We start from the raw sequence: 72,089 nt of genomic DNA, 5'->3' as shown, positions 1-72,089 counted from the left end.
TCCTGTTGGAACACAAAACTGCGCCCAAGACCCAAACACCGGGCTGATGATTTTAGGTTGTCCTGAAGAATTTGGATATAATCCCCCTTGTCCATTGTCCCATTTACTCTCTGTAAAGCACTAGTTCCATTGGCAGAAAAACAGACCCCATGTATTATAGTACCACACCCATGCTTGATGGTATACATGGTGTTCCTGGGATTAAAGGCCTCACTTTTTCTCCTCCAAACATATGCTGGGTAATTTGGCCGAACAGCTCAATTTGTGTTTCATCTGACATCACATGATCACATGGACAAAGGTAAGACCTTCTGGAGGAAAGTTCTGTGATCAGATGAAACAAAAATGAGCTGTTTGGCCACAATGCCCAGCAATATGTTTGTATGTCCACTTAAAAATGGCTCCCACATTGATACTATTAACTACAAATCATTTTCATTGCAGTTTTTTGCAAAATAAAAGCGCTAATTCTAAATTTTGACAAAGTACATTTGCGATTTGTAGGTGTTTCTATTGAAAGGTATTTTGCATCATGGGCCGTAATTCTCGTAAAATTTCATCCTGTGAGACTCCACTTTGAGGAAGATATAGCAGTCACCGCTGTTGCCGTGATTTCAATAGAAGACGGTGGCTGCGGGTGATCATGTGGGTCTCTCTGAGCCAGCGAGTCGGCCTCTATTGCTGGGAAGGGACCTGCGAGACGGTCTGGTGCAGCCTCGGACGACTGACTGGAAACGAGACAAGACGACCCGTCTGCCGGAGTTGTCCTGCTACGGCCACCACCGATTCGGTGCTATGTGACCTCTAAATGCGAAAAAAGTGTTTCCATTATGCTTTTCCGACACACTTTCATATCGAAACGTCTCAAAACCCACCTCATGAGATCACAAAAACGTTTTAGGGATATTTGAGAGGTTTTTTGAAATATGGGTGTTTCATTACCAGTTTCTTATTGTGATATTTATGTTTTGCACATTTCTAAGGGTAATGGAAACACAGCAGTTTCAGATCGAAATTGATACCAGTGTGGCGAGATTGATACTTTCCAGCTTGTTTTCACATGTCACTTGGCCTGTGACACGACAAGAAGAAAAATAAGAGGATCAATATATTAATCAGTGTGTCAAGTGGTAACGTAGCGCTGTAGTAGTTGTGCTAATTAAACGGCTGACAGGAAACAGATGGGAATACTGGAAGGAGTTGTTCTCATGCTGATTATTCTGCTTTTTGTTACTTCCGCACAAAGTGTTTTGCTGCCGGGGAACATATTTCTGGTTACATCGTTAAGTTGCACACCCTACTGTAATATCACACAGACAGTTTCATGTGGTGAGAATGTCACAACATTGAACAGCAGTCAGTATAGGACAAACAGTATAGGACAAACAGAATAGGACAAACATAAGAGCAGCTAACCAATTATGCCTTTATTATTGCAGGACATTTCATCATCAGTTGGTAAAATATCATATTGGCATTGATTTCAAACGATTACATATTGGATTGTTAACAGCAGAAAACGCGCCCAAATAAAAACAACCGAAATGACCCCAAAACTCCACAAAACATGTGCAATGGAAAAATGCTGCAGGTTAAAAATGCTGCGATGACATACAAAACAAGACAAAGGTGAAAGAAAAAAATGCTACAAATGCTAAAACACACAAACACCACAGCGAGAAAGAAATTCTGCAAATTGACAAAACAAAACGGAAATGACCTGATGTATATTGTTATTTAAAGAACTTTGGCAAACTTTTTCACACTATTGGACACAGGCTGAAACATCTGAGGTCGGGACAAATGCAGGTGCCGTTTTGATATTTTTCATTCATTAAACCAGCACTATATAATTATTCACCCCAAATGTGTGACGTCTTGGCATTGTTGCGGTGGTTTTGACCCCTAAGATGCGGACTTAGAAGACGTCATGCAAATATACAATTTCATTCTCAACAACAAAGAGCTAGTGCAGCAGGGAAATGCACAAGAAGCATAAACTAAAATACAGAGTCCTAAAGAGTAACAAAACAACTATATATGTATATGTATTTGTCTATATATACACATATATAGACATATACATATTAGAGGTGGTAGAAAGAAATCGATTATTAAATGGATCCCAATTCGGACATGGACAATTATAAAAATCAATAAGTAAACGTCAATAATCGATAATCAATGTATTTATTGAAAATAAAATAAATCAGACAGTTCAAATAATTTGCTTGACTGCAGCTAGCCACCTCACCGCGAGATCCGATCAGCTCCTTTATAGAGCACTTATGTTCCAGTTTTGCACACATTTTCACTAAACTAATATATATGATGGAAATTAATCAAACTGTTTCTTATTCTAAATGCACTGTTTTTAAAAGTTGCATTCGTTGAATGCTTATTTGGTTAAACAAAAATAAATGTGTATACATACATAAAAACATACATACATACATAAATACATATGCACATATATATGCATTTGTACATAGTTTCTGGAAGCTGAAAACAACCCAGTTCTTGCATGGCCAGCATACTCACTGGACATGCACCCAATGAGCATGTTTTGGATGCTGTGGATCGGCGTATACGACAGCGTGTTCCAGTTCTTGACAATATCCAGCAACTTTGCACAGCCATTTAGGAGGAGTGGACCAACATCCCACAATCAACAAACCGATCAACTCTATGGAAAGGAGATGTGTTGAACTGTGTGAGACAAATGGTGGTCACAGCAGATACTGACTACTTTTCTGACATCCCCAGGCACCCAATAAAGTAAAACTGCACATTTCAGAGTGGCCTTTTGTTGTTGGCAGTCTAGGGCACACCTGTGCAATATTCATGCTGTTTAATCAGCATTTTGATATGCTACACCTGTGAGGTGGGATGGATTATCTTGGCAAAGGAGAAATGCTCGCTAACACAGTAGTAGTGGGGCAGTATAATTACCTGGGAGTCCACTTGAACAGCAGATTGGAGTGGAAGGACAACTGCAGTGCAGTTTACAAGAAGGGCATGAGTAGACTCTTTTTTTCTGAGGAAGCTTAGGTCTTTTAATGTGTGCAGCAAACTGTTGGAGATATTTGATCAGTCTGTTGTGGCCAGTGCCCTGTACTTCGCAGTGGTCTATTGGGGGAGCAGCACCAGCAAAAGGGACTCAAACCAGATTGACAAACTGATCCGAAAAGCCGGACAAACAATATTGGCACACAGTTGGAGGCGTTTGTGTCAGTGAGGGACAGGAGGGCACTGGACAAACTGCTGGCCATCATGGACAATACTGCCCACCCACTCCACCAGACAATTGAGGGAGGGCTGAGTTCTTACTCCAACAGGCTCCTTCAGCTTCGTTCCCACAGTGTTCGATTCAAGAACTCCTTCATTCCACACTCCATCCAGCTGTATAATCACTCGTCATACAGCAATAGATGATATCTGTCTATTACCTGACACCTGTCACATATACTGTAATATACTTGTTAAATTTGATATACTGTATATATTATATTGACATGATATATTATTATATATCTGTATGTATGATATACTGTACATATAGTATGTAAATATTATGTACATATGCTTTATTTTACATCGCTATATTTAGTCTATTTATACTTGCGTTGTCCTTTCCATCCTTACACTTTCTATCATTGTAACTGAGCTACTGTGTGGAACAATTTCCCTTGTGGATCATTAAAGTTTGTCTAAGTCTAAATCTAAGTCCAACACAGATTTAGACAGATTTGTGAACAATATTTGATAGGAATACTTATTTTATGTGTACAGTAAAACTGTTTAGATCTTTGAGTTCAATTCATGAAAAATGGGAGCTAAAACAATCGTGTTTCTAGTTTTGTTCATTATAAGCTTTTAACGCACCTGCCTCTGCTGGACTTGAAATGCACCACACTGGATGAACCGCTCGGTGAAGATGACAATGAAACCAGGCGTGATTTGTTTGAAAACGCAGAACTGACATCTCTTGAAAAAGGAGAGTGTAACAAATGACATCATCTAGGCGTAAAACGCAATCATAGCGCTGCGCAATGCAGGAGAAACTTTGAGTGACAGCTTGCTGACCGCAATAATTTTTAAGAGCCTGCCCCATGCATCTAAAGCCTTCTCTGTTCACGTGACACAGAGTGATGACAAGTTGACATTTGCTGAGTTTAAAGCAAAGCTGAGGAGCTATGAAAGGAGCTATGCTGCTGGCTTTGGCGAAGACAGCATGATGAAAGCCAAGGGAAAATACAATTGGAAGGAGAAACTCACCTGTTACAGCTGTGGCAAGAAACGACACAAAGCAGTGGGAGGCACGTCAACCAAATCATTCACAAAAATGCTACAACCTTTGACGTTCATATAATTGATCTACTGTTTTAAGCAGTGTCGCGAATAAAGTTGATGAATGTAATGTGTGCTACGACATTCAGACCTGGCATGAATTTTTAACCACTGTAATTACATTGACGTGCTTAAGTTGGAAAGTGTTATCAATGGGATCAATTTTAAGGGTAAAACTGAGAAACCTAATTTAACATGTGACGTGTGTTTAAAATGAAAGTTTGTGTGGTGAACTTGCAAGGCTGCGGCAGCAGGGGCGTCACTAGCTTTTAAGTACAGGTGGGCTTAGCCCCCAGGAGATGCACAGGATGCGAGCGAACGTACCGCACGAGCACAAAACTTTGGCTAACAAATATATATTATATATATATATATATATATATATATATATATATATATATATATGTATGTGTGTGCGTGTGTGTGGGGGGGGAAGAATCACAAGACTACTTCATCTCTACAGAACTGTTTCATGAGGGGTTCCCTCAATCATCAGGAGATTTTAATGGAAGCATTCACATACAATGGTTTATATAGGGCACAGAGTGGGTGGGTACAGGCAGGTGTAGGGGTGTGGTGATTGGCTCATGTGTTACCTAGGAGGTGTTTCCGTCTGTGGCGGCATGTTGAAATGATGTCACTGCGCTTGTTGAGGGATGACAGGTCTGGATGATATATAATAAACGGTTTCTCTTTTAAGCATAGGTTGCATCTTTTATTACCACTGTTGTAAGGTGTGCTGGATGCAAGAAATTGCCATGTTATTGAATAGTCAACATTATTGTCTTTGAGGTTCCAAATGTGCTTGCTGAGTTCCGTAGAATTCCGCAAAGTCTGGTTTCTAAAGGAGGCCTTGTGATTATTCCATCTGGTTTTAATATATATATTTATATGTATACTAGAGAAATAATGAATAAATGAATATACCAACAATGGTAATACACAAAATACCGACAATGGTAATAGAGAACCTAGCAATAACGGTAAAAGACAACTTGGCAATAATGTTAAGGTAAACAATGAGCACATGATAACACTTTGAGACAGAGTACAACAGCAAGTCAAATTAAATTAAAGACTCACATCTCAATGTTTGAACCAGACCCAATGTTTGTATAATAGTTTGAATTGATTAATAGTTTGGCATTGCTTGTGTTGTAAGTCCAGTTTGTTCCATAGTTTTACTCCGCATACAGATACACAACAACGTTTACGAGTGGTTTGAGCTCTCGGCAATGAGAAATATCCAAAGCCTCTCAAGTTATGAGCCTACACTCATCTTATAAAAATATGTTGTAGATTAGGCGGCAATAATTTGTTAAGTGCTTTATATAAGATTATTAATGAATTGTATACAACAAGGTCATCAAGTTTGAGCAACTTTGATTGCATAAACAGATTATAAGTATGTTCTAAATAACCAATGTTGTGAATGAGCCGCTATGCTTTTTTGTGTAAAATGATCAAAGGATGAATTGTGGTGTGGTAAGTATTCCCCCATACTTCAACACAGTATGTAAGGTATGGCAGTACCAAGGTGCAGTATAGAGTACGGAGTGCATTTTCATTGAATTATAGTTTTGTTTTGTTTATAATTAAGAGGCTTTTGGAGATTTTTGTTTTAATGTGTCTGACATGAGGTTTCCACGATAGTTTACTATCAATTATTACTCCCAAAAATGTATTCTCATTTACTATTTTAATTTGGGTACCATCAATACTTATTTTCTGTTCAAAAGTTATGTTGCGATTTCCAAACATCACTCTCTTAGTTTTATTCATATTCAAAGATAATTTATTTGTGTCCATCCATTTTGTTTTACTCTCGGGAGAAGTGGTTCCAGAGCCCTTGCTGTGCGTCGAAGTGAGTCCGACTATATCCAGCCGGAATTTCTCGACTTCGCGCACTAGCTCAGGCTCTTTCCCCCCCAGTGACGTGACGTTCCACGTCCCAAGAGCTAGCTTCTGTAGCCGAGGATCGGACCGCCAAGTGCCCTGCCTTCGGCTGTCGCCCAGCTCACAATGCACCCGACCTCTATGGCCCCTGCTATGGGTGGTGAGCCCATTGGAGGGGTGACCCACGTTGCCTCTTCGGGCTGTGCCCGGCCGGGCCCCATGGGAACAGGCCCGGCCACCAGGCGCTCGCCATCGTGCCCCACCTCCGGGCCTGGCTCCAGAGGGGGGCCCCGGTGACCCGCGTCCGGGCGAGGGAAATCTGGGTCCATGATGTTTCTTCTTCATAAAGGTCTTTAAGCTGCTCTTTGTCTGATCCCTCACCTAGAACCTGTTTGCCTTGGGAGACCCTACCAGGGGGCTTTATGCCCCCGGACAACATAGCTCCTAGGATCATTGGGACACGCAAACTCCTCTACCACGATAAGGTTGCAGCTCAGAGAGGGGCTTCATCTGACCGGGATCTTCAGCTCTCGCTGGATCGGTTCGCAGCCGAGTGTGAAGCGACCGGAATGAGAATCAGCACCTCCAAGTCCGAGTCCATAGTTCTCGCCCGGAAAAGGGTGGAGTGCCATCTCCGGGTTGGGGAGGAGACCCTGCCCCAAGTGGAGGAGTTCAAGTACCTAGGAGTCTTGTTCACGAGTGAGGGAAGAGTGGATCGTGAGATCGACAGGCGGATCGGTGCGGCGTCTTCAGTAATGCGGACGTTGTACCGGTCCGTTGTGGTGAAGAAGGAGCTGAGCCGGAAGGCAAAGCTCTCAATTTACCGGTCGATCTACGTTCCCATCCTCACCTATGGTCATGAGCTTTGGGTCATGACCGAAAGGATAAGATCACGGGTACAAGCGGCCGAAATGAGTTTCCTCCGCCGTGTGGCGGGGCTCTCCCTTAGAGATAGGGTGAGAAGCTCTACCATCCGGGAGGAACTCAAAGTAAAGCCGCTGCTCCTTCACATCGAGAGGAGCCAGATGAGGTGGTTCGGGCATCTGATCAGGATGCCACCCGAACGCCTCCCTAGGGAGGTGTTTAGGGCACGTCCAACCGGTAGGAGGCCACGGGGAAGACCCAGGACACGTTGGGAAGACTATGTCTCCCGGCTGGCCTGGGAACGCCTCGGGATCCCCCGGGAAGAGCTAGACGAAGTGGCTGGGGAGAGGGAAGTCTGGGTTTCCCTGCTTAGGCTGTTGCCCCCGCGACCCGACCTCGGATAAGCGGAAGATGATGGATGGATGGATGGCATTTTGTTTTACTATTTTTAGCTTTGTGTTTACTGTATTTTTGAGCTCATTATAGTCATCACTACTGTAGAATATATTTGTGTCGTCTGCAAATAGTATACATTTCAGTACTTTAGATGTATTAAACATATCATTAATATTTACATTAAACAGTTTTGGCCCCAACACGGAACCTCAGGGGACACCAAAAGCAATGCCAAAAGTATCAGATAAAAACTGACCCATTTTTACAAACTGTACCCTTCCTGTTAAATAACTTTTTAACCAGTCCCCAGTCAGCCCCCTAATTCCATATCTTGTTATTTTATTTAGTAGAATTGAATGATTAATGGTATCAAAGGCTTTCTTTAGATCAATAAAGATACCAACTGCATATCTTTGATGCTCCAGTGCATTAGTCATTTCTTTAATAGCTTCAGTTATCGCCATGGAGGTTGTTCGTTTGGACCTAAAGCCATACTGACCGTCATTGATTATATGATGCTTCTCAAGAAAAGATTCAAGTCGAGAGTTAAATAGTTTTTCTAAGAGTTTTGGAACTGAGGCAGAAGATAGATAGGTCGGTAATTGGTGAAATCGGGTTTGCTGTCACTTTTGAAGAGCGAAGTTACCTTAGCCATTTTCATTTGACTTGGAAAAAGGCCAGTCTGGAATGATAGGTTACATATATAAGTTAAGGGTTTTACAATATTCAGTATAACTTTTTGAACCAATATCATGTTGATATCATGGCAGTTAGAGGAGCACTTACTTTTACACTTGCGCACGTTTGTCACTTCCTGCTCATTTGTAGCTGAGAGGAAGAATGAACAAGAATTGTGTTCAATAGTTGATTTTGTAACTCCATTATTAGGGATATCAACAGCCAATTTAGGACCAATATTTACAAAAAAACTATTTAACTTGTTCACTACATTACTCATATTATAATCTTCACCGTTTTCATCAATAAAGTAATCAGGATAAGTCAGCTTTGAATATCCTTGTTTGATTAGACTCTTCAAATTATCCCAAGTTCTTTTTATATTGTTTTTGTTTTCATATAGTTTTTTGATACTATAACCTTTTGTTTGTTCTTATAATATCAGTTAATTTATTTTTGTACTTCTTGTATCGTTGTTTGACTTCTTTTGTATTTATGTCGTGGTCGTTTGTGTTGTGGTTTGTGCAGCCCTTTGAGACACTAGGGATTTGTCACGCGTTCGGCGCACTTGTTGCGCGGAGTTGCCACTTCGTGGATGCACACACTACCAGTCAGCAGGATTGCAGGTAAGAATATGTTTTAATATAATAAAACAAAAGAACACTGGTGCAAAAAAGGTGAAAAACAAAGCGCGTGCCAATGCACGGAAAGCTAATGCTAAAAACGTAGCAGGAAACAGAAAACATTAAACGACGTGCCACACGCACGTGAAGCTAAGGCGGAACTTAGCACAAAATAATTTGAGGGCAGAAGGATACAAAACGTGACGTGTTGCGAAAAGCAAGTAATGGACCGAGGACGAACTGAGGAATCAGGTGGGCTTAAATACACAAATGATAATCAACAACAGGTGTGACAGGAGCCCGTGAGGAGGAGCACAAAACGTTGCCATGGTGACTAAACAAACGGGGAAGTGCTCAAACACAAGGAATCGGCAGAGTCCAGAACTAAACATGAACAAAGACATATAAGCGGCAAAACAATAAACGATCCGCATACCGGATCGTGACAATACCCCTCCCCCAAGGGGCAGATCCCAGATGCCCCAAAAATCCCGAAGTACAAACCCCCCCCACAACTAGACAGTCCAAAAGAGAAGGGAGGGCGGAGGGAGGACCTGGTGGAGGGCTGACAAGTCCTGCATCCTTGACTCCACCGAGGACACCACAGGCAGCGGCGGCGGGTGGGACGCCGCCACCACAAAAGTCTAGGCGGGCGGACCCGCAGAGGCCACATCCGTGGCTGACGAGGGCCAGGGCGCGTCCTGCGGGGAGGACGCCCTGGGAAGGGCCACCACCGTGGCCGGCGTGGGGGTGGAAGCACCCGCTGAGGAGGACGCCCGGGGTACGGCCACACCCCTGGAGGTGGAAGTGCCCTGCGAGGAGGACGGCCTGGGCACGGCCACACCCACATCCAACGCGGAGGGAGATGCGCCCGGCGCGGTTCCGGACCTGATGCTCGGCGTGGACCCGGGCGCCGACATCGACGTCGACTCGGGCGTCGTATTGGACGTTGACTTGGACATCGTCTTGGACTCGGGCGTCGTTTTGGAGGCCGATTTGGACGTCGACTTGGACTTGTACGTCGGCTTGGGCTTGGAGGCCGGCTTGGAGGCCGGCTTGGAGGCCGGCTTGGACTCTGACTCGGACTCGGACTCGGAGGCCGGCTTGGACTCTGACTCGGACTCGGAGGCCGGCTTGGACTCTGACTCGGACTCGGAGGCCGGCTTGGACTCTGACTCGGACTCGGAGGCCGGCTTGGACTCTGACTCGGACTCGGAGGCCGGCTTGGACTCTGACTCGGACTCGGAGGCCGGCTTGGACTCTGACTCGGACTCGGAGGCCGGCTTGGACTCTGACTCGGACTCGGAGGCCGGCTTGGACGTTGACTCGGAGGCCGGCTTGGACCTTGACTCGGAGGCCGGCTTGGACCTTGACTCGGAGGCCGGCTTGGACCTTGACTCGGACTCGGAGGCCGGCTTGCACCCGGACTAGGACTCGGAGGCCGGCTTGCACCCGGACTCGGACTCGGAGGCCGGCTTGCACCCGGACTCGGACTCGGAGGCCGGCTTGCACCCGGACTCGGACTCGGAGTCCGGGTGCAAGCCGGCCTCCGAGTCCTAGTCCGGGTGCAAGCCGGCCTCCGAGTCCGAGTCCGGGTGCAAGCCGGCCTCCGAGTCCGAGTCCGGCTTGCACCCGGACTCGGACTCGGAGGCCGGCTTGCACTCGGACTCGGAGGCCGGCTTGCACCCGGACTCGGACTCGGACGCCGGCTTGCACCCGGACTCGGACTCGGAGGCCGGCTTGCACCCGGACTCGGACTCGGAGGCCGGCTTGCACCCGGACTCGGACTCGGAGGCCGGCTTGCACCCGGACTCGGACTCGGAGGCCGGCTTGCACTTTGACGTTGAGGTCGAGCCCGGCGTGGTGCCGGCGTGGGAGGTTGGCGTGGTGCCGGCGTGGGAGGTTGGCGTGGTGCCGGCGTGGGAGGTTGGCGTGGTGCCGGCGTGGGAGGTTGGCGTGGTGCCGGCGTGGGAGGTTGGCGTGGTGCTGGCACTGGGGCAGGTGGCTTGTCTGTTGACGCGGGCGGAGCCAGCGGCAAGGCAGGCAGCAACCTCAATGGAAGGAGGTCCGCCTGTGCCACTGACACGCCATCAGCCTTGCCCCCCCCCTCAGGAAGCAGATTCCAGATGCCAGATGGAGTTGGTGGGGGGGGGGTTTGTGCGAGCTTGGAGGCAGTCGAGGGCATGGGAGGGTGGGCGCTTGAAAGCCTGGGAGCTGGCCTTGTGCGTGTGCGCCGCACGCGTCCCTCAGGCAGATTTACAGCAGGTGCCGGGGAAGAAAAGCCACATGGAAAGCACCTGGCAGTCGCTGCTGAGGGGAAAGTCCTGCACTCCTTTTGTGCACGCCCCTGCGCGGCGCCTGGCCGCCGCTGGAGTGCTCTCCTCCTGGGTGGTGTGACGTCACCGCGCGGCGTACAGCACGCTGAGGGGAATGTCGGGGTGGCTTGAGACTGGGAGCGAAAGCGTTCCTCCGCGTCCGCTATCCTCGCCATGAATAGCTCCCAGGCCACCACTGCTTCGGCCGGGAGATCCTCTTCCGGCAGCTCAATGTCGTCCTCGCTCTCCCATGGACAAGAGTCTGCTCGGAGCTCCCAGAAGATCTCCGATTTTTCCTCATCGGATAGGAACACCTGTTCTTGCTGGGGCTGGAGGAGTGCGAAGTGGCTTTTAGCTCGGTCCATTCTGTCACGCGTTCGGCGCACTTGTTGCGCGGAGTTGCCACTTCGTGGATGCACACACTACCAGTCAGCAGGATTGCAGGTAAGAATATGTTTTAATATAATAAAACAAAAGAACACTGGTGCAAAAAAGGTGAAAAACAAAGCGCGTGCCAATGCACGGAAAGCTAATGCTAAAAACGTAGCAGGAAACAGAAAACATTAAACGACGTGCCACACGCACGTGAAGCTAAGGCGGAACTTAGCACAAAATAATCGAGGGCAGAAGGATACAAAACGTGACGTGTTGCGAAAAGCAAGTAATGGACCGAGGACGAACTGAGGAATCAGGTGGGCTTAAATACACAAATGATAATCAACAACAGGTGTGACAGGAGCCCGTGAGGAGGAGCACAAAACGTTGCCATGGTGACTAAACAAACGGGGAAGTGCTCAAACACAAGGAATCGGCAGAGTCCAGAACTAAACATGAACAAAGACATATAAGCGGCAAAACAATAAACGATCCGCATACCGGATCGTGACAGGATTTGGGCTATATAAATAATCATTGATTGATTGATTGATTGATATTTTGATGAAAATGTTGTAGAGATTGTTTTTCTTTTTACAGACATTATTTATACCTTTTATGATCCAAGGGCTATTTTTATTTTTTCGTTTTTTAAATATTCTTTCACAGGGCAGTATTTATTATGCAGGGAAGTAAAGATGTCTAAAAAATGACAATAAGTACTGTCCACATTTAGTTCTCTGTAAACTGAAGTCCAATCCTGAACTGCTAAACTATTGTTTAGGGCACAGATTGTTTCCTCAGTTGTTATTGGTTTAAAGATGTTTGCCATAGTGTCTTTGGTTTTCTTGAGATGGCAGTCATATAAAGTAAAAACAGGTAAATGGTTAGTGATATCACATATAAATAGGCCACTGGTGATTTCATCTGCCATAATATTAGCACAAATGTTGTGGATGATTGTGGCACTATGTGTTGTTATTCTGCTTGCTTTGGTTATGGTTGGATATAGAGACAAGCTGTACATTGTGTCAATGAAGTCATCAACATGTTTTTGCTTGGTTGACTTTAACAAATCAATGTTAAAATCACCACAGATAAATATGGTTTTATGGTTCAGAGAGGAAAATAGTTTAGCCATCCATTCATTGAAAGTTTATATTGCTGAACCAGGTGCCCGGTACACACAACTCATGATGATATTTGTCTTTTTGTCATTTAGGATTTCCACTGTTAAACATTCAAATAATCCATCGACTGCTATGGTCATGTTAGTTAAAACTTTAACTGTAACAGATTTATGAATGTACAATGCGACTCCTCCTCCTATTTTATTTATTCTGTTTATGTATCTTAATTCATAGTCATTCAGACTAAAATCAATACTTTTATCATTGATGAACCAGGTTTCAGTAATTGCAATAATGGTAAATGGAAGACTAAATTATTTCAAGTAATCCTTGATAGCCTCAAAGTTAGTGTACATGCTTGGACTATTGAAATGTATTACTGACTGACTATCTTCTGATTTTACACTGTTTTCATATTGTTCACAGGTAAAATAATGAACGTTTTTTACAACCGCAGAGAAAACATTCTTATCAGAGTCTATCTCCATATCAGTCTGTGTTGTGGCGTGCTCTTGATACTCACACATTTCCAGTTATGATGTTGTAGGATCTTCTGTAACATGTCCATATCAATAAATGGTGTGGTCTGTGTTCTTGGTGTGGGTCGCATTGAGATGCTGTAAAAGTCACAAAGCTACATTGATACCAAGTACTGCATCAATGTCAAGACTTATCAAAATCTTCTATTTTTCTCACCACCAAGACTTTTGCTTCCTCCGGCGTCCCATTTAGTTTGATAAAGATCTATATGCCGAAGCATCCAGCAACAGAAGAATCCACACCTGTATGTCAGGCTGCTAATGCTAGCCCGCAGCACCGATCGACACAGACAGCAGTGTCACGGCACAATGACACAGTCAAGCCAAAAAAGTACAAAAAAGCAAAGAAGATGTGCTGGATTTGCACAAAGTGAGCGTCAAACTAGACAGTCAGACGCGTGCGAACTCCAAACAGGAAGTGATGTTAAGATCTGTTGCTCGGATCCTCACATGTTATTGTTTATTTTTTCCATCTGTGTTTTCATTCTCTGTCTGACCCGTTTATTTCCCGTTTAGTCCATCACCATGGTTACTTATTAGTTTCAGCTGCTACTCCCAGTCCGTGCACACCTGTCTCTGTTAAACACCTTCCCTTTATAAGCCAGCTTCTTCTGTTTATTCTTTCTGGGACCCTAATTGGCTCACATGCAACAAATTACGTCTGGTATGTTTTTCTCGCTAGCTCATTAGCTAAGTCACCTTGTGACCTTTAGCTCACATGCTAATCATCTTTGTTTTTACTTTTTGTGCCATCGTGCCAAGTCTTAGTTCTTTATATATCCTAGCTTTAAAGCTAGCGTCTTTTGTTTCCCTTTTTATTAGCTCCAGTGTTTCTGTTCAGAGCGCACCTTTTGTTAATACATTTGTTAGATCCTACCTTTGTTGTGTTCTTCGTTTGACGCATCCACGAGGGAATCAAACCCGGTACCACGATGCCGAACCGGCGTTACAAGTGACGTGAACAAGTGGAATGGATTGGATACCGACGATGCAGCAAAAGGGCTCTCCAGGGGAAACTGAGTGAACAATAATAGGATATATGATTATTTATTTTAAACTCTTATTCGGGCCACTGTAAAATGAATATTTCGCCATGTATTTGTAAAAAAAAAGAAAAAAAAAGAAATCAAAAATAAATTATAAAATATAACACCAAATTATTTAGGGGGGCTTGAGCCCCCCTAAAATAGGCCTAGTGACCCCCCTGCCTTCAAGTACCCCCAGGGGTATGCGTACACTGCCTTAGAGGGAACGTTGGTGACACCCCTTTACCAGCACCTTTTGATTTATCAAACATGTGAAACGGTAAATGGAAGGTCAGCCAATAACAGGATGTGTAAAGCTTCTCTCCCGCAGCTTTGGATGCATTTCATGTGAGCGAGCATTTATCTGCCGTCAGGGGCAACACGGATGAAAGAAAAACAACACAAAAAGGGAAAAAAACATCTCCACAATATGGCGCTGGCAGCTCCATAAATCCTGCACACACTTATTTAGAGCGCATAAACAGTGAACATCAATCTGTTGTTGACAAGCTCCTCATTAGAGCGTGGTGGTGCTCTGCTTTTCTGCAGAGATCCATCCTGCATGCTGTGCTGGGAGCGCAGCACAGAGGTAATAACGGCAAAATCAATTTCCCACCTGACTGCCTTCAGGAGGGATGAGTGGCGGCTGGCATCTTGATCTGTCTATCAGCTCGCGTGGCAGCACCATCCCTCCTGTTAGGCGGCCAACGACCACGCGGCTGGAGAAACAAGGCACCCCCGCATGTTCGACACACACACACAAATCCTCCTCTTCACACACTCCAGGATTCTGGCACTCAAGTCTCAATGAGGGGACAAAAGTATTGGGACACATGGCCACACAGTACAAGCTGTTTAAGAGGACACCTTTTAGCATGGATGTCGTCTTGCAATGACGTGTGATGACCTTCACATCAGGTGAGGCAATGATGCCTTTGAGTTTTGTTTTTAAACTTTAATTTGTATGCTCTAATCACTGTTAATAGAAGGTGCTCATTAAGATAATAAAAACAAAGGAGTAATTAACTTTCATAAAAATGTTATTAAATACTTTACATTTATTTGATTTGATAAAATAAATGAAACAATTGGAGTTTTTCTCTGCGATGAAGTGGCAACTTGTCCAGGGTGTACGCTGCCTTCCGCCCGATTGTAGCTGAGATAGGCAACAGCGCCCCCCGCGAACCCAAAGCGAATAAGCGTTAGAATATGGATGGATGGATGGATGGAGTTTTTCTTACCTTTTATTGTATTTGATTGTTTGTTGATGCTTTATCTATTTAAAATTTTGGAAACACTTTAGTATGGGAAACATCCATCCATCAATCCAATTTTCTACCGCCTGTCCCTTTCGGGTTTTTTTGGGGGAACATATTCACCATTAATTAATTGCCTAAAAATGCAAATTAGTAACATGTTGGCTCTTAATTAGTCATTATTAAGTACTTATTAATGCCTTATTCTGCATGGCGAAATTATACAGCAACCCCCTAACCCTAACCAAATAACTCTAAATTAAGTCTATGTTACTTACAATATATTTGCTCCTAGTGTCCAAATACCGCTTAATTAAGTCTTTATTACTTAGAATATTTACCCCATACTAAAGTGATACCAAAATGTGTATTATTTAATGCATTCAAGGTCAAACAAACAAAAATCAACATGACATTAAAATTAATCATGAATTAAAAAAAGGAGGAATTAGTAACACTTATTATATCTGTCCACTGTTAGATATCGATGGCAGCGAACCTCAACTTCAGTGTGGGAGCCCCAAGATAAACGTACGAGATCATCGTATTCATAACAGGCCACAACAACGAACATCGTGGAAGCTAGGCTTCATCTCCAACACTTTGGCGCGACTCCATGTCACGTCACTGTCTGATATGCAGCACTCCAAAATAAAAGCGTACTCACTATGCAATTGAAAAAGCACTATCTATCCCCTATGAAATTGGACTTTTATGATCACTTCTGCTTCACGGTGGAAGAGGGGTTAGTGCGTCTGCCTCACAATACGAAGTTCCTGCAGTCCTGGGTTCAAATCCAGGCTCGGGATCTTTCTGTGTGGAGTTTGCATGTTCTCCCCGTGAATGCGTGGGTTCCCTCCGGGTACTCCGGCTTCCTCCCACTTCCAAAGACATGCACCTGGGGATAGGTTGATTGGCAACACTAAAATTGGCCCTAGTGTGTGAATGTGAGTGTGAATGTTGTCTGTCTATCTGTGTTGGCCCTGCGATGAGGTGGCGACTTTTCCAGGGTGTACCCTGCCTTCCGCCCGATTGTAGCTGAGATAGGCGCCAGCGCCCCACGCCACCCCGAAAGGGAATAAGCGGTAGAAAATGGATGGGATGGATTATCACTTCTGTTTCATCTTACAGGTCCAATTTTCGTCTTACAGGTCCAACCAGTGTTTGCTTTTGGATGTATCGTCTTCGATATTGGCAGCCACAATAATTAATTAACTAGGGACAAGCGGTAGAAGATGGATGGATAGATGGATGGTTAAACTGTTCATTCATTTATTCAGCAGAGCATTAAATAAATATCCTTCCACCTAACGAAAAAAGTCTGGCTTCCTCGCTGATAAAACATGGTCGCAACATGCATCTTCAAGCTTATGATTGAGGCTCTGGACTACAGTGCCTCGGGCTTCTCTTTTCTACATTTATAGTTGTATTATGAACAATAATGAGTAGAATAAAAATAACACCTTATAAACATTAATCAAGTCGTGGATTCAACAGTACACAAACTAGCAATTAATTGTGTACAAATGTAACTACATTGCGTACAATTGTGACTGCAAACATTTTTTGGGCGACATTAGGACAAGCAGACCAGGCAATAAGCGAAGCCCTAATCTCTTTATTTTTCTGGTTTGTCATCTTGCTATGTGTTTTGTGTTAATACCTTTGTTTATTTTCATATATATGCATATGGATATGCCATTATCTTGTATTGTACACTGCAAAACCAATTCTATCTTCACGTACAAATAAAGTCACTTGACTTGACTTGAATCCTCTTTTGCTTTCCACACAGACAGACATTAAGGAGAAGCGGCTAAACACACAGAAGCCTCATGTTAAAAAATACATTCATTAGATGATGTTTATTTTGTGGTTTTAATATGTGTTTATTCTATTGTTTCATCACGTCAAGTGAGCCTCTGCCTTTCTGTCTCCCCTGACCACATGTCCCCTTGCAGCTGGCCCACCGGACAGGATGGTGGCGGCGCCCCCTGCTGCTGGCCCACCGGAGTGCGTGGTGGCGCCGTAGGCTGCAGGCCCACCGGAGATGATGGCGCCGTAGGTTGCAGAGCCACTTGCGTGAGGAGTAGCGGTGCCTCCTCAGCTGCACAGCTACTCATAGCCCCCCCTCAAGGGACGGATCCCAGACGTCCCCAGTTAGGCCCACAAACGACAGGGGTGGGTGGGAGAGGGTTTGAAAAGCAGCCGAACCTTTCTTCAAATTAGCCATAAATTCTAGCGCTTTGTTAAGCCTCTCCGCCATGGATATCTCTGCGGGGTTCGTGTTAGGCTGGATTATTCTGTCAGGTAGAGTTTGTGAGGAACCCCAAGATGCAGAGATGGCATTGTGCGGGAAAACGTGATTAATTTAGCACTAAAACAAGAACAAACAAAAGGCGCGCACAAGGCGGAGAACAAACTTGGCTATGAACAAAAACTAGCACACAGGCAAACTGTGGACTAGAAACAAAAACACTTACTGTGACACGAAGGGACTATGACATGAGCAGAGTGAACAGAAGTAGACATAGCTACAACGATAAGTATTAATGACATTGACAGGTAGTGGTGACAATAATCTAGCACTGACTGGAGGGGAAGGCAGCTTCAAATAGTACCTGGCTGATTGACACCAGGTGTGGCCAGGTGCCAATCAGCCACATCTGGGGAGCCAAACAGGAAACGGACAAAATAAGAGCGCTGACAGGAAACAAAGACAAACGCAGAGGAAAAACTAAAACATGGCCAAACTGTCAGGGACAAGCCTGACAATTTTATTTGAACTAAGCACAATTATCTGCCAATAGAACAAGAACATTTGGCTTATCAAGACTTTCCAAAACAAGTAAAATTAGCTAACCAATGAACCCAAAAATACCTTAGAATAAGTATACTCTCACTAATAACAACTGTACTACTATATGAGTTTGTATGTTCTATTGTTTCATTGAAAATAAAACAGCAAAGGCCATTTGGCTGTCACCTGTTTTAATATGAGAAACAATTGTGTCAAAGTCATGATTTTTTATTTCATGCTTGAAATAAAAAAATATTACTTTTAAAAATTAGTTGTATACTTGTGAGTGTTAAATGACACAGCTTTGCAACAGTTGATATTCTAGTTTCAAGCATGTTTTACTCAATATAGGTCATAACTGTAATATCTTACGGAGATCATTTAGTACCAAAACCCTTAAAACAAGTAAAACACTCTAACATAAAATCTGCTTACTGAGAAGGATTATCTTATCAGACAGAAAATAAGCAAATATCACCCTTATTTGAGTTATTTCATCTTACTTAGATTTCAGTTTTTAAAGTGTGTAAAAACTACTCTCGCCAATGACAAACTGAATTGTGTGTTTACTCTGCTGTTGTTGTCTTGTGATGAAGCTGTCAATGTAATGATGTCATGATGCAGCGGTCAATGTAAACCCCAGGCCCACTGTCCAGGGATCACATACAATAATGTTTGCTTGGATTACAAACCCCGTTTCCATATGAGTTGGGAAATTGTGTTAGATGTAAATATAAACGGAATAGAATGATTTGTAAATCATTTTCAACCCATATTCAGTTGAATATGCTACAAAGACAACATGTTTGATGTTCAAACTGATAAACATTTTTTGGGGTGTGCTAATAATCATTAACTTTAGAATTTGATGCTAGCAACACGTGACAAAGAATTTGGGAAAGGTGGCGATAAATACTGAGAAAGTTGAGGAATGCTCATCAAACACTTATTTGGAACATCCCACAGGTGTGCAGGCTAATTGGGAACAGGTGGGTGCCTTGATTGGGTATAAAATCAGCTTCCCAAAAAATGCTCAGTCTTTTACAAGAAAGGATGGGGCGAGGTACACCCCTTTGTCCACAACTGTGTGAGCAAATAGTCAAACAGTTTAAGAACAACGTTTCTTAAAGTGCAATTGCAAGAAATTTAGGGATTTCAACATCTACGGTCCATAACATCATCAAAAGGTTCAGAGAATCTGGAGAAATCACTCCACGTAAGCGGTATGGCCGGAAACCAACATTGAATGACCGTGACCTTCGATCCCTCAGACGGCACTGTATCAAAAACCCACATCAATCTCTAAAGGATATCACCACATGGGCTTAGGAACACTTCAGAAAACCACTGTCACAAAATACAGTTTGTCGCTACATCTGTAAGTGCAAGTTAAAACTCTACTATACAAAGCAAAAGCTATTTATCAACAACATCCAGAAATGCCGCCGGCTTCTCTGGGCCCGAGATCATCTAAGATGGACTGATGCAAAGTGGATAAGTGTTCTGTGGTCTGACGAGTCCACATTTCAAATTGTTTTTGGAAATATTCGACATTGTGTCATCTGGACCAAAGGGGAAGCGAACCATCCAGACTGTTATCGACGCAAAGTTCAAAAGCCAGCATCTGTGATGGTAAGGGGGTGCATTAGTGCCCAAACCATGGGTAACTTACACATCTGTGAAGCCACTATTAATGCTGAAAGGTACATACAGGTTTTGGAACAACATATGCTGCTATCTAAGCGCCGTCTTTTTCATGGACGCCCAGCAAGAAAATGCCAAGTCACATTCAGCATGTGTTACAACAGCGTGGCTTCATTAAAAAAAGTACTTTCCTGGCCCGCCTGCAGTTGAGACCTGTCTCCCATCGAACATGTGTGGTGCATTATGAAGCGTAAAATTTGACAGCGGAGACGCCGGACTGTTGAACGACTGAAGCTCTACATAAAACAAGAATGGGAAAGAATTCCAATTTCAAAGCTTCAACAATTAGTTTCCCTCAGTTCCCAAACGTTTATTGAGTGTTGTTAAAAGAAAAGGTGATGTAACACAGTGGTGAACATGCCCTTTCACAACTGCTTTGGCACGTGTTGCAGCCAGGAAATTTTAAGTTCATTATTATTTGCAAAAAAAAAAATTTAAGTTTATGAGTTTTAACATCAAATATCTTGTCTTTGTAGTGCATTCAATTGAATATGGGTTGAAAGGGATTTGCAAATCATTGTATTCCGTTTATATTTACATCTAACACAATTTCCCAACTCATATGGAAACGGGGTTTGTAAGTGTTTGATGAGGATTCCTCAACTTTATCAGTATTTATTGCCACCTTTCCTAACTTCTTTGTCACGTGTTGCTGGCATCAAATTCTAAAGTTAATGATTATTTGCAAAAAAAAAATGTTGATCAGTGTGAACATCAAATATGTTGTCTTTGTAGCATATTCAACTGAATATGGGTTGAAAATTATTTGCAAATCATTGTATTCCGTTTATATTTACATCCAACACAATTTCCCAACTCATATGGAAATGGGGTTTGTAAGAAAATGTTTGTTCAGGCATCAGGGAAAGTTAGCTTGGTTTAGCTTTCCTAAAAAAACACAAGTATCAGGCAGTGGTAGATTTGCTTTTCCCCGATCAACAAAATAACTTTTATTTTTCCACTACATTTCCAACTGGACTGTTTTGTCAAAAAGAGCCAGTATGACATTTCTATTTGGCCGCGTTAAAGATCCACAAAGAAGATCAGCAAGGTCAGAAAAAGCTTGAGGGGGCGGGGAATGAAGAGGTTAATTTGCAACTAAAAAGACCGCTTGTGCCAAATTTTTACCCCAAAGCATATCCATGGACTTTTTTCTTCAGCATTGTCCACACGTTTGAGTCAGGACTTTAGGAGGGCCATTTTAAAACCTTAATTCTAGCCTGATCTAGCCATTCCTTTACCACTTTTGACATGTGTTTGGGTTCATCGTCCTGTTGGAACACCCAACTGTGCCCAAGACCCAACCTCCGGGCTGATAATTTTAGGTTGTTCTGAAGAATTTGGAGGTAATCCTCTCTGTAAAGCACCGGTTCCATTGACGGCAAAACATTATACTACCACCACCATGTTTGACAGTTGGATAGTGTTCCTGGATTGAAAGCTTCACCTTTTCTCCTCCAAACATATTGCTGGGTATTGTGACCAAACCGCTCTTGTGGACGGGACTCTCGCTGCTGTCTTGGATCCGCTTTGAACTGAACTCTCACAGCTGTGTTGGATCCACTATGGATTGAACTTTCACAGTATCATGTTAGACCCGCTCGATATCCATTGCTTTCGGTCCCCTAGGGGTGGGGGGGTTGCCCACATTTGTGGTCCTCTCCAAGGTTCTCATAGTCATCATTGTCACCGACGTCCCACTGGGTGTGAGTTTTCCTTGCCCTTATGTGGGTTCTTCCGAGGATGTGGTAGTCGTAGTGGTTTGTGCAGTCCTTTGAGACATTTGTGATTAAGGGCTATATAAATAAACATTGATTGATTGATACCCAGCATATGTTTGGAGGAGAAAAGGTGAGGCCTTTAATCCCAGGACCACCATTCCCACCGTCAAGCATGGTAGTGGTAGTATTATGCTCTGGGCCTGTTTTGCTGCCAATGGAACTGGTGCTTTAAATGAGACAATGAAAAAGGAGGATTAGCTCCAAATTCTTCAGGACAACTAAAAATCATCAGCCCGGAGGTTGGGTGTTGGGCGCAGTTGGGTGTTCCAACAGGACAATGACCCCAAACACACGTCAACAGTGGTAAAGGAAGGGCTAAATCAGGTGAGAATTAAGGTTTTAAAATGGCCTTTCCAAAGTCCGGACTTAAACATGTGGACAATGTTGAAGAAACAAGTCCATGTCAGAAAACCAACACATTTAGCTGAACTGCACCAATTTTGTCAAGAGGAGTGGTCAAAAATTCAACCCGAAGCTTGCCAGAAGCTTGTGGATGGCTACCAAGAGCGCCTTATTGCAGTGAAACTTGCCAAAGAACATGTAACCAAATTTTAACATTGCTGTCTTTATACTTTTGACCCAGCAGATTTTATCACATTTTCAGTAGACCCATAATAAATTCATAAAAGAACCAAACTCCATGAATGTTGTTTGTGACCAACAAGTATGTGCTCCAATCAATCTATCACGAAAAATAAGAGTTGCAGGAAGTATTGGAAACTCAAGACAGCCATGACATTATGTTCTTTACAAGTGTATGTAAACTTTTGATCGTGACTGTATAATGTAGACCACAAGGAAGTGTGGGAACCCGTTCATCAACACGACAGGACTTGATACGTTGAAATGCACTGCGTAACACGAAGTTCAGACATTCTCTGCACTTTTTTTTATTGAGTACGACTGCAAAATAATCCGGCATGAGGCCAAAAAATGCCTACACTGCTTAAATTAAAAAAATGACTCAAAGTCGGAAAGGTGTCGTTCATGCACCTACCCTCCCTCAGTTCATCAATATCTCTGTGATAAATATGTGACTTACACATTTCATTCTTCATTTACATGTGCTTCATATAGTTTCCTGCATGTAAAACTATCAATATTTTGTTGCCTTAAATGGGTTTACATGACTGCTTATGGGGAAAATGGTTTCGTTTTCTTCCTATTCAGTCTTTGTCAGCCCTTTTGGAACGTAGAACAAAAATTGAGGTACCGCTGTACGTTGAAAAAGATGTATTTACACATGTTTACATTTTGCACATATACAGATGCGGGATATAAAAATAGGAAATGTCATGCTTTATCTCGACTGCACTGTAGCCAATGAAGAAGTGTACAAGCACGCATCCTTCAAGTACTTCCTAAATGTTGTCCTCGTGCGTGTCGAAGGTTCTGTTTGTGTTCTTTGCATCTGCTTGATGTTACCCCCCTTTAGCGACCATGGTGTCCTTGGACAGGTAGACCACCCAGTAGACCATGTTAAACGCCCCAAAGGACACGGGGAAGAGGATCCGTGCATACTTGTCAATTTTGCTGGTCCCGCCCATGCCAGCAGTGGTGGGCTGTGAGCACGGCGTCTGCTTTGGCTCCGCCTTGTTCGCCATCATCTGGAGGCGCTCCAGCTTGGGCCCCAGCAGATGCTGCAAGGAAGCGGAGGAGGTGTTTTGCTCGCATGGCGTCCCCGCCGTCACATCGGGTGCGGAGGCTGCTGCCTGCGGCGCGCTTTTCACCAGCTCTTTCTCCTCGGAGGACGAGGACCCGCTGAACACGCTCTCGGTTTTGGGGCTGGAGCGGGAGATGGTGGACGAGCTGACGTTGGCTCCGCCCGTTAAAGGACGCAACGGCCTGGCTCCCCCCGCTCCTGAAATGTTATTTGTGGGCTGGGCTCGCTGGTGATTGGTGGATTCGTGGTGGGAAATATAGTTCACACGCTTTCTCAGATTACCGTTGCTGTCGGGATTTTGCTGTGAAAACAAATATAATGTTGCAATGTGAGAAAATACATGAAGAAGAGTCACATAAATGTCTCTGGTCCGTCTGTGGAAATTACAACTACATTCATGAATGATCATAATAATAATAATAATAGATTACATTTATATAGTGTTTTTTTCTAGTGACTCAAAGCATGTGAAACAGATCCACATTCACACTCTGCTGGTGGTAAGCTACAACTGCCCTGGGGGGGACGACGGAAACATGGCTGCCAATTTCTCCGACCACCACCAAACATTTATTCACATTCAGGCCATGTCCACACGAACACGGAGAGTTTCAAAAACACATACTTGGGGTTAAAACAATCCCCCATCCACACAAGTGTAGTTTCAAAATTGTCTGTCTACACACAAACACATGCTGTCATGCACATTTTGTCCAATCAGAAGCCTGAAAAAAGCAGCAATAGATGACTTGGTGCAGCATTACACCTCCTATTGTGTTTATTTTGATATACTTTGGACGTACAATGACACGTTCTTTACCTTTAAAACCAGCCTGCTCGTACACTGAGCCCTGGGAACATTATTTTAAAGAGCGAATTCACGCCGTTGCTGCTGAAAGCCAACCTTCATAGAATTACAACATGTTCAGCAGCATGTGCAGTGAAGTCTACATTATTTCTAAAATCAGCACGTACTAACGAGCCAAGGAAACTATTTTGCAGGTTTAAGTTCCGCTGCAAAACTAATGAAATTGTAAAACATTTAATGACGGATATAGTAATATAGCATATGTGTATATTGTCTTTATTGTATATTGTCTGACTGTCATTTTGATTAATGTTGAGTGAAAAGAGCAGCATGTTCACTTTCAAACATACAGTAAGTCATCTTACAGTGTGTTTAAAGCCAGCAAGGTAGTGTTGTTGAGTTTGGAAATGACAGCGCACAACTCTCCCGTCCAAAGGCAAAACCTAGTAACTCACTTCTAGCTGATTTTGAGAAAACAAAGGAAAACAAATCTATCTTGAAGCTGTCTTACAAAGATCTACAAAGTCATCAAACGTATAGATGTTTTCTTGAGTTTTCATTTTCTTGCCGATTGAGCCATGGATTGAATCTGCTCTCATGAACGTGTGCCCTTTCTCCAGATATTTTATCACAATCTCGGGTGGGCCCCATTCTGCGTTTGCACAATGTGCAAGAGCCGTGTACAGCGTCCAGTTTTTATTTTGACCTCCACAGTTATCTGCCCAAAAGAGTATGCAAGGGGAAGACTCAAGAACAATACATTTAATGAAGGTGCTTGCAACGTCCTGGGCCAATCTTCCAAATATCCCCTCGTGCCATAATATCACATAATCAGGTTGACCGTCGGCCCCCATTCGTGCAAATGTCTCATTAAAGACAATAAGGCGACTGACAAAGAAGCTCCGATTGGTCCCTTGAGATACTAGGTTTTTCTGTTGTATCTACGCGGTTATGTGGTAGTTGCTAGGTCCTGCCATGCGCGTAACAGCTTACTTACAGAACAAATTACAATATCGCATACATTAATGTAAAGCATATCACCTAGGAACTCCAAAATTATTATCAGCTCAGTTTTGACCAAAATTGAGTTACTGGGTTTTGCCTTTGGACGGGAGAACTGTGACGTCACCACAAGTCTCAGTTTGTGTCGTGTACACGCATACGCTAAGTGGAGGGTTTTGGAACTCTTCACTTTGGCCAGCATTTGTAAAAGTTTACGTTTTTAAAGACTAAAGTATGCGTGTGGCAAAGACGCCTAAAAGCAGAGATAAATATGCGTTTATTAAAAATCTGTGTTCGTGTGGACATGGCCTCTCACACCAGTGTGGGCTGCACTGCAGGCAAGGTCATACGTCCGTGTAAATGGAACAAGTTGTGTAAAAAGTAGTGAGACATTCAACAGACCTTCAAAAGCTTTGAATTCACCTGTAAACCTTAGTGTCCCAATTCAATATTGAAAGATCCTGAGCCTGGGATTAAACTCAAGACTACTCAGGACATTTGTATTGTGAGGTACATGCAATAACCCCCGTTTCACCGTGCTGCCCTGTGCTGATATCTTTTCGGATTAATATAGGTATCGACCAATACTCAAGTCGGCAATATCGGAATCGTATCTGAAGTGAAAAAGTTGTATCAGTACACCCATAATTTCAAGTGGTAGTCGCCCTTTTATCTTATTTTGAAATTGTCTACACAAAGGTTTGTGCGTCCTTCACAGCGTGCCGGGGCAACTTAAACCTTTCAATATTGATGTGATTACAGAGGCCCTCACACAGATGGCCTTCATCATTGAGCAGACATCGTAGTCACTTATGGAGGATTTCACTCATTTCACACCAGCTTAAGACCGAAAGTAGGTAGCACTGCATCATGGTGGGAAATGCAGTATGGAGTCAAAGGAGCTTATCCTTTGGGAGTAGATGTTTTCAAGCAGGCACGAGTGTGATGCTGCCTGCCACTAAAGCATTTGCAGGAATAATCCACCCCCTCACCCTCGCCCGGAAACAGAAGAGCCTCAATGTTATTGTTGTGTCCAACGCGTAACACAGTAGGTGTGTGTTTGTTGAAGGTGTGTTACGCTGACCACTTGGACCCATCACGCCCTGACCCTGATGTCAATTCTTCACTCGGGGTCAGCAGAAGGAAATTACTATTTCCCTGGCGGCACAGCATCTCTGAGACCTATACAGATGCACTCAGGCTGTGTTGCCTTGGCAACCTGCTAATCCACTGAAGTGCTGTTGTCACTATACAGCATTCAGGCGTGATTATGCCATAGTGGGATTTGGACCGGCGGGGGCAACTTAAAGTAGTCAGTGAAAAAATGACATATGCATTGCTGGGTCCTGTCATTTAAGAGTATGAAATCTTCGCGAGAAGAATATGCACTTGAATATTCCCAATGTGTACCAAGCTTTAAATATCTTATTGAAATAACTTCAGCACAACTCTTTGATTACACTCACTTCTGATAGTAATTCAGAAATAGAAGTATGTTAAATACAAGTATGTCATCAGACCACAATGGTCTAACTACGGCAGGGGTCTCAAACTCAATTTACCAGGGGGCCACTGGATGCAGAAACTTGGTGAGGCTGGGCCGCAAGAAAAGGTTTCTTAAAAAAATCTAACATTAACTTTTTAATGAATTCACCTTCTTTGAATGGCTTTCCCGCCCTAGCAACATACTTACCAACTCTTGCGGTCTTTACGTGAAACACCCGTACATCAGTGCCCCTCCTGAGGTAATCTTTCTCCCAGTTTTCATGCGGACAACAATATTAGGGGCGTGTCATGATGGAACTGCCTTAAGCGTCCTCTACAACCTGTCGTCTCGTCTGCCTTTCCACCATAAAAACAGTGTGCTGGCCCAGTCACACATTGTGTGAGGCTACTGCAGACCCACAGCAGTGACTGCAAGACATACTTGATCAACAGCCATACAGGTCACACTGAGGGTGGCCGTATAAACAAATTTATCACTGTTACAAATAAGCGCCACACTGAAAACCCACACCAAACAACATTGACAAACACATTTTGGGAGAACATTCGCACCGTAACACAATATAAACACAACAGAACAAATACCAAGAATCCAATGCAGCCCTAACTCTTCCGGGCTACAATAGGGGGCGGGGTTGGGGGGAACGGGCGGGGGTGTGTATTGTAGGGATTCTGGGTAATTGTTCTGTTGTGTTTATGTTGTAATACGGTGCGGATGTTCTCCCAAAATGTGTTTGTCATTCTTGTTTGGTGTGGCTTCACAGTGGGGCACATATTTGCAACAGTGTTAAAGTTGTTTATACGGCCACCCTCAGTGTGACCTGTGTGGCTGTTGATCAACTATGTCTTGCAGTCGCCAGGAGCGTCTATAGAAGCCAGATACAACATGTGTCTGGGCTGGCACACGGTTTGTACAGGTTGTAGAAGACATCGAAGACAGTGCCTCCACGATGCCCCCTTAATATTGCCCCCTCCCCTGTGCGTCGGTTGAGGTTGGCGGGATGGGGTGGGGGGGGTTTAATGGTAGCGGGGTGTATAATGTAGCCCGGAAGAGTCAGGGATGTATGGGATTCTGGGGAATTTTTTTGTGTGTTTATGTTGTGTTACAGTGCGGGTATTCTCCCAAAATGTGTTTGTCATTCTTGTTTGGTGTGGGTTCACACTGTGGGTTCACAGTGTGGCACATATTAGTAAGAGTGTTAAAGTTGTTTATATCACAACACTCAGTGTAATTTGTATGGCTGTTGATCAAGTATGCCTTGCAGTCACTTACGTGTATTAACAGAGGTCACATTCTGCACGTGACCGGCCGGCCGGCATGCAAATAGCATGGTGAATAAAGCGGGCGCAACGACATATTTTAAAGGACGTTAAAGGCATTATCGCCACGTCGCGCCTTCAGATCGGAGGATGATTATCTCGGGAAAGATTCTGAAACCTCGAAACCGCCCTGGAAAATCTGGGGGGTCGGCAAGTATGCTGCTGAGCCACATCAGAATGTTCAAAGAGCCGCATGCGGCTCCGGAGCCGCGGGTTGCTGACCCCTGCTATATAGCAACTACATAAAATACATGTGTTAATGTATGTTTTAAAAACGAGTAGTTTATAACCCTGTATTTGTTGTTTCAAATGACTTAAGGCTCAGTTTAAAAGCAACTTTATGGTGTGGTTTTATTTTGGCTGTATCTATCTGAAATAAAATATTGTGGAAGTGTTTATTTCTCCAAGAGTGAGGTTTTGTTGTTTGTTGTGTTTGGCTCAAGACAAACTTTAAACTTGTTCTGTATAAATTGTCACCATTATGGGTATATATTTAAACTGCATAGAGGTGGGCTGTGGAGGCTCAATAGTTGACATTTATGGCATTTATGTTTGTATTAGACATGCATGAATACGTTTGCATTCATCAGATGGAGAAAAAAATAAGTAACCAAGGTGAATCCAAAAGAACAAGGAGTCTTTGTTTTAATGTGGTGTGTGATGTGTCTTAGAAAGGATGCCAGTGTTCTCTCTCTAGTTGTGGAAACCTGCACTTTTTAATATTTGATTAACAAGTGATTTGTTTAAATAATATTTAATCTATTCATTTTGATTGTGTAGGTTGACAATTCGGTTAATTGTTGCTTGTTTGAGGAGTTCAATATTTTCAAATGCCAAACTTGCACATTTTTCCTCGTACAGAACAAAACAATGAGGTTTTGTGATGGACAAAGCCAACAAGAGCCGAAAAAAGATGTGGACATCTTCCAGTGTCCATATTGTCCATAAAGGGACGGGCTTGATGGGCTCATAGCTCACTTGCAGGGCCACCAGAGGTTCCCTGTTGGAATATGGAAGTGAGTAGATCTACATGATCATGCAAACGGACCACTCCGGACAAGACTTGCAGGTAGGAACATGATTTAACTCTCAGAACAATCAAAGATGCACCAAAGACAGAAAACAAGTCGAAGGAAACACGTGCCAATCGCACTCGAAGCTAACACTTAGCATGAGCCAGAAGAAAAGAAAAACTTACGTAACCGGTTGCGTGTAGCAAACAAAGAAGCCAGAAAGAGCATGGAGAGAAAGGTGAATAAATAACTCTCTGATTAGTGGTAGACTGCAGGTGAGCGTGCCGACCACTAACCAGAGGCAGGTGAACCCAATTAATCCCCATAGAAACCAAAACAAACCCGGAGATGCACAAAACAGGAACTAAGGGAGTCCAAAAATAATAGAACATAACAAAAACATGATCCGGGCCACGGATCATTAAAGTGATACACCACGCTTTCCAGTTTCCCTTTTCAGCATGTTCGAAAAGAAGTAGGAAGAAGTAGAGCTTATTTAATTGTACCCCTTTTCCATTGTGTAGCAATATTATACAAATATTTGGCCAAAATCTAAATGCAAAAACCACAATCTATGTCTTTGCGTGCAATACACTGATTTGAGTATCTTACCAACTTCATTCAAGAGTAGTGTTGCAATATTCCAGGTTTATTCAAAGTTGGAAACTTTCCATCGGAATTTACGGAAATATATTGGAATCAACGGGAATTAATGGAAAATTAATGGGAAATTAATGGGAATAAACATTGAATGCAACATGCTTATATCTTGTAGCATGAATATTAGCTAAAACAACCTGATTAAATGCAAATTCAGTAGAATTTCAACCCTACACTGTGCATTCCTCCATCACATGTGCAGTGCATTCTTCCATCACATGCACAGATCATTCCCAGCATGCTACACACTACAGCAGGGCTATTGAGGCCACAGTAGTATTTCAGCCCGAGGACTTCATCCAGTCAGGTAAGTATTGATGATATTACTGGGTTAAATATATTTGATATACGGTATTTAAGTTTAATAGAGGCATAATTGCTAGTTACTGTATGACTGTAGACTACTCCAGCAGACTTCCACTCAAGCTAGCTAGCTGTTCCTGTACTTGTTATTTGATTTTGGGGCCAATATCTTTAGCTAGGTTTATGTACCACCACAGTCTCATGATGAACCGAAAATATTTCTCTGTTAGCCGTGATGCTAATTTTCTCTATGTTAAGTCTCATTTATTTATGCTAACAACATAAGCAATCCGAAATTACCTTTTTTTTGTAATCTGTAAAGTTCAACTAGCAAATAGTAAAAAACAATTGTAGTTTCCTCTGCCTTTTGTTCTGCTAGCCATTCTGTTGTCATACAATAATGTAGGTTATAGTTTGATTTAACATGCAGATTGAGTGATCATTTATCCATCTTGCCTATTTCTATTCATTTGTCCATCAGTAAAATATTTTCAAAGACTACTCCAATTGTTTGGCTGACTATTTATATCTGTGTGGGGCATTGCATTAGTGTTTTACAAGAATAAATACATACAAACAGAATAATGCCAAGTACACCATCTGATGTGTGGAGACATTTCACCCCAACCAATGTAGGCGGAAAGGCTGTGTACATTTGCAAATACTGTGCAAATAGCTACGTCAAAAATGCCACAAAGATGCAGCAGCATATAGACAAGTGCTCCAATAATATACGGTATAATTATTGTGATTCCCCATTAATTCCCATATATCCCCATTAATTCCCATATATTCCCATTAATTCCCATGGACGGTGTCCAACTTTGAATAATCCAAAAATATTAAATATTTCCAAACTTCCCGAGCTTTACTTCCTGTGTTAAATTCCCGGAAAGTTGACGGAAATTTACCGGAAACTTTCCACCCCTTTGCAACCCTATTCAAGAGTAACCTCCAAACTAGAGAGGGCTCCAATGCAACAGTTCTTAAAAAAAACAATCCAACTGAGGTTGATAGTCAATCCTCCTCTTCATGACTCCAAAGTATTTTTACAAATAAAGCAGTAATGGGAGATTGTAATGAACACATTACACTATAGAGTATATCTAATAGGAAATTTGTACTGGGAAACATTATATTCATCATGAAAATGGAACTTAAAAACACTGTTATTATAGTATTTGGTCAATAACGCACATGAAAAATAAATACTTCTGGACCTGCAATTGGCAGCCAAGGGGCTTCATGTTTGATAGATCAAGGAAAAGTTCACAATGGCAGATAGTTTAACTTTGAAACGTTTTCTGCACACTAGATTAGAAAGTTGAATCAGCAAATAAGTTTGAATCATTGGAGCTATGATGTGGCGCAGTGGTGCAGTGGGAGAGTGGCCGTGCGCAACCCGAGGGTGACTGGTTCAAATCCAACTTAGAACCAACCTCGTCACGTCCGTTGTGTCCTGAGCAAGACACTTCACCCTTGCTCCTGATGGGTGCTGGTTGGCGCCTTGCATGGCAGCTCCCTCCATCAGTGTGTGAACGTGTGTGTGAATGGGTAAATGTGGAAGTAGTGTCAAAGCGCTTTGAGTACCTTGAAGGTAGAAAAGCGCTATACAAGTACAACCCATTAAAAACATTCTTAGGGCGTTAAGAAAAGTGAGAGTAACAAAATATATGATTTAACTTATTAGGGAGTTCATTGTGGTGCAATAAATACACAATTATAACCAAAGTTGAAGTGTAATGACACTATCAATAGAAAATACACAAATATGATCATAGTTGAGATGCAATGACATTATCTATGAAAAACACAAAATTAGAATCATTGTTGAGGTGTAATGACACCATCAACAAAGTAAAATGTATTTGGGCAAGAGACTGAACATTTTTTAGGGGCAAACCCTGCATTAAAAGCATTTGATGATCCCATAATGTGATGTTTACAAAATATAAAATTATTTGAATTTTGAAACAAATTATACCTGGATGTTATTAAATATCAGTACTATGCTATCTACTATATCTGTACATAATTTTAACAATTAGGCAACCCAATCCATAGTATATTCTAACTAATTTTGCTTAGTGATTAGTAAAATAACAATTCATCTATGATCTATATAAATGTTATTTTTGTACGTCACCCTTTGTTTGCATTCATTAATGGATTACATAACATTATTTGCGCTGAAAATTGCTTTTCTGCCATTGTCGAAACCACTGTGGCCGTTCCATTAGAGAAATACTTGTCTTTCTCTTTTGTTATTTCTTATTGATGGCAGTGTCGTAAACCGCTATGGCTAACTTAAATTGACTCAGCAGCACCCCCTGTTGTTGAAGACAGCGACCTATGGTTTCTGCACACGAGCGATAAAAAATTGCGCACGTGGGAGAAGAAGTGGAAAAAATGTGCCAAAAGTAATAACTTAAAGAAAATAGTTGTTCTACTTGCAAACCTTTTAGTGTGGTTGTGAAACATTTTTTTTGAGTTTGTGAAACTTTTTTGGAGTTTCCGAAACGTTTTTTTTTTGTTTTTGTTTGTTTGTGAATCATTTTGGAGTTTGTGAAACAATTTTGGAGTTTTGGGAGTAATTTCACTCCATAATCGTGTCAGCAATTCATCTTCAAATGGGAAATTAATATGTGATATCAACTCATGCAAAGTGAGATATGCCAAGCCTTTGTTTGATACAATGTTGATGATCATATCTTACTCTATTTGAAGACTCCAAATTTTAAGACATTGACTTTTCAAGGTTTTCATAAGCTGTAAGCCATAATCATCAAAACATTTTTTTTTAAAAAGGCTGTATGTAGAAATTTGCATGTTTTGAGCCTGTCATATAATATGTTGACTTTGTACCGTAAATCTAAACAAAACTTTGCTCGATATTCTATTATTTTTAATGTTTCACCTGCATATGTTTTAGGGAGATAATAAAGATTGTAAAAAAAACAAAAAACAATGTCACTAAATGTTAAAGGCCTACTGAAATAAGATTTTCTTATTTAAACGGGGATAGCATGTCCATTCTATGTGTCATACTTGATCATTTCGTGATATTGCCATATTTTTGCTGAAAGGATTTAGTAGAGAACATCCACAATAAAGTTCGCAACTTTCGGTCGTTAACTTTCTGGAAGTCGCAGACAATGACGTCACATGTTGATGGCTCCTCACATATTCACATTGTTTTTAATGGGAGCCTTCAACAAAAACAGCTATTCAGACTGAGAAAAGGACAATTTCCCCATTAATTTGAGCAAGGATGAAAGATTTGTGTTTGTGGATATTGATAGTAACGGAATAGAAAAAAAATAAAATACGCGATTGCATCGGGACGGATTCAGATGTTTTTAGACACATTTACTAGGATAATTCTGGGAAATCCCTTATCTTTCTATTGTGTTGCTAGTGTTTTAGTGAGTTTAATATTACCTGATAGTCGGATGTGTGTGTCCACGGGTGTCTTGACGCCAATGTCTCAGGGAAGTCGACGGCAGGTTTATGGACGGGGCAAACTCAGCTGATCTCCGGTAAGAGGAAACTTTTTACCACAATTTTCTCACCGAAACCTGCTGGTTGACATTCGGTCGGGATCCATGTTCGTTTGACCGCTGTGATCCATAGGAAAGCTTCACTTCCGGGAATTTTAAACAAGGAATCGCCGTGTGTTTGTGTGGCTAAAGGCTAAAGCTTCCCAACTCCATCTTTCTACTTTAACATTCTCCAATATTAATTGAACAAATTGCAAAATATTCAGCAACACAGATCTCCAAAATACTGTGTAATTATGCCGTTAAAGCAGACGACTTTTAGCTGTGTGTGTGCAGCGCTCATATTTCCTAACAGTCCGTGACGTCACGCGTACACGTCATCATTACGCGACGTTTCCAAGAAGAAACTCCCGGGAAATTTAAAATTGCAATTTAGTAAACTAAAAAGGCTGTATTGGCATGTGTTGCAATGTTAATATTTAATCATTGAAAAATAAACTATCAGATTGCGTGGTGGGTAGTAGTGGGTTTCAGTAGGCTTTTAATTTATTGTGTAATTTCCACATATGTTTTAATTTGTAAAATTCTACAAAATAATATTTTTATTTATTATATTTATCATCAAAAACATATTATTTTTATTTTGTTTTTTTTCTATGCTACGTACGTACCTCTCATGACCTCACTGTTGGCTTTGTAAGGTCATGTTAGCTCTAAACTAAACAAAGTTAAAGTTAATTCACCCTTTTGTTCTCTTTTTTCCATATAAGAATGGATAAGAGAACTGATAAGAAACCAAATTGTTGAGCAGAATCGAAAGTCTAATTGGAACCGTAAAAAAATATTATCCATTTCCATCCCTTGTGGTGGGTAACTATATGTTTGATCGTTTGAAAAAAATATTTAATTAGTATGTGAGGCAGAGTTAGGTGCGTCAAAAACAGGCATTTTCAGGGGTTGTAACCATTTTTTTTTCACTACTTACAGGGGATTTTGGAACGTATAACCCTCATGATTGACTGTACATGGATGTGTATTGAAGACTGCAAACCTTTTTCAGGTGAATCTGATGGGTAAAAAAAAAAGTCTTCGTGCTTCCAACTGTCACGCCACCTCCAGGTCAATGAAGGTCCTTCACTAAGCTCATGATGCATGAGATCTGCTGTGTAAGCGCTGCTTCAAGCAATGTGCTATCACATGATCAGCCGTGCTTATCTCTGACAGACACAACACTCACCTGCAGCACTTCTTCTGTGTCCTTGGCCTTGACTGGCGTGGTTTGGGGCACCGGGGGACATTTGGCCGGTTTCTTTTTGGCTCGCTCCATCTGTGCGTTGGTGAAATAGTTGACGGCAGCAAACTCGATGAGGGCGGAGAAGACAAAGGCGAAGCATACTGCGATGAACCAATCCATTGCCGTGGCGTACGACACCTTGGGCAGGGAGTGGCGAGCGCTGATGCTGAGTGTAGTCATGGTCAGCACCGTGGTGATGCCTTCAGGGTTAAACAAAATGACAGATGGCAAATGCACAAGTGAGAGAAATATTGATAAATGTTGGTTTCGGTTTACACCGGGAATAAAGGAACTGAACCCTAAAGGCCTGGTTTACTACGATCCAAAAATATGTGCTAAATAGTATGTGCAAAATAAAAAATAGAATGTAGTATTTGTGGGCATAGGAGCAACTAAGACTGAGTGTATAATTGATAACAACTGCAAAAGGGGTGCAGACCACCCTATTTAAAATGAGGATTTTGCGTGTACTAAGCGGGTTCACCATGGAAACATGCTTTTTGTTAGGCCTGTTCGGCATCGTGGTGCCGGGTTCGATTCCCTTGAGGATGCGTGGAAATTGAACACAGAAAAAGGTAAGGTTTAACTATTTATTTGAATAACAAAAGGTGCTACAGAACAAAAATACTGGAGCTAAGAAAAGGCAAACAAAAGACGCTAGCATGAAAGCTAGGATAAACAAATAGTAAACTAAACTGGCACATAGGCACACAAAGGGGAAAACAAAACATTTAGCATGAGAGCTAAGAACGAATAAAATTGCGCAGTGTGAGAGCTCGCGAGAATAATACAGAAAATGCATGTAAGCAAAAGCGCAAAGCACACGTACCGTTGTGTATGAACAAATTTGGATCCCAGACTGAACAACAAAAGATGCAGGCTTATATGAGGCAGGTGATTAGTGAGGACAGGTGTGCAGGGCCGTAAGTAGCAGGTGAAACTGATAAGCTACCATGGTGACCGACTAAACAGGAAATAATAGGATCAGACAGAGAGTGAAAATAAAAATGGAATAGTAAACACTAATATGTGGAGGATCCAAAAAGCAGATCTCAACACTTTTACTGCACATTTATGTTAGTATGCTCTCCAACCTGTGTGTAATGTTGTTGAAAACAAAGCACACTTTTATTATTTTTATCTTTCTGCAATATAGGTCAGCTCCTTAAGTCATCCATCATATTATAAAATTATATTGTTGAATAGACGAGCTGTCTTTTATTTTAATTTATGACAGTTCAAATATGTTGACACACACACGCAATACAAAGCATTGTCTGTCCAACTGTGTTCGCACCGCAATCTCCTTTGCCGTGTGTGTGACTATGGCAGTTTGCACGCAAATGTCAGACATGAAGAGACAAAATAGTGCCGAAAAACGGTTTTAGCATTGATAAATCAAATTGCACGTACAGAATATTTAAGATTGCATCTTCTCCTCCAAGTTTTGTGAGCTTTCTGATAATCAGCATATATTCTGCATATTCATGAAGACAGACATGCTAAATCGATTGCACTCACTAATTTTGCTCACTTTGGAGACGCAATCCTCTGTACACAAGTTTAGTAGATCAGTTTTGCGTGCGCTATCAAATTTGCACATGTTTTTGTACACGCAAACTTTTAGTAAATCATGCCCTAAGTGATACATTAGAGCGCACCACACTGTGTCGACAAATAAGTACCACAGCAAACCATCACAAATTATTACCTTCATGTTATTGCCAGTTAAAAAGTGACAGAAATCATTCACACGGTCTTTACCAGAACAGTTGATGTTGTCTTGCACTCTTGTGTAAATTTAATTTACTGAATTCACTATGTACATCATCCACCTTACTAAATCTAATGGACATGATGACATAACTTCTGAGGTGCAGCACTGTCACATGACCACATTTTTATGACAACTATGTCCCAAGAGGTCTCCTGTCTATAGGTTCCTAGGAGCTAGCAGCTACGCAACAGCTAAGCACACAATAGCACTCAAACTCAACATTCTTCTCAAGTGGCTTTACTTGAACAATTTTGCAGTCTAAAATAGCAAATTTGTCAAGACAAACAAGTATCATATAATTATAGTTACATATTACTTACACATACAATAATATCCAAGGCTGAAGCGTATTCAAAAGTATCCAGTAATTAAGATGTCCGCATCATTCAACTTACTGCGTTATAAGTTTACCTCAATGAATTACTTTATAGCCACTTGGTGTCGGCAAAAAAACTACTACCACTACACTTCAACAGCTTTTCAGCCCTGTGGTGTGGGGGCGTGGTCTGCGGGCCTGCCGCGGAGCGGAGTGTGTAAGGACCGGTCTCGAAGCCAGCGGCAGGTGAGTAAATTGCCCAGGTTGGACTTGTTGTCTAATCACCGGTCGCCCTTATTAGCAGCAGCTGGCCCGAGACACGTTGTTGGAGTTGGGGAGAAAAATACACGTTCTAGAGAGCACTGGGGAGGGCAAGAGACACGGACACTGAAACGTCGAGTGCGGTTGTCGCAGAATGGACTAAATAAAAACATTATTGAATCCAGAATACTGTGGCTCGCGTGCAGCGTGTGGTGGTCAGGGGAACCCATGGCAGAGGAACGGCCACAAGCCCATTCCAGCTGGTTAACATGGTTTGTTTGAGTAATTTCACTTGATCAAACCTTTTCTAACATTGCACACTACAAAATAAAATGTGTACTGATATCATATTGTATCTGTATCAGCCAATGCTCAAGGCTCCTATATCGGTATCAAATTGGAAGTAAAAAAGTTGCATCGGGATACATCTAGTTTTTAACAAAGCCATATCAGTGTTTTTCTTGAGTTGTTTGCTGCATACAACACTCCAGTTGAACGGCACAAAACAAAGGCCATGACACTTAGCTTTTTAAGATTAATTTATCATCATTATTGTGTTTTCAAAAGCAACTGTGTTGTCTAACTCAGTGTTTTTCAACCTTTTTTGAGCCAAGGCACATTTTCTGCGTGGAAAAAATCCGTATGCACACCACCAGCAGAAATCATTAAAAAAAAATCTCAGTTGACAGTGAAACGTCGTTGTTGCAATTGTTGGATACGACTTTAAACCATAACCAAGCAATACAGGTCTTGTCTCAAAGCAGGTGTACTGTCACCACCTGTCACATCACGGCCTGACTTATTTTGAGTTTTCCTGTGTGTAGTGTTTTAGTTCTCGTCTTGGCTCATATTTTGTTGGCTTTTTCTCTTTTTTTGGTATTTTCCTGGAGCAGTTTCATGTCTTCCTTTGAGCGATATTTCCCGTATCTACTTAGTTTTAGCAATCCAGAATAATTCAGTCATATTTATCCTTCTTTGTGGGGACATTGTTGATTGTCATGTCATTTTCAGATGTACATTGTGGACGCCGCCTTTGCTCCACAGTAAGTCTTTGCTGTCGTCCAGCATTCAATTTTTTTTCTCCTTAGTAGCCAGTTCAGTTTTAGTTTTGTTCTGCATAGCCTTCCCTAAGCTTCAATGCCATTTCTTAAGGGGCACTCGTATTTTGTTTATTTTTGGTTTAAGCTTTAAACATCTTTTTACCTCCACAATGCCTCCCGCTGTTCCCGACATCTACAAAGCAATTAGCTACCAGCTGCCACCTACTGATATGCGGAGCTCTCGACAGCACCGACACTCAATAACAACACATCATTTGCAAATTATAAATTACTGGTTTGCAAAAAATATTTTTCACCCAAATAGGTGAAAATACATAATCTCCCACGGCACACCAGACTGTATCTCACGGCACACTAGTGTGCCGCGGCACAATGGTTGAAAAACACTGGTCTAACTCACTGTTCAGGTTCAATTTTAAATCTGTCTATACATTTATCCTGCAGTGTAGCGCATACAGTCACACACTTGAGCTAAATAAAGGTGTGTGTGTGCATGACAGCGCTTAAGGACACAATGTAATGAATTAGATAGAATGTCACATTGTCGCTGTCACTGTGCCATGAAAAAACAGACAAGAGTTTATGCAAGAGAGTTTACAAGGACGAGTGTGTACAAAAATAGAACACACTTTATGTATGCTCACAGTGCAGCACTCTCCCTCAATGCATTTAATTAAATTTAGGTAAATAAAAAAATAAAAAACTTCCTTCACATTGGCAATTTAGAACATTCAGCGCCTGCCATAGAGTCCTTCCACAACGTAATGCATCCCCCATGTCCGGACGTGCCCCTTCTATAATTGCCTGCCATTCAAAGGCAACAGAAGGACAGTGATAGGTGAAATGTAGCTTTAGGCCGCCAATGGAGAATGTTACCTTTTTATAGTAGCTATTATCAACATAAGGAACATATGAAAGTGGTTTATGGATATGGAGGTCATTTTGCAGGGTTAAACCTTAAATACATGACAGTATTGTCAAATACAGGCGGTTATTTTGTGCGATGATGTTTCATGTTACGATGTTTTGTGGCACGCCGTTTTGTGTTACAGCTTTTTATGGTGTGTTAGAGCATTTTATGTTGCTGCGTTTTGTGTAACAGCTTTTCCTGTTATGTGTTACAGCATTTTGTGTTGCTGCAACTTGTGTTAAAGGTTTTTGTGTTGTAAAGTGTTACGGCGTTTTGTGTCACTGCGTTTTGTGTAGTGGCTTTTCGTGTTACGGCAGTTTGTTACGATGATTTATACGTCATTGGGTGTTAGAATTTGTGTTACCACCTTTCATGTCACACCGTTTTATGTTACGGTGTTTTGTGTAATGACTTTTTATGTAACAAGGGTTTATTTTTCACCGTTTTGTGCTGCGATGTTACATGTTACTACTTGTTACAACATTTCATGCATTATGTGTCGCGGCATTTTGAGGAACTGTTTCTCATTTTAGGATGTTTTTTTTTTTTTACCATAGTTTGTTTCACAATGTGTTACAGCGTTTAATGTTATGGAGTTTTGTGTTTCACATTTTTTGTTATTGTGTTGAATTACGATGATTTATGTTATAACGTTTCGTGTTAAAATGTGTTACAGTGTTTGGTGTCATGACATTTCTTGTTATAGCATCTCGTCTTATGGCATTTTATGTTACAGCTTTAATGGTTACAATGTTTTACAGTATTTTGTGTTATGGCGTTTTGTGTTGATTTGTTTCGTGTTATAGTGTTCCTTCGTACATCTTCCTTCATGATGTCTTCCAAGCTTACAGATTCTTCTGATGGCATTGTGTCAAAGGATAGAGATGGTATTGTATGGATTGTGTAATTTCTCTCTTAGCTCTTGGCAAAGACAGTCAAACTCCTTCCCCTCTCCGTGTCTGCCCTGCTTGCTTTTTTGTTTTGTCTTGTCCTAACCTTCTTGTTGCCTCGTTTTGCACTGCTCTCCAAATCTAAATAATGGAATTGATCAACTTTCCTCTCAGCAAAATTGATAAGATCTCAGGTTCAGGATCTCTGTCTATTTTGATGGAACGGTTTTTGCTGGACGACACCCAACGGACTCTTGGGAGAAACGAGTGCTGCGTGCCTAGCGACCCTTTGAGTCAAGGACACTGACGATTTCTACCTATTTGGAATCATGATAACAGGACATCTGCTGATTGGATTAAGTGTTGGCCTGTATCGACAAATTGGAAGATGCTGATATCCTCTCAACGTACTCCAAAGCTGCCACAAATGATTGGAAGATGCGGGCCGATCTGAAGAAACTCACTTTTGTGATTTTGGATAACATCAGACTGTCTGCCCTGCAGGATGAATTTGAGGACCAAAAATAAACAATTAAGGGTCAAAACGTTTTCAATTTGTTCTCACTCTCAAACAACCATTCTAATCTTGTTTTCCTTTGCTGGGACTTGGCAAACTTGTGCTTGAAGATTACCTTCGAGGACAATGCAGCGAAGATGAAACCAACTCCATTCTATCAACAACGCCTGGAAAGATCAACTCTGTTCCCTTCACATTGCTTGCAGAACAACTCCAAGACCTACAGACTTCACACACACCTCATGGACCATGACTCCATATGCACACATACACCCACTCCCACACCACTCCTTTCTCACCGCTTCACCCCACATGGTATTATGGACAACAGATAGATAGATGAATGGATAGATAGATAGATAGATAGATAGATAGATAGATAGATAGATAGATAGATAGATAGATAGATAGATAGATAGATAGATAGATAGATAGATAGATAGATAGATAGATAGATTTAAAGTACCAATGATTGTCACACACATACTAGATGTGGCGAAATTATTCTCTGCATTTGACCCATCACCCTTGATCACCCCCTGGGAGGTGAGGGGAGCAGTGGGCAGCAGTGGTGCCGCGCCCGGGAATCATTTATGGTGATTTAAACCCCAATTCCAACCCTTAATGCTGAGTGCCAAGCAGGGAGGTAACAGGTCCCATTTTTATAGTCTTTGGTATGACTCAACCGGGAATTGAACTCACGACCTACCGTTCTCAGGGCGGACACTAACCACTAGGCCACTGAGTAGGTCTAGATAGTAATTTATTGATTCATCCAGGAGCGTTCCTTCAGGAAAATTAAAAAGTTCCTTCAGGAAAATTAACAGAGCAGATCCCTAGTGGCTGGCAGCTTCAGTGACGCTCCCCGACTTGTCTAATTGAAAAAGAATCTTCTGCTGGCAACACTATGGACTGGACTCTCACATTATTAACCGTATCCACTCAGCATCCATTGCATCTGTCACCCAAGGGGGGACCCCACATCTGCGGTACCCTCCACGGTTTCACATTATTTCCATTGGGTGGAATTATTTCTTGCCCTAATGTGGGATCAGAGCCAAGGATGCTGTTGTAGCTTGTGCAGCCCTCTGAGACATACATATGTGATTAAGGACTATATAAGTACATTTTGATTGATTGATATTGTGCACATTTTGTTGTTTTTGTTTAACATTCATATATGCAGTTAAAGGTGAGTAATGTTGTGCAGTCTCTTTAAGTGAGTCAGAGTTTTACCCAGAGTTGGGGGTTTGTTGTGACTGCCATTTTGGAATCTCTGTATGCACAAGAGAATTACTGCTTGTGTGATTAAACGACGCACACATTTGTGTGTCAAAGATAGTTCAAATGGTCTTGCTTTCGCATTACAAGCGCAATACTCAGTATGTGTGCATGCACCAAATTAGTCCGATTTCTCAAATAGTTTGGCTTTAATCGAGCCTCCTCCAGCCCATGGAAACCCCTTAATCTGATTGTGTTCGGTTTTTGAAAAGTCCGACTAACACACCTGGATTATGCGATTGCATTTTAAAGTGAATCGACGATAGAAAAAAAGAAACAGGGATTTATTAAAGAAGGTAACTAAGGAAATGAAGACTAAAGCACTTGTTACAAATTACAAGGAGAATGCAATATAGTCCATAAAAATAGCAACCAAGTTCATCTGGACCAGTATGTCGTCAGGGCACAAACTGACTTTTCCTTCAAATTTAAAACTCCTTCCATCAATCCACAGAGAGCCTTTGCTGCCTTATGAAAAAACTCAGAGACATTCAAAAGTTTGGTTTTCATGATTCTCGGTTCAAAAATTCCTTCCAAAAAACTCTCTGCCGTCTGTCTTTCTTGACTTTGGACCTGCCCCCGCTCCAATACACTCTTGGCATTAGCGTCATGTTCGTAGTGCAATCCAAGATCATTTGTTGATGCTGTCTACTACTTAACATCATCATAGCCATTAGAGACATAATATTTTCTAATCTGTGTCAATATTACAGCGGACATCACAACAAAGCTTGGCTCTTAACTTGTCGGAAGCCACAGACGCCTAGGGTGACGTCATATAGGTCAACCAGGAAATAAATAAATGAACCTAAAAGGAAATAAGTGCCCCACAGCGAAACGGAACAGAAGAAACAAGCCCCTTACTTGTAGGATAGACCGAAGATCTACAATTTTACTATTAATTCTGCTCTCAGGAGACACTGAACTAAACCCTGGACCAATAACCACCTGGTTAATGTTGTCACGCCTGGCGAAACCTCCAATGTTGTTGCTAATGACGCCAAGGAAGCTAGCGTTGCTGCGGCACCTCGTCGGAGCTTAGCTAAAAACATTAGCTCTCCATCTGCGCCAGCTCTCACTGGTTCATCACCACACGAGCTCACCTGCGTTCCAACGGTCAGCGGCATGACGAGGGACTTCACCCCGATCATCGGTGCGGTTGGCGGCCCGGAGACGGAGGAAGACAGCTCAAACACAAGTGAGGACAGTGGCTCGCTGGCGGACGGCGTAAGTGCTTTTGACGACACCCTGGCCGCCATTAAAGTCGGCAGTGCAGAGGTCCTCCTAACCTCTCCCGAAACCCTCTGGGCCATCACCGCGTCACCTGGACCCCCCACGGCCTATACAGGTTTCAGGGGACTCTTCGTAAATCCCTGTTCATTGTTCTCCACCTCACCTAAACCTGCGAAAACCACGTCAACCCCCACCACTCCTACCTAGCCCCCCCTCCCACTCTTCAATTCCGCCCCTCCCCATCACCTGGACGACGAACAATGGGCCTTTCCCCCCCTCCCCCAAGTCTTGCTACACAAACATCAATAACAACCAACATCCCTCCATCTTCTGGACAGTACCTCTCCCCAACGGACTCTCATGTTCTTTTTGGTTCCGGTGAGCTACACATCATCCATTTTAATGTGAACAGCCTCTCTGGAATTAAACTCGACCAAACAGAAATGTTCTACAACAATAAGGTAAAAATCCTGTGTTTCTCTGAAACTAAATTAGACGAAAGTGTTTCAGACTCAGAGATAGTGATAGAAAACTTCTCGGTCATCAGAAAGGACAGGAATCAGAATCAGAATCAGAATCAGACTTTCTTTATTAATCCCCGAGGGGAAATTAACATTTTCAGCACAATCCCATTCAAGATCAGACAAACATTACAGGGTGACAGAACAGGATGGCTGACGGGTCTGCAAACTTTCGGCGGCCATTACAAAAAATGTGAGATACAGGCAAACAAGTAATAAAATAAAATTAAATAAAATTTTAAAAAATCGGTCAAAGCCTGGGCCCCTGGAGAGGGGGTCCAGACTGAGGCCAAGGGAAAAAAACAACTCCTATCCATAATACACATGTAAGAGGGAAACATCAAACATCAAAGAAAACAAAGGACATTAAAGACATTAAAGTAGCGGAGCTGATGCAACCAGACGCTTATACATACAGCTAGGAATAAAAAGTAAAAGAAACATAAACTGTGGTGGCCTCTGCGGTGTCTGCTGGGGTGTAGAGAGCATGGCCTGAGACAGGAGCAGACTCAACACAGCAACCAATAGAACCGACTTCACTCTCGGCCAGTGTCCAGTCTGCATGGATGAGCGAGGATACGTCCAAGAAGACTGAGGTGTCCGATACCTGCTCATTCAGCCAAGACACTGTGAAGCTTGTCCGTCCTGGCGCTCAGTGCCAGCTCAGCAGTCCTGTCTCTTCATCCGCATCTCCTCCAGTCTCTCCGAACTGACTCTGGTGTAGCAGGGACCCAGCAGCTGGTCTCCATGGCCAAAATGCTCCCGGGAGGCAGATCCAAAAGTCCACACAAAAGCACAGCAGAGGTCACGAAAGTGCCACCCCTTGTCACACAGTCCCAAAGGGTCCCGGAACAAAAGGAAAAAATATATATATAAAATAAAACATGAAAACAAGAGGGAAACATAAAAGGGTGACACAAGAGCACAGAGCTCCTGCCAACAGCAGCCACTACAGCGGCGCCATTTTGGAAAAAAAGACTTCAAAAAGACAATAAACATGGTGGTGGTGTTTGTATGTATATTCACCAGGATATTAAAGACATAACTCGCTCTGATCTTAATCACAATGCCCTTGAATCTGTGTGGGCAGAATTAAAATTCACAAACGCTAAGCCCGTATACAGACTGTATACAGACCCCCTAATCAGAGTTATTTCTATGGTGCTCTTGAAGAGTGCTTAGCTGGTGTAGACAACATGGAGAAAATTATAACTGGAGATCTGAACACAGATATTCAACGCAGAGATGCGCCTGTCTTGCAATCTTACAGCAAGTTCTGTAATCTGCACGCTCTCTTCCAGCTAATAACACTAACCACACGGGTGTTTGATTCCACCCAATCAACCATAGATCTCATCCTCACATCAGGCCGGCATAACAAAAAAAATAGGGGGGTCATGATCTGTGGTCTTAGCGACCACTATATAACCTTCTGCACGTGCAAAATAACTAAACCCAAAGCCAATGGCCACATAACAGCTCAATCCAGATCCCTTAAAACATACTCCAGTGATAATTTCAACCTTAAATTAGATGAGTGGGACTGGTCCCCTGTGCACACAAGCAACCTGGTTGAAGATGCTTGGGATTGCTTCAAAACAGCGTTCCTAGCAATACTAAATGATATGGCTCCCGGGAGAACAGTCAGGATCAAAGCCCGTTCTGAACCATGGATCAATCCAGACCTAGTAGCTACCATAAAAGACAGAGACAGAAAATACTTTGAATACCAAAAGTGTAAAACCAAAGTAGGTAAACAACCCAATAATAATAACCTCAAATCACTACTTTCAACATTCAAAAAGCAATGCAATACATTAAGAAATAAGACAAACAACCTGACTAAATCCTTAAAAAAAAAAAATCACATCAACGACAAAATAGAGGAAAACACAATCAAGCCAAGTGAGCTCTGGAAAATTCTCAACAACCAGCTTCCTGGATGCAGCCAGAAACTTAAAACCAGACTCACCAACATCAACATCAAGGAGGGTGACTCCTTCCTTACAGACAAAATAGAAGTAGCAAGCAGACTTAACACCTTTTTCACCAGCATATCCACAACTCTCGTTAACAAGCTGCTCCATCAGTCTGGTCGCTTTGGTGTAGAACACATTAAAGCCTTCTACAGAAAGCTAGGAGTAGAGTCCCAGAAGAGTTAGTGCTGCCATGGGTTATGGGTTCTCCCAAAAAGGGTTTGTCATTCTTGTTTGGTGTGGGTTCACAGTGTGGCGCATATTTGTAACAGTGTTAAATTTGTTTATACGGCCACCCTCAGTGTGACCTGTATGGCTGTTGTTCAAGTATGACTTGCATTCACTTGTGTGTGTGTAAAAGCAGCATATATTATGTGACTGGCCGGCACGCTGTTTGTATGGAGGAAGAGCGGAGGTGACGACAGGTTGTAGAAGACGCTAAAGGCAGTGCCTTTAAGGCAAGCCCCCAATACTGTTGTCCGGGTGGAAATCGTTGGAAATTCAGGAGAATGGTTGCACCGGGAGATTTTCGGGAGGGGCACTGAAATTCAGGAGTTTCCTGACAAAAATCGGGAGGGTTGGCAAGTATGATCAAAATAATTTTTCTAAACAGATTAAAAAAGCTCATCTCAGCTGCTGGCAACGTAAGTGCGTATATGGCCTCAAAACGTCTTTAAAATTTTTGGGGGAAATGATAAATCGATTTTGATAAACAATATTTGTGATCAGGATGTAAATATTTTTTACCAGAACACCTAACCAATCTTATTAGTGGCCCATTATTAGTAGTACATTAATATTGTCAGCAGTCATAGCCATCCATCCTTTTTCTACCCTTTGTCCCTTTTGGGGTAGTGAGGATTAGGGGGGTAGGCTGGAACCTATCCCCGCTGCACTCGGACAGAAGGCAGGGTACACCTTGGACAAGTCGCCACCTCATCGCATGGCCAACACAGATAGACAGACAACTTTCACACTGACATTCACACACTAGGGAGCATTTAGTGTCTGCTATCAACCTATCCCCAGGTGCATGTTTTTGGAGGTGGGAGGAAGCTGGAGTACCCGGAGGGAAGCCACGCAGTCACGGGGAGAACATGCAAACTCCACACAGAGAGACCCCAAGCTCGAGAATCGAACCAGGGACCACTGCATCATAGTGCTGCCGTGTCAGTCATATGAATATTGGAACACGATCAGGAAAAGGCTGATAAAAGAAGTCTACCACCAAATCTATATTTTTTTAATCTATTTTGACCTAACCACAAAACAGATTTTGCTAAATAACAATCTCAAATGATATCTTCATAAAAGCGGGCACCATTAACAATAATAAAAACACGGTGAAACAAGACTTGATGAGTTGGTCCAGGTTTATGTCGACGTGTTGTCCACATAAACGGGTTCAACTGGGGTGTGTGTGTGTGTGTGTGTGTGTGTGTGTGTGCATTTTTTTTTTGTTTCACTTAAAAAAAAACTTTCACTGCCAAGTATGTGGCTTTTATCTTCCTAACATCTCCTGTACTTGGAAAGAGGCAACAAAATGAGTTATGTCCATGTGTAATGTCTGCTATTCCGATTATCTGTAATTACGCTGCAAGAGGAGGCACTCCAAACGGATGAACAGCGAGTAGAACAACCTGCACACAATGAGTGAGGTCTACATACCGAAAACTGTGCGTGCCGGGACAGACTCTTTATTTATCCAGAAGGACACTTGGGACAGGATGACTGTCATTATGCAGGGAATGTACGTCTGGATCATGAAGTATCCCATTTTCCTCTTCAAGTGGAAATAGACGGTCATGACCACATATTCACCTGCAGGATCAACACAGATAAGTTTGTTATCTTCACTAAACATTTTTCACTCAGGAAAACATTTGGACAGTTGATGCTTTTAAAGCATTTCCCCTCAAGAGAATAACTGCCACATCAATGTGATACTGCTAAAATGTTTTTTAGATTTTTTATTAGAGTATTGATGTGTGCTGAAAGCTTTTTTCATCCCACTAGTGTCATCTGTGAAATATTTGGTCATTTGGGAAAATATGTCAGAAAAGTTCCAGAACTAGTGTCGCCAAAGATATCTTTCAAAGTTTTCCAGTTCCATATAATTCTCCTGGAATTCACGCCTTCATGCACTTTTGAAAGTTTTCTTCTGGCATTCCTCGCATCTTGATGTGGTCCACGCAGTGCCACCCCTCCTTTTACACAGACCTCGCGCTGTGCGTAGGGCCCCTGTTTTGCGTGAAGCTCTGCATATAAAACGTCATTTAATAAATAAAAGGGTGCTTCATATTAAATGCTGCCCCAAACTTGTTCATAGCCCCTTCCTGCTCCGTCACTAAGAGGAATATAATGGCATGTTTTCCTAAACATCCACGCACAGCGTAAGTGCTGGTTTTATAAGACAGTCGTACTGGGTTCCAAGTAAGGACACATGTTTCTCTGACGGGTTTGGTCCCTTTTTACAGATTACAGTTGGTACAAAATGCGGCTGCTAGACTTTTGACAAGAACAAGAAAGTCTGATCACATTACGCCTGTACTGGCTCACCTGCACTGGCTTCCTGTGCACTTAAGATGTGACTTTAAGGTTTTACTACTTACATATAAAATACTACATGGTCTAGCTCCATCCTATCTTGCCGATTGTATTGTACCATATGTCCCGGCAAGAAATCTGCGTTCAAAGGACTCCGGCTTATTAGTGATTCCCAAAGCCCAAAAAAAGTCTGCGGGCTATAGAGCGTTTTCATTTCGGGCTCCAGTACTCTGGAATGCCCTCCCGGTAACAGTTCGAGATGCCACCTCAGTAGAAGCATTTAAGTCTCACCGTAAAACTCATTTGTCTACTCTAGCCTTTAAATAGACTCCCTTTTTAGACCAGTTGATCTGCCGTTTCTTTTCTTTTTCTCCTATGTCCCACTCTCCCTTGTGGAGGGGGTCCGGTCCGATCCGGTGGCCATGGATGACGTACTGGCTGTCCAGACCCAGGATGAACCGCTCATCCAGAGTCGGGACCCAGGATGGACCGCTCGCCCGTGTTATCGGCTTGGGACATCCCTGCGCTGCTGATCCGCCTCTGCTTGGGATGGTTTCCTGTTGGCTCCGCTGAGAACGGGACTCTCGCTGCTGTGTTGGATCCGCTTTGGACTGGACTCTCGCGGCTGTGTTGGATCCATTATGGATTGAACTTTCACAGTATGATGTTAGACCCGCTCAACATCCATTGCTTTCGTCCTCTCCAAGGTTCTCATAGTCATCATTGTCACCGACGTCCCACTGGGTGTGAGTTTTCCTTGCCCTTATGTGGGCCTACCGAGGATGTCGTAGTGGTTTGTGTTGTGGTTTGTGCAGCCCTTTGAGACACTAGTGATTTAGGGCTATATAAGTAAACATTGATCGATTGATTGATTTTTGAGGCATTTTTTTCACCACAAGTTGCCTCAAAGAGAATGGGGCTTACTTACTGGTATTTACGATAGTCCATGGACTTATGGAAAATACTTACATACCCAATTTACTCCCCAAAAAGGATCCTCTTAACCCCAAAAGGTCCCAAACGACCCCAAAAGTGCCGATGCTCCAAAAAGTCTGAAAGATTCCAAGGGCGGGGACAGGGCTAGAGCTCTTTCAGATCCACTTTTTGGGCACCTCATTTATCAATGGGAACATTTGGATTCATTTGGGACATTCCCAGGCCCGTATAGGACTGAAATGGGTAGAATTGGGATTGCGTAGATACTTTGGAAAAAAACCTGCTAGGGTTACCGTTGGTAAAAATAAATAAAAAACAATTCAAACAAGTAAGCCATAGTACGTTGTGACCCTTCAGGGAGTAATTTCAGGAAGGTTTGAAAATAAATGTTTTAATTAAGTTCAATTTGTTTTTTTGTACAAACACAATTTACAATTTATTGGCCATAAATTTGTTTTAAAACAAAATATGCATCACATTAAATTAAGGCTTGATTAAAAAAATACAGACATTGTAAACATCAATAAAATTCCGCTAAAGGCACCAAATTAGCCAGGAGTAGCCCTGGATGCACAACTCCCCAACTCTTTGTAGGGCACGCTTATTGACAATCTGCACTTGTGGCAAAAATTTGCAATAAACGTCAACGAATGCCCTGAAACTTTTCTAACACGCCTTTTGGATTGCCAGTGGGGGAAAAAAACATCTGCGGTTTCAATTTAATTCTGGCAGACAGCTGGACATAGTACGTCCAGAAAAGACAGCAGATGAGCACGACTGACTAAGTCTTACCTGTTATGGATTTAATGGTTTCACTAGAAACCGTCTGGCCGATGAGATCATACTGAACCAGGCTGGAGGATTCAGGAGGTACCTCTACCGAGTGCTCGGACCCTTTAGTCCAAGTATAGATCACCTCAGTTATGGGATAGGCATCTGTGGGCAGCAAAGGAATAACAGTGACTCATTTACAAAACAGTCACTACATTCACACACACATGCACGCACATATTTATATACATATACATACACATACACACACATTGCATATGTCTATATATATATATATATATATATATATATATAAAACACTTACACATATGTATACATTATATGTATATATGTATGTATATGTATCTGTGTATATGTATATATGTATACTGTATATATGTATATATTACAAAACAGTCACTACATTCACACACAGATATATGTATATACTGTATATATAACACTTATACATATGTATACATTATATGTATATATGTATGTATATGTATCTGTGTATATGTATATATATGAACAGTATATGTATGTATATGTGTGTATCTAATTTCTATGTAGCGTTACTACATTTTCCAGTAACTTGGCGGTAGCTTAGTTACTTTTTTAATCAGAATCAGAATCAGAAAAGTTTTTATTGCCATTGTTTGAGATCGGGGTCACAAACTAGGAATTTTACCTGGCGCAATCGTGCAACATAAAAGATATACTGTATAACACAGAATAGAATAACATGAGCTGTAATTGAGCTATCAGATCTTGGTATTGTTCACGTGTCTGATGGCCGAGGGGAAAAAACTGTTCAGGTTGCGGGAGGTGTGGGTCTGGATGGACCGTAGTCTCCTGCCTGAGGAAAGAGGGGAGAATATTTTGTGTCCAGGGTGAGAAGAGTCAGCTGTGATCCGACCCACACGCCTCCTGGTCCTGGAGGAGATCAGGTCTTGGAGGGGTGGAAGTTTGCAGCCAATCACCTTCTCAGCAGCACGCTGCAGTCGATGCTTGTCACGGACTGTGGCGCCGGGGAACCACACGGTGACAGAGGAGGTGAGGATGGACTCGATGACTGCTGAGTAGAACTGCACCAGCATCTTAGTCGGCACTTTCAGTTTTTTCAGCTGCCGCAGGAAGTACATCCCCTGCTGGGCCTTCTTGATGAGGGAGCTGATGGTCGGCTCCCACTTAAGGTCCTGGGTGATGGTGGTGCCCAGGAAACGGATTGAGTCCACAATGGAGACGGGGGTGGGAGAGTCAATCAGGGTGAGGGGGGGTTGGTGGGGCTGTGACTTTCCTGAAGTCCATGATCATCTCCACTGCTTTCTGGGTGTTCAGCTCCAGGTTGTTGAGGCTGCACCAGGACACCAGTCGGTCCACCTTTCTCCTGTAGGCAGACTTGTCGCCATCCGAGATGAGCCCGATGAGAGTAGTGTCGTCCGCAAACTTGAGCAGTTTCACCGACTGGTGACTGGAGGTGCAGCAGTTTGTGTACAGGGAGTAGAGCCAGGGGGAAAGTACACAGCCCTGAGGAGTACCAGTGTTAGTGGTACGACTTTCCGAGACAATCTTCCCCAGCCGCACGTGCTGTCTTCTGTCCGTCAGGAAGTCATTAATCCAACTGCAGAGGGAGTCGGGCACGCTGAGCTGGTATAACTTGTCTCGTAGCAGTCCAGGTAGGATGGTATTGAAGGCAGAGCTGAAGTCCACAAACAGGATCCTTGCGTAGGTTCCTGGGGAGTCCAGATGCTCCAGGATGAATTGGAGGGCCAGGTTCACTGCATCATCCACAGACCTGTTGGCTCTGTAGGCGAACTGCAGTGGGTCCAGGAGGGGGGCGGTGATGTCCTTGAGGTGGGGCAGGACCAAGCGCTCAAACGACTTCATGACCACAGACGTCAGCGCCACCGGCCTGTAGTCATTAAGTCCTGTGATCCGAGCTTTCTTGGGGACAGGGACAATGGTGGAGGTCTTGAAACAGGATGGCACGCGGCATAGCTCCAGAGAGGTGTTAAAAATGTCAGTGAAGACAGGAGCCAGCTGATCCGCACAGTGTCTCAAGGTGGAGGGGGAGACACCATCAGGCCCGGGGGCCTTCCGCGTGTTCAGCTTCAGAAGGCCCCCGGGCCTGATGGTGTCTCCCCCTCCACCTTGATGGATAATGAGTAGATATTCCAGTAGGTTATTTCATTTTTGACCCGTGTAGCGAGGTAGCTTACACCAATGCTACAAACTACAAAGAGAGAAAATGGCCTGTGAATCCAGGCCGGAAAAATTATTGAGAAAATACAATGACCTGGATGAATGAGAGCATCCATTTGTACGGACAAAATCCATGATGAATGGTTGGTGTTTGTATGATGAGTTACAATCGGCTAAGGTTAGGGCGAAAAATTACAGATTGGCCAATCATAGGCAAAATAAGGCGGGTCATCGAAAACTAGAAAGCAAAACCATAACAGTCATGCATTCATGTCACATGTGTGTCTTTGGCCATATCTACACAAATGTGTATGTTTAGGAAAAACAATGCCCAAAACCTTATTTTGCAATTGTGAACCAAAATCACAACTCCTCTCTTCATCTCAGATGTGAAACACATTAAGAAACATATATTAAGGTGAGTTGAGTTAATGAAAAGTTTTACTGCACATTGCCATTACCAACTGTTTGAGTTTGAGTTTGAGTTTATTTCGAACATGCAAGCATACAACATGATACATCACAATTTCCAGTTTCTCTTTCCAACATGTTCGAAAAGGAGGAGGAAGAAGCAGAGCTTATTTAATCCTACCCCTTTTCTTTACATAACAGTTGCTAAAACTTTTGTTCACTTCCTGTTCTCAATGTATTCACAATGTATACTCCATAAGTAATAAGTAATCACAATACAAATAAATAAATAAATAAATAATTGCTTAAATTTTAATCCATACGATGAGATAAATCAGATTACTTTGAAAATGAATGTGTGAGTAAAATCAGAATGTTTATCATGGTTCTTCATTTTTGTACTTTGTTAACACTTCCAGTTTGAAGAGTTTCTTGAAATGGATCATATTAGTACATTGTTTGATTGCTTTGCTTAATCCATTCCATAATTTAATTCCACATACTGATATACTGAAGGTTTTAAGTGTTGTACGTGCATACAAATGTTTTAAATTACATTTTTCTCTAAGATTATATTTCTCTTCTTTTGTTGAGAAGAATTGTTGTATATTCTTGGGAAGCAGGTTATAGTTTGCTTTGTGTATAATTTTAGCTGTTTGCAATTCCACTATGTCGTGGAATTTCAGTATCTTTGATTCAATAAATAAAGGGTTTGTATGTTCTCTACATCCAACATTATGTATTATTCTAACTGATCTTTTTTGTAACACTGTTAGTGAATGAAGTGTACTTTTGTAATTATTTCCCCATATTTCTACACAGTAACTCAGATATGGTAACACTAGTGAGCAGTAGAGAATATAAAGTGATTTTTGGTCTAGAAAATATTTGGCTTTATTCATTATTGATGTATTTCTTGCAACTTTATGTTGTATATTTTTTACATGAGATTTCCAGTTCAATTTATCATCAATCATTATACCTAGAAATTTGGTTTCATTTACTCTTTCAATTTCTATTCCGTCTATTTGTATTTGTGTTTGACTTTCTTTTCTACTGTTACCAAATAGCATTATTTTAGTTTTACTGAGATTCAATGATAGTCTGTTTTTGTCAAACCATTTTTTTAATTTGTTCATTTCTTCTGTTATTATTTGTATTATCCACTGTGTGTTCTCTCCTGAACAAAAGGCTGTTGTATCATCCGCAAATAATACTAACTTTAAATCTCTTGTAACTTTACAAATGTCATTTATATAGAGATTGAATAATTTAGGTCCCAGTATTGATCCCTGAGGTACACCACAGGAAATATTTAGCATTGTAGAAGTATGTTCGCCTAGCTTCACGTATTGTTTCCTGTTCGTTAGATAACTTCTTATCCAATTTAAGACTAACCCTCTGATGCCATATCGTTCCAGTTTTTTTATTAAAATATTGTGATTAATTGTGTCAAATGCTTTAGTTAGATCCATAAACACTGCTGCCGCACATTTTTTATTATCTATTGCATTGGTAATTTCTTCTGTGATTTCAATTAAAGCCATTGAAGTTGAAACATTAGCTCTGTATCCATATTGGTTCTCTTCGAGTATTCTATATTTATTTATGAAACTCTCTAATCTGTTATTGAACAGTTTTTCAATGATTTTAGAAAATTGTGGAAGTAAAGAAACAGGTCTATAATTTGTAAATAGATGTTTATCACCAGTCTTATAAATTGGTGCAACTTTAGCTATTTTCATTTTGTTTGGAAATGTTCCCAAACAACACACAAGTCATTGTTTTTTGTCAAGATATAGATAGATGCTGTTTTTACTGTAGATAGAGAAAATGAATAACACTCTAGAGGTCGGCCAAAGAAAAGGCAAACTAAATAAATACATACAGTGTGGTTCCGGGACCCCTAGAGGTAGTTGTCGGGTGTCCCCAGCTAAATGACAGATAGTTAATAGTAATGGACCCTTATTGTGTCCATTTGTGCGCTCTCAGTTACATTACCAATGATATTATACATGTGGGTCTATAGATATAAATACCGTTAAATAAAGTTTTTAAGTAGCAAGCTACTTTTTTAGTGTAGCTTGCTACAATTCTCTGGGGATAGCTTCCCCTGTAGCTTAGCTACATTTAATCGAGAGTTACTTGTAGCTTAGCTTAGTACAATCTGATGCCCATCCATCCATTTCCTACCGATTATTCCCTTCGGGGTCGCAGGAGCCTATCTCAGCTACAATCGGGCGGAAGGCGTCGTACACCCTGGACAAGTCGCTACCTCATCGCAGGGCCAACACAGATAAACAAACAACATTCACACTCACTTTCACACACTAGGGGCAATTTAATGTTCCCAATCAGGTGCATGTCTTTGGAAGTGGGAGGAAGCCGGAGTACCCGTAGGGAACCCACGCAGTCACGGGAAGGACATGCAAACTCCACTCAGAAAGATCCCGAGTCCGGGATTGAACCCAGGACTACTCAGGACCTTCGTATTGCGAGACAGATGCACTAACCCCTCACCCACTGTGTTTTTGCTAATATCAAACTAATATCAATTCAAAATAATATAATATTCAGACAATCTTAAGCTCAAACCCCCTCCTGGAGCTGTTCTTCGGGGGTCTTTACAGTGTTACCTACATTTGCTACAGTTTTTCTTCACTCAAGTTTGCTAATATCTCCTCCTAATGTTGATGAAAGAAACTTGGGAGTGGCTATTCTCATCAAGGTGAGAAGCCAGTGCTGCAATATATTTGGATCAAACTTGCAGTCTATGATTATTTGTATTCAAATGTGTTCTCTTGCAATAAATACAAGATTGTATTACTTTGGAATAACTTCAAGGTAAGTAACATATCTGACAAAGGCTGCAATTAAGTCCTGCAGCAGTGTTTAGGGACAAAAAGCATCTTATTAAGATTGCGTTTTAATGTCCTAAAGTTTCCCACCAGAGTGCGTTGGCCACTCTGTAGATGCGCCACAAAATGACAGCTGTCTTTGCGTCGCACTCCCTATGGGACTCAGCACCAGCAGGACACCAACTGTGCTGCCAAAATGAAATGACTCTAGTGTGTCATGGAGTGTGCACACAAGTCCAGATGGAGAAGCAGAAAAGAGAGAGGGAGGAAGAGGGGGAAGTGAAGGCAGAGGAGAACGAGGGGAAAGTAAACACACGTACACACACACACACGCACCATCTATGGAAAATAGCTGCATAGGTCTTTGCTATCCTGGGGCAAAGGAAGGGATTCTGACCTTTCTTTTGCTTGAGGCCACATCACAACGGGGGTCACTTTCTCCTGACTGGAGGTGCGCGCCAGGAAGAGCAGGACGACAATAACCTAAAATGTGTCCTCTACAATGTCACCGTGCTGCGTAAATGACGGCAGATTGGCCAAGAGGAAAGGCAAGGCCTGATTTCCATGACTTGTCTCTCTCTCTCTCTCGCTCTCAGATATCGTCTCACAAATCTGCTGCCTTGGTCTGATAAGAACGAGCTTGTCTCTTTGGGTAGCTACTTGAATTGAGATAAGGCATTTCTGCTGACCAGTCGGCCAGCCACAAAACAATGGCGCTGAGTTGGGCTTTCATTGATCACTGTGCTGAAATTGTGGTGATTTAGCACCGTACAAGTTTTGTGCTTTGCAGTAAAGACTCCATGATTGTGCAAGAATGTGAGGAGTCATGTGATGGAGACACACACACATACTCGCACTACACTTACAGCTTCCGAACTTGAGGGGGCACGCATGTCCGTCCATGGGGAAGTCCACCAGCTTCATGGGACATTCTGCACTAATCGTCAATCTGTTGCCAGGCAGAAGAAAGGAAGACCAGTTAGTGATGGACTAGAAAACGTGAACATAATACGCAAGACTTCTGCCACCCTGTTATGTTGAAAGCTAGTGTACTGATCCGCATCTGTGTGTGTATATGCAGTTTGTCATAGAAGACGTTTCACCTATTTTCCATGCAGGCCTCATCAGTTCCTCTTGTTGTGGGGCAGACTGGCCACCAAATTTGAGATAAAATAAATATGTTCACTTACATTAGCCGCATCAGACCATAAACCGCAGGTAAATACCACTACGAAATAGTTAGTAAATGTATGTTTACATACCTTTATTGTTTCCAAATGGTGCTTGTAATGTGCAGTAAAACAGCTTATCAAACAAAACAGAAGTCATCGCCATGGGCAATCCCTGAATAGGTGGACTGCAACAGTATCTATCGCCCACATACAACACTGTAATTTCACTAATAAATAACAACAGGACATAGGCACTCTTTGGTTGATGGTAGAGGTCACTTTTCAAAATCTTTTTTTGATCGTTAAGCCACATAATACTTTAATGCTAAAAAGGATGATTCCATTCTATGTGTTGCTGTTGGTTTTGGTGTTGTTGTTAAGCAATTGGTACTTCTGCACAGGACTCAGAAAGATTGTCTACAGGAAGTCCTCCTCATAGACCGTAGCAATTTTGTAAAACATGCAGGAGTGTAGGTCAACACCCGACATCGACAGCAGCAAAGATCAGTGGTCGCACATGAGGTCGAGAAAGGCTTGCGTCCATCACACACAAAGAAATGGCGGTCACACATGCGCAAAAGCTACGTTGTTATCCTCACTTCATTTGCAAAAGTGCCAACCTTGCTTGTCGCCAGATGACCAGAAACCGCTGGTTCCTGAGGCTTAATGTCTCTTGGGTTTTAATTAGAGCCCTGTTAGCCAGGATGTGGCCCTAATACCACTGAGTGCCCGACCTGTCCGCCACAGGTGGCCCTACCAGGAACCAAAGTTCCAAACGACATAGCTCCGACACTACAACATTGCCACCACCCCTACCATGGTGAGGAAGGGTAATACTTTAGGGGGGCTCCTTTATATCTTAAAAGGTGTGAAAAAAAAAATTCCACATTTAAAACATTTCCTTGTGTAATGGTAACGGTGGCTCTCAGGTCAGAATTTTGCATTATTCTGTCTTACAGACCATCTTCTAGACCGGGGGTCGGCAACCTGCGGCTCTGGAGCCGCATGCGGCTCTTTAGTGCCGCCCTCGTGGCTCTCTGGGGCTTTTTCAAAAATGTATGAAAAATGGAAAAAGATGAAGGTAAAAAAATATTTTTTGTTTTAATATGGTTTCTTTAGGAGGAAAAACATGACACAAACCTCCCTAATTGCTACAAAGCACACTGTTTGTATCAAACATGATTCACTGATTCGAGTATTTGGCAAGAGCGCTGTTTTGTCCTACTAATTTTGGCGGTCCTTGAACTCACCTTAGTTTGTTTACTTTCTCCGACTTTCGAAGACGTGTTTTATGCCACTTCTTTTTAAGTCTCATTTTGTCCACCAAACTTTTAACGTTGTGCATGAATGCACAAAGGTGAGTTTTGTTGATGTTATTTACTTGTGTGGAGTGCTAATCAGACGTATATGGTCACTGCATGACTGCAAGCTAATCGATGCTAACATGCTATTTGGGCTAGCTGTGTGTACATATGCCTCATGTGTAGCTATATTTGAGCTCATTTAGTTTCCTTTAAGTCCTCATAATTTAATTTATATCTCATGACACGCTATCTGTATGTAATATGGCTTTTAATTTTTTGCGGCTCCAGACGAATTTGTTTTTGTATTTTTGGTCCAATATGGCTCTTTTAACATTTTAGGTTGCCGACCCCTGTTCTAGACGTTTTCTGTCTGTCTCTTCGGAATGTGCTGGTTTATGTTGTTTTGTGTGTTATTTTTCCTATTTAAATGCCGAAACCCTCATCCAACCTAATCCACCTTGTCGTCCATGTTGTAGTTTTTCGCGCTTTTATATGGAGGCTACTGACCGATATAAGTTAGAAAGAACTATACGCTACTGTCAGGTTCAAACACTGATGACATCTATTAAACGAGACAAAAAGCAAGGAATCAAACAGAGACAGAATTCAATTTAGACTCAGATCTGATGAGAGACATGGCCCCTGCACTCTCTGTACAGTCCTGCCCCATGATCTGACGAAAAAAAGTTTACGTCTCCTCTTTTATTTAGATATTCAATGTTTACGCAACAACACATGACACAACAGAAATGGGGAGTATGTAAACAGTCATGGTTTTCGGTCACATTGAACACAAAAGAAGAAGCAGTTGTCTCGGGCTTGGGCTCGTCCTGGATTCAGCTACGGCAGGTCTTTGAGGACAATAGATAACCCCTCCTGTCTCATTCCAACGTACGCAGCGGAATCTTCCAAGACTTTGCTTGGTGCAACAAAGACAGCTCTCATCTGTCCACTGTAAACTCAGAGAGCGGAAATATTTTGATAATTTACATACAATTTTTCTGACAGCTACCTTTTATTAGAAATGGCAACAGTGGAGGATGAATGTGCATGTACGAGCCAGTCTCCCCCACAACAAGACGATGAAGAAAATAAGGAACTTATTGAATGCAACTGGATAAAAATGGCGGACTTCGGTAAAGCTTTACCGTTTATGGAGATACAGTATCTGCTGACGTAACGAAGGTAAAATACACCACTAATGTCTCAAATTGGAGCATGTTTTGAAGAAACGCACGCTAAACAAAGCATACCTCGCAGGATATCTTTGTAAACATGCTGGTTTTAGGTCCCAAAAGCCATCAACATAAAATCCGGGCGCTTAGCTCGGTTGGTAGAGTGGCTGTGCCAGCAAATTGAGAGTTGCAGGTTCGATTCCCGTTTCCGCCATCCTAGTCACTGCCGTTGTGTCCTTGAGCAAGACACTCTACCCACCTGCTCCCAGTGCCACCCACACTGGTTTAAATGTAACTTAGATATTGGGTTTCACTATGTAAAGCGCTTTGAGTCACTAGAGAAAAGCGCTATATGAATTTAATTCACTTCACTTCACTTTTCTGACCTACTTAAGTGTTTTTTTTTGTTTGAAATGTAAGTTGTTTTTAGTGGAATTGGGCAATGGACAATATAGTTGATCACTACGTGATAATTGTGACAATTAGAGGTGGGAAAAAATATGGACAAGGCAATACGTCACAACAATTTTTAAGAATTATTATTTTGTATATATTTTTTTGTTTAGTTAAATGTATCTCAAGGACAACCGCTGCACCTACACTCAGCAAAATGTCACAGCACTGCTACCTCACTAAAAAGAAGTGGACAGTTTGAGGGTTTTTTTTATTTATTTATGTGGCTAAAACCAGGTTGCACAATTGCAATAAATGGATTGGATCATTTAAATGATGTTGGTTTTTTGTCCAAAGAAATATTGGGCCCGAGCACCCACAGACAATGCCAAGCACCCACGTGGGATTGATGGCAAATTATTTCTCACCACCAAGCAAAAACGGCGTATGCTCAAAAAAGTAGCGTCAGATTTACCGCCTGTCCGAGCACCCACTGGCAGAAATGTAGATCGGCGCCTATGCATGCATACTACTTGTATTTTAAGCTGCCTTTTGAAAGAATCAGTCAATTATTTACAACATGGAATTATATCGCAACACTGTATCGTATCGTGGCCCAAGTATCGTGATGTGTGTCATGTCGTAAAATCCTTGCCAAACCCCAGACCTAATGACAATTGTCAGGAATTGTTCAAAAATGGCTTTTTTTTTAAATGTTTCTGAAGTACTATTACAGAGCTAAGTGACCTGAAGAAAAATCTGTGTTTTTAATCTGTTCATAAGTATGCTAGCATTGAAACAAGAGTTCAGAACATTCAAGGAAAGATGACTCCAACCCTACACAATGATGCCTACTCGGTGGCACTGCATTGCTTCATTGCTCTTCTTTTTGGGGGTTTTTGACAGAATTAAAGTTCTAAGTGTTCGGACAACTGTTAAATAGTTACAGTATATGTGGAAAAACATCAACATTTTTATACTGCAATGGGGAAAATGTGCTTATTTAAGTGAAGCCCAAATAGTTACAGAATAAAATGCTGTTGACTCCCCATCCTTCAATTGCTAGCCCTGAAAACGTCATTCGGGACTTGTTTTTTGATCAATATTTAGCAGCTACACTCAAATATCTTTCATGGAAGTGTTTCTGACTGAATGTTGACTCCAAATAGTTTACACCAAGTACGGATTTGGTCTCACAAGGAATTTGCCTGACCGCTCAGCTAAACCTGTCTTGTGCTGCCAGCTGAAATAAACGCAAACTCTGGCAGGCTATGAATTATGGATTACCCTTCTGTGGGTTTTGTTTAATACAAAACCCATTATCGAGTCCTGCGAATGTAATCGATTATGACGGCGATGGTCATAGCACCTCATGGTGTAGAGAATGGTGCCGTTCTTCATGATGCGGAACAGTTTGTTGGGCGCCGTCATATTGTGGGCCACCGACTTCTTGCCGTTCCTGAAGAAAGTGTCTGGTGTCCAAACTTTGGTCACCATCAAGTTGTTGAGCCTTAAAATCTCAATGGGACCCTCGTACGTCAACCTTCGGTCCACCCACGTTTGCCGAAAGAACACATCCATCGTGTATTCCTAAAAATAAAAAAAGAAGGCAACTAGAAATCCACATTTCCAATGTTTTGTTGGATGAGACTCACAATACACTGCTCAGAAATATAAAGGAAATATCTCAATTATGCACCCGTGATCTATTCTAAATCGTAGTTAAAAGTCTACCGTAGTCGCATATTCTCACATTTAATTTATCTGCCTTAAATTGTACATTATTACTTCTTAATGGCAGCTTGAATAAAGAATGGTTTAAGTTTGCATGTTCTCCCCGTGACTGCATGGGTTCCCTCCGGGGACTCCGGGTTCCTCCCACTTCCAAAGACATGCACCTGGGGATAGGTTGATTGGCAACTCTAAATTGGCCATAGTTTGTGAACGTCAGTGTGAATGTTGTCTGTCTATCTGTGTTGGCCCTGCGATGAGTTGACGACTTGTCCAGGGTGTACTCCGCCTTCCGCCCGATTGGAGCTGAGATAGGCACCAGCGCCCCCCGCGACCCCAAAGGGAATAAGCGGTAGTAAATGGATGGATGGATGTCTTTCAATAAGCACACAAGTGTGGTCTTTTCATGTACATTAGTCAAATCATTCACAAAAGGTCCTTTACAAAGTAGACTATAGGCTACTTAAGAGTTAGGAGCTATACAACAGCTAAGCACACCATAGCACACAAGCTAGACCTAGGTAATACAAGTCTTTAATTGAACAATAGTGCAGTCTAAAACAGAACATGTGTCAATATAAACATTTATATAATAATTATAGTTGCATATTACTTATAGCTACTACATCACCAAAGCAGAAGCAAAATAGAAGGTATCCAGTAACAAACGTTTCCACATCATTTAATTTACTGTATCATAATCTTCATTTAATAAATGATTGTGGCCACTAGGTGTCACCATAGAAAAATATTACTACTCCACTTCAATTTAAAGACATCAGAAATCCAATCCAGATTGTTAATGATGAGTAGGTCAGTGTTTTTCATACATACCATTGTTCCATCTTTGACTAATTTCCCCTGATCAAATATTTTTGAACATTACCCGCTACAAAATAACAAACGTATGTATAATTTTTGCTAATATTGTATCGGATCAATATTGTATTGTATTGGTATCATATTGGAAGTGAAAAGGTTGTATCGGGACACAACTAATTATAATGATTATGTAAAATTTTTACGGTGTTTTATGGGTGAGACCATTTTTCACAGTTTTCCAAAATTCATAGGGGTTACCCTTTTAAGATCCCTGTAAATGTTTTTTAAAAACTGCAACATAACAACATATAACGTAATGGATGCATTTATTAGGGGCTTCACGGTGGCAGAGGGGTTAGTGCGTCTGCCTCACAATACAAAGTTCCTGCAGTCCTGGGTTCAAATCCAGGCTCGGGATCTTTCTGTGTGGAGTTTGCATGTTCTCCCCGTGAATGCGTGGGTTCCCTCCGGGTACTCCGGCTTCCTCCCACTTCCAAAAACATGCACCTGGGGATAGGTTGATTGGCAACACTAAATTGGCCCTAGTGTGTGAATGTGAGTGTGAATGTTGTCTGTCTATCTGTGTTGGCCCTGTGATGAGGTGGCGACTTGTCCAGGGTGTACCCCGCCTTCCGCCCGATTGTAGCTGAGATAGGCGCCAGCGCCCCCCGCGACCCCAAAGGGAATAAGCGGTAGTAAATGGATGGATGGATGGATGCATTTATTAGAAAAAGTCAATAAAGGTTATGGCAAGCAGGCCAATTTTTCCAAAGTAAAGCATTGAGGCTGTAAAGTTTGTCCTATTTGGTTACTCGATTAATCGACCAAACTGAATCGACAGATTACTCGATTACTAAAATAATCAGTAGCTGCAGCCCTATTCTAATCCCAGACTCAAATCAGGGGATCAGTCAGCTACTGACAGCCTGTCTGTGGTGTAAAGAGGTGGATTCGAGTCTGGGACCAGTCAGTGAAATCATCGCCTTCATCATTCAGGAACTACTGAGACACTCCAGCTACCCTGAGCATGGGTGGTGCACTAGAAGGAACCCTGTGACAATTGTTTTGAGGAGTTTTGGTGTTCCCTGACAAGTGCCAATCACAGTCGTACTCTCACTCAGCAGGTGGCCTGTCTCCAAAATGCTTATCTATACTCTTGAAACCATGCTTGAACACAACAAACCAAGTGGCCATGGCAGATCCTGGAGAAGCTGTACTGTCTGATCTATTCGGTGGGTTGCATGGATTGGGGGAAAAATGGAAAACTGACCCAAAAACCATCGGAAGGAATAATGTGGACACCACATCCAATACCTTTCAGAGAAGACTCAGTCTCAACTGGCGCACTTCTGTACTTACACTTCTGAGTGCACTAAGAAGAATTATATGAACTGCAATACACTGACGGTAGCCAAATTTCTGTGTAGATTCTCAGTATATCCGAGTCATTGTACCGCAAAGGTTGATTGTAGCCAAATGAACTAATCTTGTTTGTGAAAACATTTCATCCAAAGTGTTAATTCAGTTCTGAATTGTGGAGTTTCCCTATTTACTGTATGTCTCTGGTGGGTGTGTTCCCTAGGGGTGGTCACAATGGGGTTGTTGTTGTTGTTGCTGTTGTTGTTGTTGTTGTTGTTGTTGTTGTTGCCCGGACAACTGCCCTGCATAACAATAGGTAATTCACCTGGCGGTTGGCAAAACAACTCGTTTGTGTGCACTCTTTTCGTGTAATGAGACAATTCTGGGGGGAGATATCAGGACATTGTTGTTAACAGATGATAGGTGATAGCTGAAACCTTGAGAGTTGGACCAAAGGAGTCACTAGGTTTTAAGAATATGGGGGTAATAGCCCACAGGAGATTGACATGGAAAAAATTTTGCTCTTGAAAGCAAGACCTTTTTGCTCACAACAGGTGTTGGAGGGATTGTTCTTAGTATAATTTCTGATGATAATCATACATGAATTAGCTCAGGTCTCTTTTGTCTGAGCTAAAAGAAGTGACAGAAATCAATCACCATCATCTTAATAGTTTGACTTGGCCTGCTAGTGAGGTTTTTATTTATCAAAATGGGGAGCCCCTGGTTCATTAATTACGGCCGACTGTTAGCTGTTAGCTATTAGCTCTTAGCTGGAGTTAATTGTAACTTCCAGCAGTTGTAAAAACGTACTTTCTTGAAAAACTTCCGTATGTCCATCGTGTAGGCTAGTTCTCTTCATGTTGCTTCTCTCTGTTTGGCCGTAACTTGGGTTTGGCAAATACTGAGGTAAAAAAAAAATGGTGGTCAAGAGGAGCTTTAAAAGGCTGAAATCATGTTTATCCCAGCACCATATAAAAAATATTCCCTTGAGCAAAGAAATTATTTTCCAGAATAACAAAAGCTTCCATTGAGGTACACTATCACGTAATATATTATCTAACATCTTTGACAATCAGCATGATTTTGCAACAGACCACTTTTTGTATTAAAATGGTGAAGATTAGCGTATTAAACAATTTTTATATCTTACTACAATTTCAACTTGTATTTGAACCCAAAACCTTCTGCTTTGCTACACAAATACTAATGACACACACAACAAGAAGCACCGGAAGTCCAAAGGGAACATCTATCCCCATATTTTCATCAGTGACAGGGCATGACGTGGCCAGGAATACGGTTGGGCTCAAACTGTATATGAATCGCCTTGACAAACTCATATATCTGCATATTTTCTCTGTATATTGAATGTGTCTGCACTTTTTGGTAAAAAAATTATTCACACCAAATTTAGCGGTGCTTAAGAATATTTTAGGGAGTATCGAGCCCTCTAACACACGTCTACGCTAATGACTTGGACATTGTCCTATTCTACTCAATATTCACCACCTGGCTACTGCTCCAGCAGCTCCAGTTGACACCGCCGAGCAACAGTTCCTTCCTCTGACCAAGGAGAGCGTCTAAAACCGGCTTCCTGAGGGTGGGCTACTACTGGCCTCCCTCCATCGAGGCCGCCAGTCGCCTCTTGGCCAGCACGGTTGCCACCATTACCGCCTCCAGTGGATGTTTACCTGCACGCTCTCTTCTCTCTGTGCATCTTGGGATCTCAACTACTGCAACCATGCCACAGAAATATAACTAATATGGAACACCATTTCCTCTTTTATTTCAATCTCATTTTAGTATATCCCAGCATCTTATGCAGTGGACATTTGATTTTTGTCTATATATTGTCCGATTTATGAATTTCGGAAAAAAAAAATCACAGTCTGTTGGAACACTGCTGTTTTTAAAGGCCTACTGAAATGAGATGTTCTTATTTAAACGGGGATAGCAGGTCCATTCTATGTCATACTTAATCATTTTGCGATATTGCCATATTTTTACTGAAAGGATTTAGTAGAGAACATCGACGATAAAGTTCGCAACTTTAGGTCGCTAATAAAAAAGCCTTGAAGTAGCAGACGATGTGCGCGTGACATCACTGGTTTTAGGGCTCCTCACATCCTCACATCGTTTACAATCATAGCCAGCAGCAGCTAGAGCTATTCAGAACAAGACAGCGACAATTTCCCCATTAATTTGAGCAAGGATGAACTATCGTGGATGAGGAAATTTAGAGTGAAGGCCTCGAAAAAAAAAAAGGCGAGGGCAGTGAGAGCGATTCAGATGTTTTTAGACACATTTACTAGGATAACTTATCCGCCTATTGTGTTGCTAGTGTTTTAGTGAATTAAATAATACCTTAAAGTCGGAGGGGTGTGGCCACGGGTGTTTTGACGCCAGAGTCTCTGAGAGAAGTCACGGCAGCTGCAGGAGGACGCTGGCTCAGCTGATCTCCGGTAAGAGGCGACTTATTTCCACAATTTTCTCACCGAAAACTGCCGGTTGACAAGTAGTCGGGATCCATGTTCGCTTGACCGCTCTGATCCATAGTAAAGCTTCACCTCCGGGAATTTTAAACAAGGAAACTCTGTGTGTTTGTGTGGCTAAAGGCTAAAAGCTTCCCACCTCCATCTTTCTACTTTGACTTCTCCATTATTAATTGAACAAATTGCAAAAGATTCAGCAACAAAGATGTCCAAAATACTGTGTAATTACGCGATGAAAAGAGACGACTTTTAGCTGTGTGTGGTGCTGGGCTAATACGTCCTCTCCAACCAATAACGTCACAAACACGCGTCAACATTCCGCGACGTTTTCAACAGTAAACTCCGCGGGAAATTTAAAATTATAATTTAGTAAACTAAACCGGCCATATTGGCATGTGTTGCAATGTTAATATTTCATCATTGATATATAAAATATCAGACTGCGTGGTGGGTAGTAGTGGGTTTCAGTAGGCCTTTAAGGACCCATTGCAAAAAAAAGATTGGTTTATTTTTAAGGGATCACTGCTTGTTGCTCTTGATAGCATACATGCCAGCATAAAAAATAAAGGCTTTGCCCAAAATCTAACAACTATGTACATTTTTAGTCCAGAACAACACACTAGTGTACTTATTGAAGTGTACTGACAGCACTATTCCATTTGGTGTTTCGCTGTGAGGATCATGTGTTCCTGTTACTTTTCTGAGCAGTGTAAAAGAGCAGAAACATACCCTTTCATGCACTAATAACTGGAGTGCATACCATTTCAACGTCGGAGACAGGCCCGAAACTTGTCACATAAATGTCTGTCTTGACCTCAGTCACGGGTCCTGATGAGACAACGAAACACAGTTCATCTTCAAATGAGCCATCGGTCCTGAACACATCTTCCTTACATCTAATAGGTCAAGAAACAGCTCACCTCACTCACACTTGGTAGCATATATTTTACATTATGACAATATTTTAAAAACATAATCCTGTTTGATTAGTTTCCCCTCCAGTGAAGGAATGCAGACAGTAAGAATGTTCTTTTAAATAGCTTATATTACCAAAACTTCTGGAAGTCGGATGTTGTGTGTTCTTTTTTTGTTGTTGTTGATGTGCATAAGAAACAAATCCTCACTTTCAGCACTCAAACAGTGCATTAAGTGTTTGTCTAGTGATTATGTAACCGCACTGATGTTACGTGCCAGCTTAGGAGGCTCTTCTTCTGCGTGGCATAAAACGTAGGATATACATTGGAGTTGGGCAATACTGCAAATGTCCCATGCTAGGCAATGCTATATGGAAGTATTAATGTAGCAAAATTATTTGCAGACATGTATCGCAATCTGTGCGTGTGTAATTAAATTGACGTGGATGTGTACTAATGTGTGTGTCTGTATATTAATCCAAGTGTGTGTGATCAGATCCGCATACGTGTGTTTTAAATGGTCTGTCTCTAATCAGAAAGAACCCTTGATAGGCTGTGTACTTACACCTGTGCCAAGCATAATTTGAGCGAGCGCATCTAGATTCGTGAGCGTGTATTAATACAACATGTGCGAGTGCATTTAGAAGTGTGTGCGTGTAATACACTCTGTGTGTGCATATCTGAGGTGTGCCTACATTTAATCAACCACAGAAGACAATACGCAATTTAAGCCACTCAGAAACAAGGTACAGCTGAGGTGCGTGAATGAGAGACGCCAAGACCCGCCTTACATTGTGTCTGATTGGTTCGAATTGCGTAGTGTCTTCCGTGGTTGGTGAAATGTAGGCACAGTGGATTGATGACTTGGTCTGGGATTGGATATTTTGATCAATCAATCAGAGTTACTCGAATTACGGCAAGTTGCGGAAACCAAAGTTTATTATTATTATGAAAAAATATAGGGTTTACCCAGCCCTCCGCCTTTTTATAGCTGAGATAGGCTCCAGCACCCCCCGCGACCCCGAAAGGGATAAGCTGTAGAAAATGGATGGATGGATATAAGTGTTGAATGGGAAATATAAGTGTGAAAAAAGTCAAGTGCAGCATGTAGCGAGAAAGGGTTAAATTGAGTGACCTCATTTGCCTAGTGCAGTGGTTCTCAAATGAGGGTACGCGTACCCCTGGGGGTACTTGAAGGTATGCCAAGGGGTAGGTGAGATTTTTTTTTAAATATTCTAAAAATAGCAACAATTTAAAAATCCTTTATGAATATATTTATTGAATAATACTTCAACAAAATATGAATTTAAGTTCATAAGCTGTGAAAAGAAATGCATCAATGCAATATTCAGTGTTGACAGCTAGATTTTTGTGAACATGTTTCATAAATATTGATGTTAAAACATTTTTGGGTGAAAAAATGTTTAGAATTAAGTTCATGAATCCAGATGGATCTCTATTACAATCCCCAAAGAGGGCACTTTAAGTTGATGATTACTTCTATGTGTAGAAATCTTTATTTATAATTGAATCACTTGTTTTTTCAACAAGTTTTTAGTTATTTTTATAAAAAAAATTCCAAATAGTTCAAGAAAAAACACTACAAATGAGCAATATTTTGCACTGTTATACAATTTAATAAATCAGAAACTGATGACATAGTGCTGTATTTTACTTCTGTATCTCTTTTTTTCAACCAAAAATGTTTTGCTCTGATTAGGGGGTACTTGAATTTAAAAAATGTTCACAGGGGGTACATCACTGAAAAAGGGTTGAGAACCACTGCCCTAGTGGTTAGTGTCCGCCATGAAACTGGTAGGTTGTGAGTTCAAACCACAGCCGGGTCATACCAAAGACTATAAAAATGGGACCCATTACCTTCCTGCTTGGCACTCAGCATCAAGGGTCGGAATTGGGGGTTAAATCACCAAATGATTCCTGAGCGTGGTGCACGCTGCTCACTGCTTCCCTCACCTCCCAGTGGGTGGAACAAGGGAATGGCTCAAATGCAGAGGGTAATTTCACCACACCTAGTGTGTGTGGGACTATCAGTGGTACTTTAACTTTAAGCTTGGCAGCTTTTAGCAAGTGTTTGAGCATGGTCCATCGTTGTTGACTTCAACGCAGGCTAACATGATCAGTGGCTGCAAGACGCCCACTAGTGGAGAGTATAAGGAAAGGCAAGGGGGACTTACAAACAGAAAACTCTTGTGTCATATAGAAAACCGACAGCCAATTAAGGTTTACTGCTTCTCACAGATCATAGATACATAAGCACAGATTGGGATGGCGTGGCGCAGTGGGAGAGTGGCCGTGCGCTACCCGAGGGTCCCTGGATTAATCCTCACCTAGTACCAACCTCGTCACGTCCGTTGTGTCCTGAGTAAGAAACTTCACCCTTGCTCCTGATGGGTGCTGGTTAGCGCCTTGCATGGCAGCTCCCTCCATCAGTGTGTGAATGGGTAAATGTGGAAATAGTGTCAAAGCGCTTTGAGTACCTTGAAGGTAGAAAAGCGCAATAGAAGTACAACCCATTTATTTTATTTCATTTATTACACGCATGCACTTCTGAATGTGCGTACACGTTGTACAGTATTACACGCTCAGGAATCTGGATGCGCTCAATCAAATCTTACATGGCAGAGGTGTCGCAAAAGTCACGTGTAAGCAAACAGCCTATCAAGGGTTCTTTCTGATTAGGGACAGTCAGACAGACCATTTAAAACACACGTACGCGAATCTAAATACACTCAGATTATTATGCAGACTCACACATTATTACACAAGCACATCAATCTCTATACACACACACACACACACACAGTTTGGCATACACATTTACAAATAATTTTGCTAAAATAAAACTTCCCTAATGTTAGGCCATGTTAAACAATTACAAGTCCAGTATTGCCAATACTACCTAAAAATATTTGGGCCAAATAGAACATTTTCTCAACAAAGTTATTTGTGAACAATATACAAATAAAACAATACAAATTAATATTGTTTCACCTTTTATTCCATGCAATTGTTTGAGTCAATAGTGCATTATAAAATCAAACATAAGTATAACATAAAATAGGCTTTCATTTCAATATTTGAATACTATTACGAACTTGAGTATATATGTTAGTGAAATAGATATAAATATAGTTTAGAATTAAAAATATAAATCCCATGATGCTAGTTTCACAGTATGGATATTTACAGAACATACATTCTACATTGCCTGCATTAAATGGAGGTCAAATCCACGATGGGATTTCGTCACAAACTTCCAAACATATTACATAAACAGCAGATTTATTTAAAATAGCATGTATGCCCACTAGTGTGCTAACGTCGAATAAAAACAATAAGTTTTGGATGTTGAGTTCAATGACTTGCGCAGTAGCTAAATGGTGCGTTTAAGTACATGACAATGTTATATGTTCCTTATATATGCGAACGAATTAGCGTACCTTACGAAGTTAAATATTTTTGAAATGTGTATTGAGAGCTATTCTAAAAAAATAAAATGTATCCTTTTTCAAATATATTTGTAAATTAAGCCAACGTACCTCCAAATCCCGGTCTTAGCCTGTTGTCGTAACCGTCAAGAAGTCTGTCTAAAATCCGCGTAAAATTCTCCGGATAGATCCTCTCATCTTTCCTTGTGTGCCCGCTGGTGTTTTTTACACTGGAGAGGTAAAATCAGGACACTTTAGAGACTTAAAAAAAAGAAGAAGTTTGGTCGCCAAACGGTCAATGTGGGACTCACCAAGTCGCCAAAGAGAAAAAGTAGACTAAAGCCAGAACGCAAGCGGGACGCATCGCTGCCACCATCTCCTTCTTGTTGGCAGGACGCATCTTTGCATGCCATACTTTAAGCTTCTTCACATCGCAACACTCCCAGGTGCCTCTTCGGAATGACGAGAGAAGAGACGCGAGTTCCTCCCGCAGGCTCTCCTTCACCGCGCCAAATATGCGCGGAGCAGATCCTCACCTCCAAACCTTTTCTGGCTTGTTTTTTTCTGCTGCTCCATTTGCAACATTCAGTAGTCCTGCTGCTGCTTCACCCACTTCGTATCCTCGCCTGCTGTGGTCCTACACTGCGTTTAAACACCTCTGACATATGCACCTTGTGGAGAAGCATGATGTCATACTCCTCATCCTCTCATCCTCTCATCCTCTCATCCTCCTCATCGTCCTCATCGTCTCAACTCCACTCAACATTTGCTGGCTCGTGACAGGGTGACCTCCCCTGCTGGCTTGCATGTTTAACACAAGGCGCCTTCTTCCATCCTGCAATGTGTTGCTTTTTACTTTTACTCCATTTAGCTCAGGGGTCTCAAACTCAATTCCCCTGGGGGCCACTGGATGCAGAGTCTGGGTGAGGCTGGGCCACAAGAAAAGATTATTTAAAAAAAAAAAATTGTTGCATACTCCTCGGCATGAATAGTTGTATAATGACTTTTCAAAATTGTGCACCGCAATTTTGTTCGTGCAAATAAGACACGTCGGCTCAACCAAGAAATATTGCATCCCCCACTTTTCCTGGAATTAAAGGCCTACTGAAACCCACTACTACCCACCACGCAGTCTGATAGTTTATATATCAATGATGAAATATTAACATTGCAACAAATGCCAATACGGCCTTTTTAGTTTACTAAATTACAGTTTTAAATTTCCCGGGAGTTTCGTCTTCGAAACTTCGTGTACGCAAGACATCAGGGGTTTTTAGGAAGTATGAGCGCTGCGCACACACACAGCAAAATGTCCTCTACTTTAACGGCATAATTATACAGTTTTTTGGATATCTGTGTTGCTGACACTTTTGCAATTTGTTCAATTAATATTGGAGAAGTCACGGTGGAAAGATGGAGTTGGGAAGCTTTAGCCTTTAGCCACACAAACACACGGTGATTCCTTGTTTAAAATTCCTGGAGGTGAAGCTTTCCTATGGATCAGAGCGCGGTCAAGAGAACATGGATCCTACCGAATGTCAACCAGCAGGTTTCGGTGAGAAAATTGTGGTTAAAAAATCTGTTCTTACCGAAGAAAAGCTAAGCTTGTGCCGTCCATAGCTGCCATCGACTCCCCTGAGACACTGTGCGTCAAGACACCCTTCCGACTATCAGGTAATATTAAACTCACTAAAACACTAGCAACACAATAGAAAGATAAGGGATTTCCCAGAATTAACATAGTAAATGCGTCTAAAAAAAACGGAATCCGTCCCATTGAAATCACGTTGTTTTTTTTTTGTAGTCCATCGCTATCAATATCCTCAAACACAAATCTTTCATCCTCGCTCAAATTAATGGGGAAATTGTCCTTTTCTCGGTCCGAATAGAACTTTTTGTTGGAGGCTCCCATTAAAAACAATGTGAATATGTGAGGGGCCCCCACACATGTGACGTCATCGTCTGCGACTTCCGGTAGAGGCAGGGCATTTCTCTTTGCACCGAAA

The 72,089-nt window shown here is 41.9% G+C and overlaps 1 protein-coding gene across 2 annotated transcripts; it reads right to left on the bottom strand.

The window, feature by feature from the left end:
- Positions 1 to 22,950: 22,950 nt before the first annotated feature.
- On the bottom strand, positions 22,951 to 70,826 carry gabra4 (gamma-aminobutyric acid type A receptor subunit alpha4). 2 transcript variants are annotated; one of them, XM_061901494.1, is made up of 9 exons: positions 70,395 to 70,826; positions 70,195 to 70,313; positions 66,481 to 66,548; positions 60,686 to 60,906; positions 56,139 to 56,221; positions 49,820 to 49,963; positions 47,213 to 47,365; positions 34,745 to 35,001; positions 22,951 to 23,696 (listed from the first exon to the last, which is right to left on the bottom strand). In XM_061901494.1, exons 1-9 carry the CDS (start codon positions 70,481 to 70,483, stop codon positions 23,154 to 23,156), a joined length of 1,677 nt encoding a protein of 558 aa, XP_061757478.1. In that variant the 5' UTR covers positions 70,484 to 70,826; the 3' UTR covers positions 22,951 to 23,153. The 2 variants fall into 2 exon arrangements, with proteins under 2 accessions (XP_061757478.1, XP_061757479.1); XM_061901495.1 differs by lacking the exons at positions 66,481 to 66,548; positions 70,395 to 70,826 and having other exon boundaries at positions 70,195 to 70,312.
- Between the last annotated feature and the right edge of the window lie 1,263 nt (positions 70,827 to 72,089).

This window comes from Nerophis ophidion, linkage group LG05 (assembly GCF_033978795.1).
Source record: "Nerophis ophidion isolate RoL-2023_Sa linkage group LG05, RoL_Noph_v1.0, whole genome shotgun sequence".
NCBI lineage: Eukaryota > Metazoa > Chordata > Actinopteri > Syngnathiformes > Syngnathidae > Nerophis > Nerophis ophidion.
This window is presented reverse-complemented; position numbering and strand designations above follow the sequence as displayed.

Bases quoted from the DNA above. Each gene is read 5' to 3' on its own strand.
- gabra4 (XM_061901494.1), bottom strand. From the start codon at position 70,483: ATGCGTCCTGCCAACAAGAAGGAGATGGTGGCAGCGATGCGTCCCGCT. The intron at 66,549-70,194 runs GTACGTTGGCTT...TTGTCTCATCAG, and splicing joins GCTAAGACCGGGATTTGGAG to GACCCGTGACTGAGGTCAAG. The intron at 35,002-47,212 runs GTATGTAGACCT...TTAACCCTGAAG, and splicing joins CCCGGCACGCACAGTTTTCG to GCATCACCACGGTGCTGACC.